This window comes from Coenobita brevimanus, chromosome 61 (assembly GCF_032717465.1).
Source record: "Coenobita brevimanus isolate Jiangsu-jjx chromosome 61, ASM3271746v2, whole genome shotgun sequence".
Lineage (NCBI taxonomy): Eukaryota > Metazoa > Arthropoda > Malacostraca > Decapoda > Coenobitidae > Coenobita > Coenobita brevimanus.
The window spans coordinates 520,659-592,747 of NC_137014.1; the positions used below are offsets into that span (position 1 = coordinate 520,659).

The 72,089-nt window shown below is 41.7% G+C and overlaps 2 protein-coding genes across 2 annotated transcripts; both read right to left on the reverse strand.

Annotated features, from left to right (window-relative positions):
* Positions 1 to 6,061: 6,061 nt before the first annotated feature.
* On the reverse strand, positions 6,062 to 39,261 carry LOC145403563 (uncharacterized). The gene is made up of 7 exons (XM_080275241.1): positions 39,108 to 39,261; positions 20,583 to 20,791; positions 19,829 to 19,964; positions 17,025 to 17,158; positions 15,338 to 15,575; positions 12,014 to 12,228; positions 6,062 to 6,205 (listed from the first exon to the last, which is right to left on the reverse strand). The coding sequence occupies exons 1-7, from the start codon at positions 39,259 to 39,261 to the stop codon at positions 6,062 to 6,064; spliced, it is 1,230 nt and encodes a 409-aa protein (XP_080131367.1).
* A 14,140-nt stretch (positions 39,262 to 53,401) lies between these two features.
* Positions 53,402 to 67,785, reverse strand: LOC145403564 (uncharacterized). The gene is made up of 7 exons (XM_080275242.1): positions 67,710 to 67,785; positions 59,663 to 59,871; positions 59,150 to 59,285; positions 57,533 to 57,666; positions 56,743 to 56,974; positions 55,754 to 55,818; positions 53,402 to 53,443 (listed from the first exon to the last, which is right to left on the reverse strand). The coding sequence occupies exons 1-7, from the start codon at positions 67,783 to 67,785 to the stop codon at positions 53,402 to 53,404; spliced, it is 894 nt and encodes a 297-aa protein (XP_080131368.1).
* Between the last annotated feature and the right edge of the window lie 4,304 nt (positions 67,786 to 72,089).

Genomic DNA, 72,089 nt, shown 5'->3' on the forward strand with positions numbered 1-72,089 from the left:
TTTGACATGCTATATACAACTGTAAACATGAATACCAATCAGCCATGAGAGAGTGAACAAAGATTTTCGAAATCTCATGATGTGGTCTTTGGGGATATTGCGCATGCGTTTCTAAATTCATCGTGGGGAAAAAATGGAGGGATTGTACTCATGCATATAGGCTTCAGCTCTGACATTTGTTCCTTCTCCTATTTCTTCATACCCTAATTCTTGTGTGCACCTCCTTCAGCTTTATTTGTCAACAACCCTCACAACGTTCTAAGCGTTTTCTTGTCTGGCACATGTCCTTAGTGTACAATTGCCATCAAAAGTCCTGTCGCCTCTCCTGCTTTTCACTTTTTGACCTTTGAAAATCAGTGGTGAATCCGCAGCAGCCGACACCGATGACACTGATATATGGCTAAATAGAATCATCAGCTTTATTTGCTGCGGACTCAACAGGCAAGAAGTCCGTGGAGAGAAAAGCAGGAAAGAAGGAGGGAAAAAATAGGAAAGGTGGAGAGAAAAACAGGAAAGGTGGAGAGGAAAAATTACAGGAGAGGTGGCGAGGAAAAATTACAGGAGAGATGGAGAGGAAATACTGGAAAGGTGGAGAGAAAAATAGGAAAGGTGAAGAGATAACAACTGGAAAGGTGGAGAGAAAAAAAAAAAACAGGAAAGCTGGAGAGAAAGAAGCAGGAAAGAGAGAGAGAACAAAACAGGGAAGGTGGAGAGAAAAACAGGAAAGGTGGAGAGAAAAACAGGAAAGGCGGAGAGAAAAACAGGAAAGGTGATAGCACTTTTGATGCAAACTCCTTCATTGCTCTTTTACTCTAGCTGTGTCAGTAAATTTCGGTGAACTAACATATTTCAGTGTGTTAATACAGGATTCTTTCATCAATAAATTTAGATGCTTGTAATGTTGTTTCTTATATGTTATTCTGATATCACTTTTCTTTTATAATATTATTGTTGATTATTTATTATTTCCGATTGAGATTTAGAACAACTGCTTTTTCCCTGTATGTCCGCCATCACACCACCACCATCACCACACCACCACCACACTATCACTACCACATCACACCATCATCTGTCACCATCACAACATTCACTACACCATAACCATCGACTTCTATCCCCCATCCACCCACCACCCCATTACAACAATCACCCCAACCCCTCACATCACCAATATCGTCACCCATCGTCCTCCTCATTCACCACCATCCCACCATCATCTTCACCCCGCCACCGTCACCACTACCATCACCACCACCACTATTACATCATTGCCCCCTCCTCACCACTGCCAAAATACCTTCATCCTCCCCAACCCTGCTTCATCACTTCCAGAACCTCTATCTCCATCACCTCCACAAGCCCTTCACCATCACTATATCACCATCACATCACATCACATCACTACTTCAATCACCACTACCACCCACCACCGCCACTCCTTCACCACCATCACCTATACCCTCCCCTCCTTGCCACCGTAACTTCCCACACTTCCACAGCCTCCCCCGCCGCCATCATTCTCACCACCATCACCACCACTAAGAGGACCACCCACCCACCACCACACCACACCTCCCCCACCTACACCCCACGACCACCATCACTGCCTCATCTGAATCACCACCAGCACCACTATCACCATCATCATCACTGTCCCCACCCAACCACCACCACACCTCCCCATCTCCACCTGCATCCCAGCACCACCACCATCACTACCCCAGGTCCCTCCTTCCCCAACCTGTGCGTGAACCTAATTAAAGCCGTAACCTGAGCACTAATCATACAGCCAAAGAATCCCGCTAAAAAATGCATCACGTAGACTGGTGAACCAACAAACCAATTTACCCTTGGCCATTTTTTCATAGATTTTTGCCCTCCTAAAGTGATTTTTAAATTCCGCTACATTATTAGGCAATAGGCTGAATAAAACTGAATATTTTCCGGTTTCGTGATTATTCGGAGGGAGTGGAGTTTCCCAGATAAATTAAAAGCCAGAAATGTGCACACGTGGAGCCGGTGGTGCGGCGGAAACATATCAAACTCGCAACTGGAAAAATTTGAGTGGCTCGGACCGGTCAGTCTGTTGGACAAAGTTTGTTTACTCTTGCCCCTGTCACCCAGCAATACCTCCTTGGTCTTCTTACAGAAACAGAGCGTAGTAATGAAAGGGAATAATACGTCATTTTCTTATACATGAAGGACAAGGAAAGGAAAGTGAGGAAGCTTCTCATGACTGATTTTCCAGCAAAACCGATTCCCAGTTACGACAGAAAAAATACGTTCTTATTTTCTTTTACAGGGACAAAGGGTGCTGGAGAGGGGAGCCGTCATGTGGTGGCCCCGATGTATGAGGACGGTGCAGCTGTCTGGTTATACATACGTTCCTCAGCTCTCTCTTTATCCCCCGGAAAGAGGATGGTGGACTGCAGGATTACTTCAGCCTGCAGTTCACTGGGTTCACATTCAGTTGGGTCTGGGGGTTGCATCTACTACCACTACTACTACCATAGACAATAATCATAAGCCTCCTTCTTCCTTAACGAATGAGGACGTTACCTCAGAGCTGACATACCACCCAGGAGGACAATATCTGTGAACAAGGGCCCATATTAGGCTATCTGAATATCTATAGCCAGACGCCTTAATCCCGTATGAGGTGGCCACAAACAAACCACCTCCATGTCACCCTGTCCCCTGCCATTTCGCTGCCCTCTACCCGACTTACATCTCCTTCTCTCATATACCTCTCTACTCCATCCCTCCATCTCATACCCTGTCTCTCCCTCCAACTCACTCACACTCACCTCGTCAGTCTCTCGCTCTCCATCCTCTCCACATGACCAAACCATCTCAGTGTAATTCTCCAACGCTTTCTATCACATCTACTTCCATGTGTTCTTTCTTAGGCACATAATTAAGATCCGATCTATGAAAGAGACTACAAATATTTCCAGAATGAAGACTTACTTGTACCTCCATCAAATATCCCTTCCACAGCAGTCTTGAAGTTGCGTCTCCCTGACGTATAAATCACTGATCAGTAGCTGTCTAGACGAAGGGATGATACACACGGCTGCTGTTTACCAGAGCAATGTAAAATTAAAGAAGTAATGTCTACTGGTATATAAAGTCAAGTACATTTTTCTACTTATGCAATTTAAAGATTAGTTTGATTCACAGTTATTTACACTTGATGTTTGATCGCACTGACACCGTGCCGTGATGAATTTTAGAATAGGAGGAGGAGGGTTTGGCATCTTTTCTCACTGTCACATGACACTGCCTCCCACACCTATTCCCCCCAGAGTTCTGCATGACACTGAAGAATGCACTCAGAGTTTGCAAAGGAGTGTTTAGCTTAGTCAGCATGAGAGAATGTTTCCTTTTGTGACTTGTTCTTTCGTTTATATCGTATAGGAGAGGTTAGTGGCTTCGCTTCATCTGGAGAGAGAGAATAGTTTAGAGCAAGGTGTGTTTTCAGTTAGATTTAGTGGGATTATAAGTATGTGCCCAACACAATGATGCCGTAATCTGTCTCTGAGCTTGTTGGTTCTAATGTCCCATCTTCTCTGGATTCGAATCGACGTGCTCAACTCCCATAACCACTTTGCTTCTACTGGGGCACTCGGATAATTTATTCTGACTGGCCCCGGAAGATTTTGCTGAAATAAGAAAAATCCTGGCAGTCAAAGGCGTACAGTCAGGCAAGGTTCCGGTTGGTCTACCTAATAATGGCCTGTGTGTGTGTGTGTGTGTGTGTGTGTGTGTGTGTGTGTGTGTGTGTCCGTTCATCCATACTCAGAAATGTCTCGAGCAACCAATCGTCTCCCTCTGTGAATCAGTAGACCCTCTGAGTTCTCAGTTGTGAAGCAGCGGTAAGTTTGTCCTTGGGTGTTTCAGGGCGTTGCCGAGGGAACGGGAGAATTAGTAAGGTTATGAAAGGATTTGGGAAATTATAGGACGTCGATATCATATTACATTCCTTTTAAGTCCAAACGATTTTACTTAGAAGCTGGAAATTCCTCGTACTGAATGATTAACTCCGGTAGCAAGTATTACTTTTAAAAGTATAGATCATATAGTTCCTTAGTAGTAATAAACTTAAATTATATTTTGTTCTCTGCTTTCCACATACCGCAAAAATAAAAATTTCACCCAGTACTGCATACACCAACATTCTCTCTCTCTCTCTCTCTCTCTCTCTCTCTCTCTCTCTCTCTCTCTCTCTCTCTCTCTCTCTCTCTCTCTCTCTCTCGCTCTCTCTCTCTCTCTCTCTCTCTCTCTCTCCCTGCCTCTTTCCCCTCACTTTCCGTTCTTTCGCCATCACTTTCCACCTCTTAAACCCAGCTCTACTGCTCCCCTCCCTAGCCTCTTCCATTTTCCATTTTCTCCCCTCGCTCTTTCCCTCCACCTCCACCTCCCACCACGTTCAGCTTTCCGCGAGGCGATTTTATATTTTAGGTTTCATGAGAGAGAGAGAGAGAGAGAGAGAGAGAGAGAGAGAGAGAGAGAGAGAGACAGACAGACAGACAGAGACAGAGAGAGAGAGAGATATTAAGTGTTTCATGTGTAATTCTGTCACCATGAACAATAATTACATGATATGGAGATTATGGAATGCCACGCTGATGAAGTAGGTCTGGGCTATATCACTCCAATCGTTTCCTTCCATCTTTCCACTTGGCTGCGGAACCATTTTAGTGGATTCTGAGGAACGGCATGACTTGTGGTGTCCAAATTGTAAGGCGAGAGAGAGAGAGAGAGTACCCACGCGACACACAATGAGCCCTCGTTACCAGAAGTTACCTTAGAATTACCGAGATGGTTCAGTGTAATCAGCTATTGTCGCCACTCACTGATATTACCATTAACGAAGGCAGCTGAGATAGTTAATGAAATCAGATGAGGTTGTAAATGACGTCAGTTGAGGTTGTAGGCTATATGAAGTCAGTTGTATATGAAGTCAGGTGAGGTTGTAAATGAAGTCAGGTGAGGTTGTAAATGACGTCAGATGAGGTTGTAAATTAAGTCAGGTGAGGTTGTAAATGAAGTCAGATGAGGCTGTAAATGAAGTCAGATGAGGTTGTAAATGAAGTGAGATGAGGCTGTAAATGAAGTCAGATGAGGCTGTAAATGAAGTCAGATGAGGCTGTAAATGAAGTCAGATGAGGCTGTAAATGAAGTCAGGTGAGGTTGTAAATGAAGTCAGACGAGGACGTAAATGAAGTCAGATGAAGATGTAAATGAAGTCAGACAAGGCTGTAAATGAAGTCAGGTGAGGTTGTAAATGAAGTCAGACGAGGACGTAAATGAAGTCAGATGAGGATGTAAATGAAGTCAGACGAGGCTGTAAATGAAGTCAGACTGGATTGTAAGTGAAGTCAGATGAGGCTGTACAGTAAATGAAGTCAAAGAAGACTGTAAATGAAGTCAGATGAGGTTGTAAATGAAGTAAGACGAAGTTGCAAATGAAGTCAGGTAGTGTCATTTGTACCTTCAGCTCGAGAAAATCATTTATAATCTTCCTATATACAGATGATTTTAGTCATTTAAAAGATACTGCGTGAAACGGAGGGATTAAATTTACAGTCAGTTAACCCCTTCAACATCACACGTCTCCCGTAAGCTGAATGAAAATATCTGAAGTTAGCAAAATGTATTAAAATTCAGCAACATCGTAGTGAAAGGGCTCATTAGATCAAAGATATGGTTAGAAGTGGCAGGTAGAGCTAGGTGAGGTCATACAGTGAGGCAAAAGCTGACAGGTGAAGTGAGAGATGACAGATGAGGTGACAAATGAAGTGGCAGGTGACAGGTGAGGTGGCTGGCGAAGTGACATGTGAGGAGGTGGGATGAAGTGGGGTTAGATAAGAGGTGACAAGTGAAATATGGTGAAAGGCAATAAGGTGAGATGAGAGGTTAGATAAGACGTGACAGGTGAGAGATGACAAACTACGTGAGCTGTGAGGTGAGAGATAATACGTGAGGCGACAGATGAGATGATAGATGAGGTGACAGGTGAGGTGAGGTGTGAGCCGTAATGACAGGTGTGGTATCAGGTGATGGGGAAGACCTGTGGTAGGAGCGCTCCAGTATCCATGGCAACGGGAGAAGATGAGGGAATCTTGAATCTCACAGAGTCGTGTTTTCGTTGGCGGGAGTAGGTGGTGTACAGAACAAGACATCCGCCTCGCATCGACTATTCAGAAGAGATAATATGATATAAAGGCACACATACAAAAGATAAACCAGATGAAGGAGAGTAATAATCTGTACCAGTCTCGTCCAAAGACCATATATGCTTTGCCTCAAAAAATAAATTCACTCGTCACAAAAGCAGGATGACCAGGATTTAAAATTAAGATAATTACTAAACAACGCTTGAAAAAACTCAGTAGATTATCAGAGGCATTATGAAATTAAAGACTGTCTACAGGCTTCACGTTTGCGGTTGATTCTGGAAAACCATTAGATCTAAGTTATTGAAAGATAGTTGATAGTTTGAAAGGAGTGACGATTCATAAGACTAGACTAAGGGAAAGAGGTCTATTAAAAGAGTAAAAGCGAATATTTAAAATCATACGAAAACTTTTGGCCAGGCAGTGTGTTACGACAGATGCACACTGGTAACAGATACTTATCAAGACTATGCAAATTGGAATTAAGTCCAAAGAGGTCAAAACCAGTTCTTTACTATTTTTTTAATAACATGGATGAACACGTTAGATGGAGAGAAAATGTAGGATGTGCACTGAAGGCCTCCAAACCTTACAGAGAGGATGAAGCGAAGGAGGAGCCTCTAACTTCACTCTGCTTAAAAGACATGAAGATATTGTGGAAAAGGTCCCCTCCTCAGCACACACACACACACACACACACACACACACACACACACACACACACACACACACACACACACACACACACACACACGAGAACTTTCTTCCATTCAGGAGCAGATGAGGCTCCTCCTCCTCAAAGTTAGAGACTAATGTATGCATCTGTCTTTAATCTTCCCATTTTTATTATCTTCCTCATATATTTCTAAATTAACCCCTTCAGCAAAAACACCCATATATATTTTCATCCACGAAGTTGTACATCTGTACTTCAACAACCCTATCCTTCTGTAATCATCTTATGTCCCAGTTCATTTCAAATTTCTGCCATTGCTTCCTCTTGTTCTATTGTTTTCACATTCTTCTCTTTCTATCATTAGTCCTTTCACGGTCGGAACAGCTCTAGCATTCTTATCAAAATTATTTCAAACTATACTCTTTAGCTGAGAGTAAGCTCGGGAGCCGGAGAGTTTTTATATTGGTACCATTACCCCTTTATGATCGAGACAGCTCTGGTTATATTCCAGCTAACGCCCGACTATTTTACTCAGCTGAAAGTGAGCATAGGAATCTGAGAGTAATATTTCACACTGCAATCTTATCCAGTGACGCCATTCCTTATCTTTTTATATTCATCCTCTTCCTCTCCTTCGCGAGACTCCACACTTCCTCTCTCTCTCCCTAACTCTTCTTTTTTTTATTATTCTTTTCTTTTTTCTCTCTCCAGTCCCCACACCCCTCTAACTCCTATTCAGCTCAAGTTCACGGCTGTAAATGCACTTGCCAAAATTTTATTCATATATATATTCGACGCCAATTCCGGCTTTTGCTACCACTTGAGTCGGGGTAATTGGACGTGAAGACCTTAAATGGAGGTGGCGGTCCGGTCTTACCACCACGATATTCACTTTCACTCACCATGCTTGCTCCATTCACTGACTTTTCTCCTAATACTTTCTAAACCAATTCGCACGTAGGCAGGTTATGTGGGCTCAGATCGGGGGATTACATGTTTGAGAGGCCATGGATAAAATAACCAAACTACATGTATATATAATCATGTATATATGTATGTATTGCAAGCCAAATGATTTCTTGTAGACCAGGAAACCATGTACTACGATGTGAGGTAACTCGATAGCCAAATGGATGCCTGGTGCTCTAGTGGGTTAAGGCGTTTCACCCCGATGTAAACAAAAGGAGTTTACATAAATCCGAGGGCTGGCTGGGGTTTAATTCTCACATTATGCTATTCACGCCTTGTAAATGGTTATTCTCTCCTTAAATATCTATAAGCAGTTGCCTAGCGGAGCCCCTTGTCCTGGTGATATGTAAAAAAAAATTTATCTGTATGTCTATCTATCTAGCTATATATATATATATATATATATATATATATATATATATATATATATATATATATATATATATATATATATATATATGGTGGGGGGGTGCGTGTGCGTTTGAAGTAGGTAGGTGAATCAGGAAGTAATTCACTTTCAGTCTCTGTAAAACCAAGCATAATTAGCAAATTATCTCATTAACTCAACAAGAATCCAGCATCCAACAGTTCTGTCCAGGGAAATATCAATACAACATTCATCATCATCATCATCATCATCATCAACAACAACAACAACTTTATTTTCATTATCATCATTGTCATCATCACCACTGTGAATACCACCACCACTGCTATCATCATCATCGTCGTCCCCTATATCTCCATATTCATGTCCATCATTATCATCATCATCATCATCATCTTCGTATTATTTTCCAAGCAGTATAAATTACCTAGATACATAACATACCATAATCCTCTCGCTTCAATGGACGCTTTCAAGTGTTTAATTTAGGCTAATGGTGGACGAATTGACAGCCCAGAAAAAAAAACTAAATCCAGAAATCAGAGGGTTAATTTCTTCATATTTTCTGCTTGTATGATATCCACAAACACTGAATCAATAAGACACGAAATTATTTCTACGCGACATGTAAAAATATACCGGTGGGAACGAGAGAGCCTCCAACGTCTCTCTCTCTCTCTCTCTCTCTCTCTCTCTCTCTCTCTCTCTCTCTCTCAAATACACACAGTTTCCCCCTTCCTCCCCTAACCTTGTCCTGCTCCTGGTGACGTGTGACTTTCATTAAGCCTCCGGATACGATAAACTAATTTGCATAAGCCAGCCCCCCAACTCCCGCGTGACGAGAGGAGGCGGGCAAACAGTCACTCGCATTGGGTACAGCTCCACTTCATGACACACACACACGCCACAATTACCACAAGCAATATTATACAACACGCAATATTAAACTCTGCCCTCCTAATACACGGGTGGATCCGGGAATACTTCTGAGGTGTTGCCCTACAAATGAACGAAAATCTAGGCCAAGTTAGTGCACAAAGGGTATAGGTTTTGGGATGGAAGGGATTGCAGTGCATGGGAGGGAGTCAAAATCCTGGTCGTCCCTTGGCAGAGATTCGTTTTGTGGCTGGGTGCATGACACGACATTTGACGGCCATAGTACGGTACAACACAATATTGACATGCTGTTAATATTTTCCTTATTTTGTATAGTCAAAGAAACATCTACTTTCCTAGTTCCACCTTTAAAAAATATACAACTGGTGAAATACAGTGAGAAGCCCTATCTCTTCTAGTATGTGCTTCAGATGGTTCGATATTTCCTCTATGTAATCGTCAACTTTGGGCAAATACTTGTGTCTATGTCTGTACCTTTTCATATATCCTTGTTTCTGGATTCTATCTCACCCCATCTTTAGGAGGAAAAGAGGGTGATTTAATTATGGTTTTTCCTGCATCCTCCAGACGATCTTCCTCATCTTCCTTACAAGGGGACTCCTCTATAGGAAAATACACTCCTCTGACACTAGAAGAAAAAAAAAAAAGGGAGTCATCTCAGTGAAGAGTTTAAGATGAAAGATGATATGGATAAAATGAAGCGTCTGGTGCTGGGAATGAGAGGGACTAAAATGAGCATAAATAAAACCATTAGCAACAGTCAAAATAGTTTATTAAGCTTTACTTTGGATATCTCGTCACAGTGGCATCCAGTATAGTTACAATGATGTAAAGAAGCATGTAAGAATCAATTATATCTACTGAAATAAAGACAAGACAGTGAAATGAACAGTAATTTTATCGGTGAGTAAATAATATGTAAATGGAATGGATCTGGCGAAATACTCGATAAGAAAAAAAAAAAAATAAAGAACCCATATCTAGACTCTCGATTTCATATAATGGATGCATGAGAAACGATCAACAAAATATACATAGCCTAACAGTCCTACAAATATTTCATGCACTCCAAGATTTGTTTTACAGCAGCTGCTATAACTAGGCTGTGAAAAAAAAAAAATAACCAGCTGCGTAACATCCCTACAAAATAATATAAAATTTGATCAAAATACCCCGGCTTACAGCTTTACACACCATACATTACTTCTGACATAAATCTGAGAAAAACGAAAGCATAACATCGGCAAAGCAACCTTGGAAAGATAAGTGCCCACATTCTCGTCGGCTTTTAAGGCTTGCTAGCACCTCCTTCTTTGCGATGTATTTGACATATTACAGGAAAGCCTCTTATGCTGTTTATCTATTTTTATTACTGCCTGTATGAATGGTGCAGATACTCACTTCCTTAACCCCCTTCAGTCCTATGGCGTATTTTGTATTTTGTTTTTTGGTAAGTAATGGCGATTCTTTTTTTTTTTTTTTTTTTTGGGGGGGATAAGTTTAAAGGAGTTAAGGAGTTGCAGAGGCCTATAGGTAACTCCTCCAATTCAGATATATCTTAAGATCATTCATATCTGTTGATAGCCAAAAATATAATGATAAGTACAATATTACACTGAGAGGGCTAACCGACGATTGCACAGGCACTGATGTAACTCTTATGGGCATTTGAGTGAGCATGAGTGTACACAAGAATCAGTGCAAGACACGTACTGTACATCACTGTGCAGAAACACGGACACGACGAGAAGATTTGTGCTAATAGAAATTAATAACTGTTTGTGGTACTTTGTATAGGCTTGTCCTAATACAAGGTGGTCTGAATATTGTGCCCTCTCACCTGACATGTTTTGAAAGAATAGACCAAAGCCTGGTACTCCACTTTTCATTTTCTTTGTGAGATATACGTCATATATATTAGTATATATACATACATACACGTACGTACTTGTAAATACATACATATAATATAACCTTCCACATCATAGCAACCAAGGTTTCCAATAAATCAACACGGAATATAACAAGTCATGCACTGGATGTCTCAATACAGCATTTATATTTTAGTTCAGTTTATTATCGCTCGCCTTTAGCAAGGCGAGGCGATAGTTTTATCGATGCATGTCTGCATGTTTGTATGTATATGTTGCCATAATATCTCGAAAAGTTGAGGACGAATTTTCACCAAGCTCTCAGGAAATAGCTACCGTGTGGATGTGCAGAAGTTTATTACTTTTGGTAAGGATTTGATCAAAGACGTCCAAATGCCAGCCGCCATATATTTTTGGTATGGATTGGCTTTGTGAAACGCACTGACTGAATAAAGTTTTGTGAATGTTTTAATACCATACGCGGTACGGTGTGGAATGGCTTTTAGTGAAACGCGGTGATTGAATTCCGTAGAGTTTTGTGAATATTTTAATACGGTACCGGTACTCTATGGCAGAGGTTCCCAAATGTTATCATACCAAGGACCCCAGACACGTTGAGCCCCAGCCGAGGACCCTCAACCAAACAAAAGTTATGATTACCGTACCCTACAGTGTACATGTAATATTTACTTATTCTTACATGAAGTAAGTATTAATAAATAAACCAATTTTTCACATCAATATTATTTCATTGTTTTAAATTCAAACCAATATAAATTTTGTACGAACACTACCACAGTAGACGTACAATATTGTGTCACCGCCAGAAACCAAATAAACATATTTACCTTCATATAAAAAAGTGCCTAACTAAACATAAATCAGCCTATCGGACATATCCTGTCTAGTGGGATGGATGGGTTTGGTGGCTCTTGCACAATTTATCATTACGGGTTTTTATATTAGTGAGTGCCAGACGCATGTCGTTGTCTACTTGCACGCGTGCTCTGTGCTTAATTTTCAGTACTTTGAGTGTAGAAAATCCTGTCTCACGCAAGTAGTTTGTGGCAAACGGCATAAGGCATTTCTGAGCCTTCTCAGCCAGGGCAGGATATTCAGTTCTTGAGTAGATCCAGAACTCTGACAATGGAAGGGCAGAGGACTTTATTTTCATACTCCCATCATTTGACATTTCAATGAGTTCCTCTTGCAACTTCAGATCAAGATGTACACCTACCCCGGCTGCAAAAGTCTCTAATCCAAATCAAGTGGGAATTTTCAAGCTCAGGGAAATAGTCCCTGAAGTAGCCTCGCAGATGCGCTAGCGGGAAATAATAAGGGGCGTGATGATGTCTGCACTGGACGTCATACATTCATGGTGATAAAGTGGGAACATTTCAGTGACTCCTTCCTGGCATTTGCTTTCCCACAAGGAAACCTTTTGCGTGAATGCAAATACTTTGTCCTGCACATTCAAAATCCAGAATTCAAGGCCTTGCATGCTCTTGTTTGGTACATTTAGATGTTGGAATAAATCTGGAATATTTGCTTTTTTTTTTCTTTTTTTCTTTTAGGAGCTAAAAAAAATATTTTCTTTCATCGTGTCACGGACCCCCTAGGGTCCTCAAAAGAACCCCCAGGGGTCCGCTGACTCCGGTTAGGGAACCTCTGCCGTATGGAATGGCTGTTAGTGAAACGCGGTGACTGAATTCCGTAGAGTTTTGTGTCTGTTTTAATATGGAATGCTGCTTTTTTTTTTTTTTTTTTTTTTTTTTTTTAACGCGGTGTCTGAATTCTGTAGAGTTTTGTTGTCTTCAAAATTGGTTTGTGGATAGCCTGTACCTTAGCCAACAACATATTTTGGTGGGAGATAAGCATTCTGCCCCCGAATCCTGTTCTTTCATTAACTTCGATGTTTTTTCCTCATTTTGTCTCTGTAACATACGGTGATTACGAAGATCAACTTCGAGTCGAAAAATGATTTTATGTCAATCACCAATCAACAGTTTCATGCAGTTGAGCAAAGATTTAATGTATTCAAGCAGATGAGCAAAGATTTAATGTGGATTACCATTATTGTTATCATCACCCCAGTCATGTTTTCCAGGCGCACATGTAACGTTGAAATAATTATGCAGCTTGAGAGTGGTGTGAGTTGGGTGACTGTCTCGTGTTCATACTCTTGGGATTAAAATATCTGGCGAAGGAGAAAGAGATAGATTCTTCATATCCGTTCATATATGAACTAAATGATAAAGTTATAGGTATAATCTGTTTCCTTTTCTTGTGAGGGTGCTTACAAACTAGGTGCTGGGCAGGAGGACACGCCACATACTTGTGCCAGTACAAGGAGGATGAGGGTAAGAGTTTCCAGTCTTCGTTCCCTTCCATTTTACTCACACTCCCTGGTAGTAAGTAAAACACAGCTATGTTTAGGCCAGCGGTACGTTCCGATAACTCCTGAGATAGAGATATTACTGAAAAATGGAAATACGAGAACAATACAGTCTGCAAGGAATGTCCACCTTCTGAGGTCTGACCTTGTAGGAGGCTCAGGTCGGCATATTCTTCACAGCATCTCCCCTCGCTAGTGGCAGTGTGGCGGAGTGAGGTAAGGTGGGGGAGTGAGGGAGAGGGGAAGGCTACCTGAGGAGGGCCAACACCACCCCAACAACCAAACCAAAAACCCAGCCCGCCAGTCCCGCTTCACCTGCACCAAAGAGGAAATATCACGTTAATTACAATGTGAGAGGTACACTTGCCTCACAGTACGTAGTTTAAAAGAAGATATAGATTCTGTTATTTGGTGAAAACTGTCCATTATTGTATTTCACTAAAGAAGGCATTACCTCGTCATAAACATAGAAAAGCTTTAATTGCCCACTTAAATGACGAGGTTAAGGTATGCTCAGGAAAAAAAAGAGAACACAGAACTCTTAGAAAGTGCTAAGTGAAATGGGTCACACAGATTTTTTACCTATCATTCAAACATTCGCAATCCTCCGTCAGCCTCATAGGCAGTAAGTAGTATTCTACTGTAAGTGTACTAAACATCTGCATACAATCAGTTTCGTAGAAGTAATCTAGGATGATTATACCAAGAGTATTTCTGGTGTAAGTGTGGCACTTCATTATTGTCCATACCCGTTTTTTCATATATGTTATGCTTCGCTCATTATTCCAAAATATAAATCACCAGTACCATAAAAACCCAGTACATCATTTGTTCCTCAGTTAAGGTATCCATTTCCGCAGACTCCCATCTTCAACAATCGTACAACTCCACACATACGGCTGACTGAATATTGTCACCACATTTTTTTTCTGCATACACTCCGTCAGTACATGCTACCCACTCAATCCTCATCCATGTCACAGTTCTGACAGAAAGGGAGATGTTCAATAGAGAAATTCCTTAGCTGCTCTTCAGCCTTGCCACCAAATTTAAATCGAGTCAAAACTCTTTTATTTAGTCTATCTACATACTAATAGGCAAGCAGACACAAACGCACCCCGAGCGACACAATACACTCCGTGTATTGCCACACATGCGGGCATAATTTATTATCTGTTTAATAATGAATGTATTTACTTGCACTACATTTCAACCTGTCGACTGAACAAGAGTAATTATTTCAGATAACAAATATAGCTTTAAGATATGTGGATTGGTGGTTTGTTACTCTCTCCTTTCCTTCTTATGAGTCAGGTTTTCGTTTCTGACATGTTTTAGGTTCACTATTGCAGGACAACAAACGTAATGGTAGAGTTCAAATCGAGCACTGGTGGTTAAAAAAATGTTAGAAGTTTCAGCTTTAAATTTTGCTCCAAAACGCCATTATCAGCAATACTATATGCCACAAAACCTGCACGTTCATTGCCAACACATCAGTGGATGCCAACACACTCTGGCGCAGAGCTGAGTCTATGTACGCCCATCAACTTGCACAACATCTGACATGCTACAGTGTAGATAATGGTTAGCTGAAAATCGACTCCTGCATTTGACATTCGTTGCTACATAGAACATTTGGAGTTAAAACGCTAAAACTGTTAACCTCTGTCCTGTTTGATGTAATTCTTTCTAGTAATTACTTCTTTGAAGTCTCACATATCCAACAACTCTACTCTCTTCAGTTCTAAGGCCCTTCTTCACTCTGGGGCATTTAATCCCCCCAAACATACGATTCGCATACATCCATGTACTGAAAGCGTGATGCCATGTTAGGTTTCCCCATATAAATTGTTTTTGTTACCTGCTACTTACCAAGATTCCTTACACCGACGTAAATCCCTCAAGTCTACTCTCAGTGTCTGCTTTTCAAACCCATCTATCGCACGTCAGACTCACCTGCAACGATGCTGTGACTCTCTGGCCTCTGGCTGTGTAGCGGTCCTGTGAGTCTTGCCTGAGTAAAAATGGTTTTCTCGCGGTAGTAAACGGAGGCGATGGTGGCGGTGCATCGCAGTTTGAGGTGGCCGCTCTGCAGGTGAGTCATGTCGGCGCGGAAGTGGAGACCCAAGATAGAAGTCTCGAGCCCGTCAGGTGTGGGCACGGGGGCGTAGTCGATCAGAGAGGTGCTGTCCGCCTGAGGGTGGAAGGGTGGAACAAGGTAACAGCGCGTACGCACGCACGCACACACACACACACACACACACACACACACACACACACACACACACACACACACACACACACACGCACGCGCACGCACGCACGCACACACGCACGCACGCTGGCACGCACGCACGCACGCACGCTGGCACGCACGCACACACATACACACAAACACACACACACACACACACACACACACACACACACACACACACACACACACACACACACAGGGAAACACGCACGAACGCGCTCGCACACGGAAAAAGTTACTGGTAAACAAATGACAAAACTTTGGTAGATTTAGCTGTTTATTCTGCTTAAGCCTCTTGATTTATGTGTGTGTGTGTGTGTGTGTGTGTGTGTGTGTGTGTGTGTGTGTTTTATAGCTAACTGAATAGGAATATGCCGTGAAAATATTAACAGCTTATAGATGTCCTGAACATATGTTACTAGAAATTCCCTGAATTTTCCTCTGTCACCAAGTTATAATGCTCATAAAAGCTGCTGTAGTCAACAATTTAGTGGTCTTAACCTAATCTCGGCTAGTGACATATGTACACCATCAGATAACCTACCACTGCACCACACCGTCATACATCGTGCCACAGCACTGCACCATCATGTACTCTACCACAGTACATGTACCACACCCTTATATAACCTACCACAACACCATATCACATAACCTACCAAAGCACCACCACAATACCACACCATCATACACCGTACTACAGCACTGTATCATCATGTACCCTACCACAGTGCCTCACCATCATATAACCTACCACAGCACCGCACCATTAAAATATACCTACCACTGCTCCACACCGTCATACACCGTACCACAGCACTACACCATCATGTACCCTACCACAGTACCACACCATCATATAACCTCCACAGCAGCATTTCATCATTATATATCCTGCCACTACACCACACCATCACACAACCATTCTCTGCATCATATTAATTTAGCTCGGAACCTAACATGTATTACATCTTCCCAATGTATCAAACCATCCCTTAACTTTCCACTAAGCATCACCACCTCACCACTTCATCATGCACCCCACCGCAAAAGAGTGTTTTGCATAACCTGACGAGCTCCAACCCCGTTCGTTTCAGTTGATGATCAGTTGTGGTCAGATTGGAGGGCCGATTTGACTAGTAACCAAGGAGACACTTTCGTATCTCATAATTATGGTTCACTGAAAATCACGCAACTACAACTTAATATTTAAGTTGTGGGTGTGATCTATTTCCATCAGATTAAAACAAACAGACTATTCCAAAAGAGACTCATCCCTACCTCGCAGCAAAGGAGCATCGAATTTCCTGCATTTAAGACTTAATGAGAATAGTGACTCAGTTCCGTCAGGTAAACACAAGCCGACTTCACCCGAGCACAGCGTACCTGGTTGTTGTTGACGTACCACATGAGGGCGGCTGCGGGCTTGGAGGGGGACGAGGTACAGTTGACTTGCACCGGGTCACCTACGTGGTACCTGGGCCTGGCACCGCTGATGTGGGGGTCACTCTCAGGGGTGTCTGGGGAGAGAATTTTAGATATGTAGCAGTTGCAGCATTTTTTCTTTTTCCGGGAATTAGTTGGTTAGGTTAGGTTAGCTTACTCTGCTATGGTTGTGCTAATTTACCAACTGATACAAATAAGTGCAGATACATATATAACTCACAAAGCAGTAAACACACACACACACACACACACACACACACACACACACACACACACACACACACACACACACAAATATTGCCCAAAATATGAATTCACAGCTCCAAAACAGTGCCGCTAGAATTCTGGACATAGTGGCATCTGGTATATTGCATTTTTTTGAGAGATTCTTGGTGTAGTTTGGTATAATATTCGAAAGAAGTATTTTGATTAATTTGTAGTGTATACCTTTTACCTAGAAAACTTATGTGAATATTTAAAGTTAATTATTACCTCTCTGAATATAATCTTCGGCATTATAACAATTTTTAGTCAGACATGACAGTGATGCAGTCTTATAGCACAAATATTAGAGAACTAATTTATTATCAGACACGTGAGTCTGCTTGTGTAAGAAGCTCAGACATTTTAATTGCTTTATGAAATTACTAATCACATAAGCAATTAATGGACACACACACAAAAAAAATGCCGTAAAGTATGAAAGGCTTATGAGAAGTTGAAAATGAAACCCGGCAAATACTGAATGCCGTAAGTGATTCGTCCCCAAAACACATGAGGAGTGGGATGAGAAAAGAATGGACAACTCTGGATTTGAAAGAACATCTCCGTCCCCTCTCGCTGTACCTTATATAATGTGAGAAAATATATGGCACGGTCATAAATATTAGTCTCACTGGGGTTATAGGACTGTTATATCACTTCGCGGCTGAGATCAGGTCGCATAGGTTCAATGTGCATGACTATTCTCTATGGGTGTTGGTGATCCACGGAGTCAATGCCCTAGGTAGGTATCTCCAGAACAAAACTGTATATGCTACTCACTCCTGACCTAACTGACTTAACTTGAAATAATGCAACTCACCTCAATCTCCTAAAACCCATACTTAGCAAGATGTCGTCTATTTCTTCACGATATTAAACATCCTTGGATCACCGTATAATCTCCCGAAAGGTTGCCGAGTTATGTCTCCACTGATGCATCCCATTGTGATATTAGGATAACAGTTTATAGCGTAATGTTCAATAGATAATTACCAGTTTTTTTTATTGTATTAACAAGGATGTGATATTAAAAGAGACAAATTTTACTGAGAAACATTATACTTAATGAAGTCCAAGAATTTTAATGTATTGTTAGGCTCAATATGGCAGAAAATATACAGGCTGAATTAGATGATTTGGAGTATTGTTGGATATATAGATTAAAAGAAATGGTGTTTTAATACTTGATATAAGGCTTAATTAACCAGCTGGCTGTGGTTTAGTCTATGATACTGTACTGTATAATGAAAGAAACTGAAATGAATGCTGCCACAACAACTAGGTCATATAGAGCCAAAAAAATAAAAATAAATAAAACCTTCATATGAGAACAAAATCAATACCGTTTTCAAAAATAACTGGCATACATTATACAGAGAGACATTATAGTTAAGGAGCAATTGACAGCGTTGCTTTTTTAAATACTAGTATGGAAGTGGTTGCAATCTCTCTCTCTCTCTCTCTCTCTCTCTCTCTCTCTCTCTCTCTCTCTCTCTCTCTCTCTCTCTCTCTCTCTCTCTCATCTTTACACCCACTTGCATTCATCTCGATACCAACTATGTGAAAACAAGACGAAAGAAAAAAAAACTATATGTACAAGAGACAAGTGTACCTGAAGTTTGGAAGCCGAAATACAGAGTGGAACAAGAGTAAGAATAGTGATGTTTAGGTGCGGTATCAAGAGGTGGTTTGTCTTTGTGGAAATTGTGGTCTGTATCCATAAACATTATTACACACACACACACACACACACACACACACACACACACACACTTATCTATGTCAAATCCACCTACCTATATCTATCTACCTTTCTCTATCTATCTTTCTATCTATTAATCTGAGAATATTTGAAAACAGCATAATACCACAGCACTATTAATCATTGTAATAAAAAAAAAAAAACGGGAGGGGGAAGGGGTATAACTAGTTCAGGGGAAAATTAATGGGGCGGAGCAGAGTATTTCAACTTGTATACGACTTACAATGGAACCCAATACAAAAGAGAGATAGAAGAGGAACAGACCTATTAACCCTGGCGAGATTGTCGTAAAAAATACTACCGGTAGTTCACCCAGCCGACATCGACATGAAAAGCAACAGGACTGCCTTGAAGCGCAGAAAAACTGGCAGATGCGGACGTATCAAGTCACTGAACAAGATGTGGATAATATATTTTTTTATTTGAAGTCAAATCTTTTTACACGAGACTCCATGTAAGCTGTGGATTTTTTTGGCTGCCTGGCAGTCAAAAGTTTTTTTCATTACTACTCATTGTTGCTCTTTGTGGGATTTTAATGGAACTGTATTTAACATACCGCCGTCTGTTTACCAGCTCATAGTAACGAAGTTCAAATATCCAAACTACGGGGTCTGCCACTTCATTGATTACTTTTGAAGATTCTCACATCCATGATTTTTGTAAAATAATAGGTTCTAATAGGTTAAGGATCACAGACGCTTGTGCTGCATTGACTCACGGACGACAAGGAGCTGTCCTGTGCCGGAGTCGGTGTGGAAGGACGGGGCCTCAGCGGACACCTCACATTTGTACTTCCCGGACGTCCGCAGACTCGCCCCTCTCAGCAGCACACGACGACTGTTGCTCTTGTCCACCTGCGCCACCACCCACACCACCACACCATCGCAAACCATCATGGCGGCAGGCACAGGGGAGCAGGGGTCAAGAGAATGGAAGACAGTGTTAACAGGTCTGGAGAATGAGTTCATGGGAAAATGACAGAACATACTTCTTGTCCACCTGCGCCATCACTCACACCCACACTACCACACGCACCATATCCCTAACTGCTGGCCAGTTGTAAAAATCATATTTTTTAAAATTCATTTCCATCAGTTTTGGGGTATTTGAGGCCGACCGAGGGAAGAAAACAAATTTTGATTTAGCGCTCCAGTGGAGTGGCCCCCTACCAATGGCAGGTTAAATCGAGCACCATTCATTAATTTTAACCCCCACTGAATCCAGGTATCTGACACATGTGCCCGCTACCTCTCTGGTCACGTTAAGGTTTTCAAAAGGTTTCCTCTGTTTCACTGATACGCAAAAACATTACATTAGCAGAAGCAATAAAAATTTGTAACTTTTCCAGGGACAGTATGTGCTTCTGACAAAAAACAAGTTATTTACATTACAAGAATCTCTAAACCACAAACGCCTACTGCCATGAATTAAATCCTCATGTAAATACAGCATACAGCGGCACTGTTACTCACATCGACGTTGACGCCGGACACGTTGAAGACCTGGATGGGCGGCGTGTCAGCGGGGACGTATCTGAAGAACTCCCTGATGCCTTTGTACCACTTGACAGAATACAGCTGTTCCGTCTGATCCAGCTCGTACAGGCACTGCAGCTCCACACCCGAACCCTTGATCTTGTGAGGGGGCACCACCACCTCCTTCACCCGTAGGCCATCACTGCCTGTCCAACACACGGAGGAGTAAGGGTTAGATTATATAGGGAACATCGAGAAACTAAGCTGAGAGAACCCCTTGATCCTTTGAGGGAGCACCACCACCTCCTTCACCCGTCGGCCGTCACTGCCTGCCCAACACACGGAGGAGTAAGGGTTAGATTATATAGAGGACATCGAGGAACTAAGCTGAGAGAACCCCTTGATCTTGTGAGGGTGCACCACCACCTTCCTCACCTGCAGACCACCACTGCCTTTGATGGGGAGCACGAGTTAATATCTTGTGAAAGAGCACACCAGCTCTCTCACCGTTGACATCACATCATATGATGGAGGAATAGCCTACGGGTTAGGTATAACAGCTGTGATTCCAACCCGCAGAGCATTCAAGGGTGCCGGTAACGGACGCCAAGAGAGGCAGGATATAAATAACAGCCTGTGAAGGGAACACCATCATTTTCCAACCCCCAGACCATCGGTGCTGTGACATAAGTGAGGCAACACAGGATAGGAATACAGTAAACCCTTTTCCCAACAGAGTGGGGGGAAATGGTATTCGGAAAGAACAGACAGTCCGTTAGTTCCGAGAGTAGCTGAAATAGCCTGAATATTAATGAATGAACACTATTATGCACATTGCGTCCACAATGTTTGTTATGGAATCATTTTATAAATCATCAGAAAACATTATAGTATGGTTTATATAACACATAGCACAGTCCTGACCCCTCCCTCCCTCCGTGTTTAGCAGTTGTTTGTTACAGGTATAAATAAGAAGGATAAATAACACTTTAACAGATCGTCATTTAACTGTCTTTCTTCTCTTCCTCTCTATCTACCTCACAATCTTCCTGCTCCTGTACCTTTCTCTTCCTCTCTGTTCTTTCCTCTTTAGCTGATAAACCATTCATAAACAAACTCATCTCCTTAGCTTGTGCCAAATTAGCTTTGTTCATTTAATACATGAGACAGGCGATCTTACAACAAAGTCATGAGGACATTTTTGCAGACACTTCTTCATTAACATCCATCCTCTTCTCAGTTTGATTTCCGCCTAAAGAGAAACTCGGTGTTCCTTTACTTTCCCCCTTCACTGCCTCTTGATCTAGTCGTTAGGTATGTGATTTACTTAACTGCAAGGATACTGACTTCTCTTGCTAATTCCACCTTAAATTGATTCAGTTAGAGCGACCTAAGACCTCTTTTGCCATTTTTTCCCCTCAAATAATAATGATCACCATCTACAATAAATTAAAGCAGCTACACACTGCAGGGTGAAACCTACTGAGATCGTCTACATCAGTTTCATCTGCGTGCAACTGTAATAAAGCAGTGACATACGTATACTATTATTAACTTCATTGCCCCAAGAGGTATTTAATGTTATTACCTCCTGACTGGAAACTTTTAGTTAATTGTAGTGCCTCCACTTCCAACTGTTCCTTTAGATAATGAAAACTTTTATTATTATCTATCTTGCACTGCGGATGGTAGAGCAACGTACAGTCCACAGTGACAACCTTTCAGTTCTTTTCTTTCACCACTAAAGGTGGGAAGTGTTAATTTTAGATAACCACGATTGACGGCATCGTACCTCTGAAAGTTTCTTCCCTTTTCGGTCACCATTTTCGGTACCTTTTACTCTGTGCAATAGGCGTAAACATCCCTTTCATAAGAGATGTCCCACAATTCTTTGTCCAAATTCCTCCCTGTCAAAAACTACCAATAATAATAACAAGTGGTTTTCAGGAACTTGTGAAAGTCTTGTATCTTTGGTATAGTTGTCATTGCTAGGAAATTATCCAAATCACCGGTTAGCTTTGTTATAGCGCTCTTATATACCCTCTGACTATTCGTAGATCTTCTCTCTTGTCAGTCAGTTGAGGAGACGGCAATATCTGAGAAATCCTCTAAAAAGACAAATGACCATGAGGTGCCGATATAGCAAGAAAGTAAGAATGACTTAGTCAGTAATAATACCAGTTTAAGTAATGCAACCAGAAGGGATATAATTAGGGAGAGAATTGCTTCCTAAAGACAGCTCAGAGCACTATTAAGATCTCTGTCTATTTGAACCTGGGATAGCACTAGTACATTCAATAGCTCAGGCACTGTTAGTTCAGCCACTGATCTGTGATGTTCGTAAAACGAAGCATCCCGAGGTCTGGGCACCATTCTGTAATTTTGACCATGTAGTTCAGATCTTAGTGAAAATAGGTCACAAAAATTAAGATATGGGAAAAGAACAAATCATCAAAATTATCACAAAATAAATTACGACAGTACATTATATCGTGAATATAAAGCTTCAGTTTGTTTAGCCACTTGCCCTTAATAATATTACTAAGACAAACATTGTGGTTATAATATATGTCTATCTAGCTGCCTATAACCAGACTCCTTCATCCCGTAAAGGGTGGCCAAAACCAATCCGCCTCCATATCGCCTTGGCCTCTACCGTTTGGCTGCCGTCCCTCCAATTCACACACACACCCTCAAATAGATCTCCACACCATCCCTTTATCTCAGTCTCGGTCTCCTCTCCCTCTCCCCCACCTCACATACGTTTTTCTAGTCAGTCTCTTACCCTCCATCCTTTCACATGGCCAAATGATCTCAGTTTCTCTTAATGCTTTCATTCACATGTACATCAACACCACCGCGCTCCTTTACTTCCTCATCTGTCACTCCATGTAATGATATAATTATGAAGGAATAAATATGTATGACAGGAGGGAAATTACGAAACATATGGTATCTTTTATGGTACTGAAAAAAAAAGAGTATGGCGTTTATTAATTACTGTTACTTTAGGGAGCAGCATTTTTATTCACGTATAATAATATATGGATAATGCAATAAAGTAATGTGGAATTATAAAACGAATTGAAACGCGAGTCAGCTAGTGATGATAGCTGGAAAGAGAGGGAGATGCTGATCGTGTGGCAGGTGGCTAGTGTCTGCCCTTCTCATCTCGTGTTTAGTTCATATCTCGGCTCTGGCTGCGAGAAACCAGTTCATTTCGCCGTACAGGGCTTCGAGAAACCAGTGAGCAGCTTACTGTTCATTTCCGAAACCACACATACTGCCTTCATTAATTTATTAGCATGTAGTACGGTAATTATTATGTACCTAAGATCTATGTACAAAATGAAGTCAGGAAATAGAACTAACTAACCTGCAAACCAGCTCTGTCCGCCCAAAGCCCAATGGTGAACCCCACCCACAAGGCCCATCCACCTGACCCGCCCACCCCACCCATCCATCCCACCCTGACCACCTACCCACCCACCTTGTACATTCACCTCACCCACTACCTCTCTCCACCACCCACCCTGTCCATCTTACCCACTCTCTCTCTCTCCACCCACTCACCAACCTACCCACTCACCCACTAGGCTTGAAGTACCACAGAATGACTTGCAACATTACACACACACACACACACACACACACACACACACAAGAGCCAGGCAAGAATCCCCCTTCTCCCCCTCCTCACACGCAACATGTCTAGGGCGCCAGCAATCAAGGCAAAACATTTTTGCGCAGGGCAATCTCTGGAAAGGGAAAATCCTTTTGCCTCTTTCGTCTGCATTGCTGATGTTTTGTTGTCAGAATTCTTGACGAGACAAGGCGGAGGGAACTATTGGTAAACGTGTTTGTGTTTTTCAGGGACTTGGGTTGCTTTGTTGTGTTTTACGTCTAGTTTCCCGTGTTTCCAGCCCCATCAGTACGATGTCACATTTTTGGCGAGTATTCTTGTCATTTCCAGACAATAATATTCAGCTTAGTAAAGATCTCTCGTATTAAGGGGAATAATTTGGTAATGCAGTTTATACTTGTTATTTCCAGATGATAGGCTAATATTTAACTTAAAGATTTCTTTTATTAAAGGGAGCAGTTTGGTATTGTAATAAATTATGCCTCCGCCACCCTATGGTGGAGGAGACATTAACTGGTTGGTCTGTCCTTGCGTGCGTGCGTGGGAGCGTGAGTGCTTGGGTTCATGCGTCCGTAACACTGTTGTGGCCGCTATATCTCCTGAACCCCTTGGCGGATTTCGGCCAAACCTGTGTCAGTGATACAATATGAAGGGACGATGAACTGTTTAGGTCAGCAAGGTCAAGGGATCAAAGCTCAAGGTCATATGGGGTAGACTTAGTTTATCCTTGTGGGCGCGATATGTCCTGAACCCCTTGACGGATTTCGATCAAATTTTTGTCAATGATACAGTATGGAGAGACGATGAACTGATTAGGTCAGCAAGGTCATAGAGTTTATATGGCAAGTCTGTGTGCAAGACTTGGCGGAGGCACAACGAGCGACGCTTTGCATCGACAGCTTGCGGCCCAAGTTCTTGACGTTTCATTCTTGATATTTCTAGATATAACATTCAACTTGGTAAAGATCTCTCGTATTAAAGGAAGTAATATGGTATTGTAATTTATTCTTGATTTGTTACGATAATATTGAACTTAGTAAAGATTTCTTGTATCAATGGGAATAATTTAGTACTGTATTTTATTCTTGATACTTTGAGAAGACTGCATTTAACTTAGTGAAGATCTCTCGTGTCAAGGGGGTAAATGAAGAGTATAGCTAATCATTACACATCTAAGACTCTTAAGAATCTCTCAAATATTGAAGAACCTGTTTGGAGATGACAAAAATATAAAACAGAGTAGGTTCTCTGGATGAAGAAACTAAGAGTACTTTTGGAGGATTTGTTGGGTGAGCAGTTTAATGAGTTTTCCTCCTGCGTGTCTGTGAAAAATTGGAGGGAGATGAAGAAGTTACCTGATGGGAAGTTGCTTATGGAAAAGTTAAATATGACAAAAGTATGTCTTGTATTGGCGGCTGATACACTATTTTTTTTTTTTAATAAACTTACTTCATTCCCCGAAGACTAACAGACCTGCTTGCCACACACCTCCATATACCAACAGAGGATGGGAATAGCATGCTAGGACGACAAGCTTACCTATGTAATGCAGGTGTATACAATGAATGTTTAGAAGGCTTCGCTCACTGTCATACTGTATCGAGAAGGAAAGGGCCGATAATTTTAGGGGGAGACGGTATAATTATCCCATGTTATCCTCCACTCCACAACACAACAGGAGTCGATAAAGGAGTTAATAAAGAATATTAACCAGTTTGTGTCATAAACTAATCTTCATAACAGTTAATTACGCCATTCTCATATCTTGAATACTAAGTCGTGGTTCTGGGAAATTCAGTGGATTTTAGCAATGAGGTAGTAATGAGTCTCCTTGATTGCCAGTAAAATTTATCCTGCAGTCTGACCACATCTAGCTATCACTTGAGCAGAGGAGAGTTAAGGATTTTCGTCATGTTTCTTTTTTTGGGGGGGTGGGTGAGGGGGGGTTGCTATATGATTTCAAGTGTTTTTTGGCTTCATGAATGGAGGCAAGCTTACATACAACCGATATTATGCACAGCTTAAAGTTAGTAAAAAAATACGGCCCTTGAACTTAAACGTCAAATCCCACCACTTTCCCGGTACACTCTTGCAACACACACTTCGCACAACGATAAGGAGAAACCGCAAGAATATTTGCTCGTAAGATTCAGATTTGTCCCGCCTCGTCCAGCCACTTAGGACAATTGTGAGGCGATGCAAGTGCTGAGAGAAAGAAGTTAGGGCAGGAATTTTGAGCAGTTTAGGTAAGACAAGGAGGCGGCCAGAGCAGCTGTATAAGGCGCAAGAATGCTGAGTGTTTTGTTTTGCTCCAGGACTCGGATGCGTAACACATTTGTGATCATTTTCCTCTCTTAATCTCTTCTGATCTAGGACGTTACCTCTTTCTACTCTCTCTCCAGACGGCTTCACACAGCTCAAGATATGCTTTTGAAACTGAAGGAACACTGATTTTAGTCTTGCCATCTCTAGATTTTATGAAGTTTACGATAGACTTGCGAACATGAGTTATATAAATGCCTTCACCAATCTCTTCAATACGCGAGGCTTACTTAAGCAGAATTAAATTGTTCAGAGGTAGAGGAAATATAGCTTCCTCGACCTGAAGTGTTATTATTAATTTATTCAGTTACTTATTTACTTAATAACTTATCTGCAGGAAGAAAAAGAGACACGGGAAGAATCTACGCTTTTCGTTCCTTGTCCTTCCAACAAAAACAACTTAGCTACGGCAGGTATTGTATTTTGTTACGTAAACCTTAAATTAGACGTTGCGAACTACCATTCCTGGACTGACTGGATTAAGTAACTCATAATAAATGACTCGACACTCCTTCAGAAGCTACTGGTGTATTAGGGAGGCTAGAGAGATACACTTTTACTTCACTTTCGACTACAGTAATTGTTTTGTTGCCATTACCGGATATTTACTCTTTGTGCTGTGCTGAAGGGCGGACCTGAGAAGTCTGACGCCTTGAATGATAAGTGACTGGAGGTATACCCATTGTTGCCGGGCACTCTGATGATTTTCTGTCTTTCATTTTCTATTTTCCCTTTCTTGTTACTCTAATTTCTGTTCATACTCGTTCCCTGTATGAAAGTGGGAAACAGGGTTATGATGATGGTGATAATCGTTATGCTTGTCTTTCCCCCAAGCAGCTGTGTTCCTTGCCAGCTTGCCAAATCTACCCCCACTATTTACTATACCTATTTCGTATTTCGTTCTGTTGATATTCCCTATGAAGAGTTCATATATAGCCTTTTTCATGCACTTATATTTCGTGCCTCCTTTGTAGCAGTATTTCTCAATGCATCTGCCACTAGTTCTTCATGATCTCGTTTATTTTTCTTTTTTTTTAGTTTTTCTTGATTTCCCCTACACTTCCACTGTCAGACCACACATCCTCTCTATCTTTGTATTATTTTCCTAGGTGCCTTTTAGGAATCATCCCACTATTTTCAGCTTATCACAACCCTCTTTCACCTCATTTGTTTAATCTAATTCTCTTCCTTTTCCCTTCTCTCCTTCTGTATTTCCTTATTTCAGCTAGTTCTCTTCCTTTTCCCATCTGTTCATCTGTAATTCCTTTGTTTAATCTAGTTCTCTTCCTTTTCCCATCTGTTCCTCCGTATTTCCTTTGTTTCATCTAGTTCTGTTCCTTTTCCCATCTGTTCCTCTGTATTTCCTTTGTTTAATCAAGTTCTCTTACTTTTCCCTTCCGTCTTTCTGTGGCTTAGGTCTGTGGCAACCCCATCACCCACCACCCGTGTTACAAATCGCCTCTTATTTCTTACATTAAGGGATGCGAGAAGTTCGACCGGAAATCTTGCCTCCCTCCAACTTCCGCTCAATGTAAGAGGCTGGAATATCTCAGAAGTGGATACCTCGCCTCTCTGATCCAGTAAGAACAGCGAGGAGTGTGTGGTTGATGAGAATTTTAAGAGAATTACAAGACCGATGAAAAAATATATGGAATGACGTTGAAGAATGAAAGGTATGATACTGTAAAAGTGTGTAAGAGATATCAGAGTTAACTAGATGATTGGGGGTCACGTAAAGTATATTTGTTTGAACTGCCAGAGGTTTCGGGCTGAGGAGGTTGAGTTTAAGATGGTGAATAATCTTACAGGACACTTTGGTTCATCCACCCTGACTTAGGTGAGTTTCGTTCTCTTACAACGTATTTCCTGTAGCTCAGTGGTAGAATAAGATAGTGCAGGAATTATGACTGAATGATCTTAACGCCTCGTCATGGCTAGCACCATATTATTATTATTATATTATTATTATTATTATTATTATTATCATCATCATCATTATTATTATTATTATTATTATTATTATTGTTATTATTATTATTATTATTATTATTATTATTATTATTGTTGTTGTTGTTGTTGTTTTTTACGGATAAGCATCATTAATCTATCCTTTAAATGGACAATAGGGTCAAGTTGGCACTGTTTATGTTCCGATCATAACAAATCCCAATGATATTTGTAATAAGCATTTACAGTTCTTCCACAGTTCATGTCACTCTTCGTTAAGAATTTTATTGAAGAGAACGCATTGCCTCTCTTGTAAAACTGGCTTCTCTTGAATTAATTGTACTGAATCTACTTCACCCTTCATTTGACTCTACTTAACGCCTCATTCAGTACGGGGGCCCTTAACTAGAAGTACACCTCTTGAGTGTGCAGAGGTTTGCTATATCATACTCATCTACGTGGAATTGGTCTTTTAACCTCATCGGCTCTCCATTCATCATTGATTTTCTTTTAGCGTCTACTCTGCCCCCCTTCTCTCTCTCTTTCTCTCTCTCTCTCTCTCTCTCTCTCTCTCTCCACAATATTGCATTTTTCACCATCGACATAACACCGTGAGCTGTTCTAAACACACTGCTTGCATGTCCTCTCTGCGACACACACTCTGCCCCCTCCTGTACACACACACACACACACACACACACACACACTTTCCCTGTGCATGTTTCTCATACCAGGGTTTAGCTACAAACTGGGCAAGGCTGGCTTAGTCTTCCTCAGTACAGTGTATTCTAGTTTGTTTGCTTTGTTCGATATTCTTTTGCAAACGAACAACTTCTGTAGGCTTTTCGCCCTGTGTTCGTTACACACACACACACACACACACACACACACACACACACACACACACACACACACACACACACACACATACACACACACACACACACACAAGCACAGAGAGAGAGAAAGAGAGAGAGAGGTCATAGAGATAGATAGATAGATAGATAAATAGACAGATAGATACTATACACTCCCACATTTTAAGCACAAAATTTAAATACAGAATAACAGCGGTTGGTATTTAGTATAATATATACTGTATTGAGATATACAACAACACACAACGCCATATTACGGTGTAGTGCTGCCCACAGCTGAATAAACTGATACATGTAAGTCAAATGGTATGAAACGTTGTCAAAACCTTCACCAGCAGTAACAGCACATTTCACTTTCACCATAACACGCTAAAACACCTGAGATGTAAATTATCGTCTTCAATCATGTAAGATTCTGTAACATCACTCCAAATTCATATTAAACCTCTTCAAGGTTACATTTTAACTGCACTTTTGTAACTTACAGACGATTCTATTCAGCTTAGTGAAAGATATCAGGTTTTGGAGGGGTTATAGGAACCTGTTTTAAACCTCGTCACCACACAAGGTTTCTGAAAATATAAGAAAATAATCTAAGAAGAGTTAAAATGAACAAAAAAATACGTAGCCAGATTTAGGAGATTAACTTTCCACGTCCTCAAAATAAAGTAGTGAAAGGAAACCATTGCCAGGGATTCGCAGGAACCATTTCGAACTCACACAAACCCACAGGCCTTCTACTTCCATCTTACCGACGCACACTTCTGAGACAACACTTCAAAGAGCATTCCCACACTGTTTAGCTCATCTTAATGCTCAGTGGCAGAAAATAAGACAACACAACTGCTGTATGTTACTTCCTTAGTACTTCTTCATGACTAGCATCATCTCTTAGTGCCTTCTACTTGGGGCCTCTTTCTAAGCACAATAAAATCACCTAGTGACATCAGGAATGAAATATATATATAACATCCTTTTGCTGAAGCGTTAACCATTTTCCTGCGATTATATATTTCCTATTCCCTTCCTCCTATCGCCTTGGGATTAGGAAGATCTCTAAAATCTATCCATAAACGATAGTTGTTTTCATAATTACAACAATATTGTTTTGTATGTTGTTTGCCTTGTGAATATCGACGTAGTATGGATAAACATATACAGGAAAAGGTAAGTATGCCATGTGTCGAAATATACAATAATGAAAATGGTGTTGGAAGCCTGCTTTGTCGACGAAAATATGAGTCTTTACCGCTAACACAGTCCGCTCATTCAACAAAGAAGGCATCAGAAAGCTCTTCCTACAACAACTCATTTACTCGATGGGAGCAGAACACCAATTACCGGCAGCCTCTCTCGCACAAGAACCCTTTTTATCATTCAGCACTCCGCTCGACTCAAAAAATTCCCGGCAGGAGAAGATTACCTGGAGCCGCCTGTGTTGTGCTCACTCTCTGCCAACACCACACCAAAGAAGCACTTCCTGCGGGGGAATAACGATTTTGATTTCTAGCCGTGTTCTCGTTGGCACAGGAGCCTACGTAGCACCTCTTCCTTAGCGATTTGTTTTGCGTATTAGGCTACATCTCATTCTCATTTATCTTATTGGTAACTTTCAAGAGCAATCTGGTTTGTTTCAGTAACTTATAAAACGATGTTATTTCCTTTAACCAGATGATGTATTTTTAATCTTCATTGTTACTACTGGTAGATAATAAATCCGCCTGCGACATCCTTTAATAGTGGAGGGATCACTGACAACTTTATTTCATCCTTCCATGAGAAAGCAAATATAAAAAGGGAAAAGGCGCTTCATTAGTTTGAACAGGTTAAGGTGTATCAAGTAATGTAAGTTGATTGTTGAAGAAGTGTTACGAAACCGCAGAGATACCGTCATATTAGCATGCCTCTCAAACAAGAAGCACGCAAGGAGTGCAACATCCGCGCTATATATAATCGCCAATTATATATAGCGCGGATGTTGCACATACCCAGTGAGTCAACATTTCTGAAAAGCTATGTGGACACCAACTTTAACAGTGTTATAGAGTCTATTAGAGACAATGTTGCAAACAACAAAGTGTGGATTTCAGTTGACGAGACAACCGATGCTGTTGGTCGATATATTGGTAATGTGATCATAGGTACACTGGAACCAGGTGAACATTCGAAGGAGTATAAGTATCAGAAGTACTGGAGAAGACAAATGGATCTACCATCGCTCAATTGTTTACCAATTCCCTTGGTATACTTTGGCCCGAAGGTGTTAAGCACGAAAATGTTCTTTTGTTTGTTACCGATGCAGCTCCGTACATGAAAAAAGCTGGTCGTGCTCTGAAAGTTATATTTCCGAATATGTTGCATGTGACCTGCCTAGCTCATGGCCTCCATAGAGTGGCCGAACACATACGTAGCCTGTACCCCACTGTTGATCGCTTAGTTTCTAATGTAAAGAAAATATTTCTCAAAGCTCCTTCACGTGTGCAGTTGTTCAAGGAAATGGCATCCGAGATTCCTTTACCTCCTCAGCCTGTTTTGACTAGGTGGGGTACATGGCTTTCTGCTGTTCTCTACTATGCAGAACATTAAGAAAAGATACAAGAAATTGTCGAGTCATTACAAGATGAAGACTCAGCAGCAGTGAGGATTGTGAGCGAAATCATGAGGAAAAGCTCACTCCCGCGCAGTCTTGTGTATATTGCTTCCAATTTCGCAAACTTGCCACAGGCCATCACGCCTCTTGAGAAACGTGTCGAATCATTAGTGAATAACCTGCATGTCTTCAAGAAAGTAACTGACTGTATTAGTAAAGCTCCAGGCGACATAGGAAAAGACGTAAAAGCTAAATGTGATTCAGTGCTATTGGGGAACAAAGATTTGGAGCACCTGAAAAACATAGCTAAGGTTCTGGAAGGTACTAGCGAAACACACGGTATCACGATGAAATTAGAGGATATTATGTGTTTCAGGTATGCACCAGTAACTTCAGTTGAGGTAGAAAGAACATTTTCACAACTGAAGTATGTACTCTCTGATAGACGGCATAATTTAGCTCCTGCTAATTTGAAGAAAATGCTTGTAATTATGTGCAACCAAGGAAGGGTGTAGAAAGTGTTACTTTGGTAATTTTAATCCTTTATTGATTGATTTTTAGATGTTTAACCGCTGTTTCATACAGAAAATAAATGCCTATTTTCAGTGCCTTTTTTGCCATTTTATTTTTCCTTTTTGCCTGCCTATATCAGTGTTTTTTAGTGCCTAAACTTCCGGTCTCTAATAATCGGTCTAAAGGTCCATCCACACGATCAGTGGTCACCTGTGCTTTTGGAGTATGGCAAGGAAAAATTACTGGAAAATAATCGTGTGGGCGTGATGAATATAAGCACCTTTTCTGATTCTAATCGTCTGTTTGTAGCGGAATTCGTCTCTATATTTATAAACTGAGCAGAGTGCACGGATGAGACAAGTACCAACTGACCAAGTGGAAAGGCGTTAAGGTTAAAATTCTGAAGCTGCCCTGTGCCCTTGGAGAGGTTACACTGTCAGCATAAAACTTTTCAGTATTTGAGTCCTTTTAAATCTTATTAAAATGAGATGTAAACGAAAAATTTGGTGGAAGATGTACCGCTTCAGTCATAGGACATAATATTTATTTCCTTTCCACTAACTGTGAATATATTAATTTTTGGAAAGCTCCCATTAGTGAAAGACTAACGGAGGACAATATGTAATCCTTCTTGTTTGAACAGTATCTCCCTTAGATGAATAAAATCGTCTGGAGGGACCAAGACATAAAGATACGTACTCTGACTAACGAGATTAAAATGGGTATAGGTGGGACAGAATGGGTGCAAAAACTGAAATTTGTTTTTGTTTATGCTGACTTTGATGATGATGTTGATGCTGATGTTGTTGTTGTTGTTGTTGTAGATGATGATGATGATGATGATGATGATGATGATGATGTTGCTGTTGTTGCCCCAGGATTATCTGAAACGTGAACCCGGTGGAGTGCAGGTTCAAGTTGCCATTCTCCTGGAGTCCACCTTTTGGGAGGAGTTCAGAGTAGCTTGTGTAATCAGGCAGTGGAGCCGCCTGGATATAACAATGCCACCACATGAAGGCGTCCTTATCCAACACCGACGAAGACTGTAAATGCATTAATTACAATAACACGGGTGTAATAAATCCCTTTACTACGCGCATGATTCATCCCGGTGTGACTAATTAGGCAGTATCGTTTACCCATCAGATGCCTCGCTCTTGATTAATGGTCGCTCTCGGGTGTCGCGTATTCTGATTCCACCTCCATCAGCAGAATTATACTCGCGTCCTCATCAACTATCGCCCTAATAACTGGAAAATAGCCTTTTGTGTATGATGATGCCGTTAAGTCCTTACTACCACTTACGGGTTGATTTGTCGTAGGAGATATTATGTAAACTGCTGTAAGACGCGGCTTTCATTACACTTTTCAGTACAAAAAAGTTCTTTCATAAACATTAGCAAACCGTCTGTCTGGTGCCCATAATAATAATAGTAACCACAGTAGTAGTAGTGTCAAGAGTAGTAGTAGTAGCAGTAGCAGTAGTAGTAGTAGTAGAAGTAGTAGTAGTAGTAGCAGTAGCAGTAGTAGTAGTAGTAGAAGTAGTAGTAGTAGTAGTAGTAGCAGCAGTAGTAGTATATCAGCTTTTTATTTTTAAATCGAGTAGCGTAAGAAAATTCATCTATGCATAAATGAAAAATAGAGCACTAAAATTTTTATAAAGTATTAAGATGAATGCTTTGGCTAAAGAAGTTCGTATTTTATTCCAGCTTAAGGCAAATTTATTATTATTATTATTATTATTATTTTTCATCTAGCAGAAATTCACCGCAGCCAAAGGGTTAGTAACTGTTTTGCACTTTAAGCGGCGTCTTGGTTAAGGAAGTTCCCTAACACCTCTTCCTTACCGATTAATTTATGCATATAGATCATTAATAATCATCATTGTGATATGTATGTAATCTGTCTTGGAAATGAAAAGATATAAATAGTATTCAGGGGAAGAGCGAGGTGTTGTAAGCAAAATAAATCGCTTAGGAAACGGTGCTAGGGAGCCTCCTAACCTGACGAGAAAGGCCTCAGTGATTTACCCTCCTTACTTGATATGTTTTGCATCCGGCTTCATTCTTTTCTTTCATCGGCTATTTCTGATTGCTTCTTTCACTACACGTATAACTAAGACTCTCTCTCTCTCTCTCTCTTTCTCTTGTCTACACTTTCATCCCGCGCTCTGGAGACAGCAAGAATTATTTTCAAAAAGTTATCGGATATAATGCGGTAGAAAATAATAGATGAAGCAGAGTTAAATAATAAACATAGTACACTGTTCCTAGTACTCACCTCCCACACACGCTAAGATAGTCAGGCAGCAGTGGATTTGGCGAAAGTAATCCCCGCTTCCCTCGCCTATCCTCATCTTGATCACACTTCATTACAGGTCGTCCATCTTAACTATGCTCTTTTCACCTTAACTTGGCCCAGAGAGTCTTCCTTTTGCGGCTTATTTTCCCCTAGGTCTGGTAAATTTAAAACTGTTCTACGATTTTACATCTTCGTCGCACTTCTTCGTGACTGGCATCGGTACTAAGGCTTTCATCGATTGCCACAGCTTAGTTTTTCAAGATGGATGAAATTGAAGTCAACTCTCACGGTCGCCACAACTCTAGCATTCTATTCCAGCTAACGGCAGGCCATTTTATCCAGCGCAAAATAAGTCATAGGAGACTCTGTTAATCCTGCCTCTGTTAACCCTCCATGGTCAGGAAAATTCTAGTACCGTATTGCGAACGTCGGACGATTTTACTCAGCTGGTAGTGAGTCATAGGAGCCTGAGGGGGTAAAGCAGAAAAATATTAACCTGAGTTTCCGTTCCTACACTAATAGGGTAGCGGGGAGACGAGGCGATAACAGAAGGGAGAGTTAGACAAATTTTTTCTGAAGCTATTCTCACTCTTAACTGCTCAAATAAACAGGCAGTCACATGGGTCAGTATACTGTAGGCGAAATTTAATGTCTGACTGGCATTTTAACAGTTCGAGGCATAACGTAGATTAAACAGTGAAAAGGGTTTCTCCGAGTCTCTTTATTACAATTTCTCGTTGGCATGACTGGGCAGGCTCGTTGGAATTTGTCGGTATCAATGTTAGTTCAGTGATTAGAACGCCCCAGTCGGAGTGTCGCCCTTTATAAGCGCGTAACTTCGATTCCCAAGAGGTTACTGGAGGATTTTCTATCATGTCATTACACCATGGGATGAAGGCTGGCTATCTACCCTAAAATGTCTTGGACCACGGTAGCCTAGCCTCGGGCCCCTACACTTCTAAGGAGGTAACATGGGATTAGCATACCCTAAACTGATCAAACCCCTCGAAATCTGACAACATTACTAAGAACTAAAGAACGTGTGATGAGAACGAGGCATCACGGCAGATACGACAGGAATTAGTGGTGGCAGTGGCACCAGTGAGAGGAAGAGCGTCTGACACTGCCCCTGCCTCGGTCACAGCTCATCGCTGACTGAACCTGGCGGCAGCACGTGGCCACCCTCGCTGCGACCTGAATTCTCGTTGACTTACTTTTCCTAATAGCTATTTCTTGGCGATCTATTTCACGAGGGACACCGGATTATCCTCTTGTGTTACCTGATGCAGATCATGTCGGTATAAAAGAAAGACATCCACAACCTACAAGGGAACACTAAAGAAGAATATGCCAAAAAGAAATAAATAAACAACTACGGAAGAAGGTTAACGAAGCTTCCCATACTAAACGAAAATACGGATATTCAGCCACCATGGAGAACAGCAATCCTGGGGACTCAATCAGTCGTTGCCAAATATTTCCCAAAATTTAGCCGCTGACGTGGTGAACACAGTGTTGTGAGAGTGAGGAGTAAGGGACAGCATTTCAGTAGAGGGATAGAGATTTTCATTTGTGTGTGTGAGCTATATTTTGTGTTCCTACTGAAGACGAGAAGGGTGGTGGCCGCATCGCAATCTGGACGGGCGCACTCATGACTGTACGGGAAGGGCACCCACTGTGGAATGAATGTCTGGACTCCACCACGTACAACCCTGAACAATATTTACCAGACAGTCTCTTACCATCACTGTGTCCTCCCACATTTCTCATTCCTCTATCAACGTTAAACAACATCCTTCCTTCTCATAGGCTTTTGTTGTGTATTTCATGTTGCTTTCACATAAAAAAAATATTTCACATGAGACTTTCCATCGCCACAACCAGCAGGAAAACGTCGAAGAACTTTTGATCCTGGGTGTACAACTCTAATGCACAGCGCACCAGGAGTCATTAGCCCCTTACTCTGCCTTACTTATTAAATCACCTGTAGCGACCCAATCACACAGAGGCAAGGGACAGCCAGGTCAGACAAGAAAAAAGCTGAAGTGGTGAGAGGTCAAAAAGTGAGGTAGGCTGCAAGAGAAGGAACTGGGGGGGAAACGATAAAAAGAAAGAGAGGGGGAGAAGGAAAGGGGAAGACTGGGAGAGAGGGAGAGACTAAACTGCCCTTGACGGAGGAAAAAGGTAGCTGAGGAAATAGATGGGAAAAAGTAAAGGGGGAGAAACAAGGGGAGAGGGGAAACGGGGAGAAAGGAGGACCGAAACTGCACTAGAGAGAACAGGTTGGAGAGAAATGGGAGAAAGAATGGAGGAAAAGGTGGAGAGAAAGCGATACCAGGAGAGAGTTAGACCAGAATCGAATTTGACAGGGAGAGACGAAGGCGAGGGAAAGGACAGAAAATAACAGACGAGGAAGGGACAGGGAGAAACAGGGAGAGATGGAGGCCGAAACTGCACTAGGCAAGGAGAGAAGAAACCGAGGAAGAAATAAGAAGAAAAAAAGTCGAGAACAAATAGCTAACGGTGAAAGAGAGAGAGAGAGAGAGAGAGAGAGGAGGGGGGGGTGGAGACAGGAACAGAGGGGTTGGGGAAAAACAGAGACAGCGTGATAGGATTATAGTCAGAAATAGAATCACAAGTGCGAGGGAAGCGACAGAGACAGGGAGGGAGACAAGAGCAAAGGAACAGAGGTAGAGGTTGGGACAATTGTTAGCCAAACATTTCATCCCCTCTGATCGTTAATATCCCCTGCTGAGAGAGGATTAGTATGTTTTTCTGTCCTTGGATGATTCTCTTTGATATGGTGCCTCCTGGAGAAAAAACGGGTATACACGTGTAGACTTTATGTGAAATAGACACATTGGATTACTAGGCAATTTCATATCCCCTACTCTACAGTAAAGGTGAGGTTAATGGAATATTAAATTAGCCATAGGTAAAAATGGAGTACAGGGAAGTCGGGTAAACTCCCTGGATCCAGTGACTTATCTTTTATTTTATTTATTTATTTATTTATTTTTTTTGCCATCTTATTCTTGCTACGTCCAGTGCATTGTTTGGTCTAGAAGAAACTATTAGACTTTGTGGGGTTGCTGTAGACTCGTTAGCACCATTACCACAGTGGAACTCTTTCTCAGCTGAACACAGATCTATACTGAGTGCAAAAACAAAATATATATACAGAATGATATGGTTTATGATTGACTGGTTGGAGCATAGTAAAACTAAGGGATTGATAAATAACGATGGAGTTGAATAAAGCTTAATATTTATGTTTCCTGCATAACCGATCCAATTCTTTTTTCTTCTTTTTTATCCATTTTTCTCACAATGTTGCATTTGGGTTTTAAAGCACAGACTGCAAAGCACTTTCTTGGTTTCCTTGACTGGACAATTCATCCTTTCCTTATCTTGGTCATTTCATAAGTTAGTTTATTGCCTGTTGTTCAGTCAAGTGGCGTAGGATATTCTGTTCATTGATTTCCTAGGTACTTCACTTATATAAATGGTAGTATGGTGATAACAAAATATTGATAAGAGACAGAGTATTGAAAAGTAGCCACGAAAGTACTAAAAAAAAGTCACGAAGGAAAACTAAGACTCAGTAGGGTACGAGGCAGTGCTTATCTTTTTTTTTTTTTTTTTTTTTTTTTTTTATGTGTCCGACTCTGGGCATAGGCTTCACAGCCTGCTATCAAGGCCCAGCAGTCCTCCTACATACCATACACCTCTACATGTCACCACTTCGGCGCTAACACCCACCGTCCATATTGAATACATGCTAGGGCTGTCTCATACAGGACTGGTGTATTGGTATTAGCGGGGGTATTTTTACGACATGTCGGCGGGTCTTCTGGTAGATCAGTAAAGCCTGATTTAATGAAATTCAAATCCTTAAACTGTTTCCTGCCCCAGCCGGGATTTGAACCTGGGTCCGTTAGGACCGCACGCCACCTCTCTACCGGTTGAGCCATCGCCTCCCCCTACCTCGTGCATACTAGAAGAACTGCGACAGACCAAGTACAGCCTTAAATGTGGGGATTGGCAAGCTTAGCTGCGGATTCCTACGTTCCTGATGCGGAAAAAAAAACAAAAAAAACTAGACGCTAAAAAGTTAAACAGATAAATCGTTAGGGAGGAAGTGTTACGGAGTCTACTAAACTGACAAGAATGCGAACCTTGGCGTGACATTGGTGCAGGAGCAAAGCAGCAAGAAACAACACAGATAAATCGCTAGGGAGGCAGTGTTACGGAGTCTCCTAAACTGACAAAAATGCGAACTTTGGCGTGGCATTGGTGCAGGAGCAAAGCAGCAAGAAACAACACACAGCCATCGCCAGTCGAAAGTTTGACAATCAAGCGCCGGTTTTGCTGAGGCTGGCGGCAGGTGCGAGTGGGCTTTACAACACCTGTCTCTGGAGCTGCATTGGGTGTTGCTGTAGGGACCTTTAGCTGAAGGTCGATGTTGGTACCTGCCTCCATTTGTATGATAATCAGAAGCTTGTATGAAAATCATAAGCTTGCATAAAATCATAAGCTTGTATCATAATCAGAATCTTGTATCAGTACCAAAAGCTCGTATCATAATCAAAAGTTTATATCAAAAAGAAGAAATTTGTAGTATAATAAAACCCCTTTGAAGTGAACAAGCTTATCCTTTCAGACTGATGACGCCTTTTCATTTTACTGTGGCTATCACTTACATTACTATTATTTTAACTCACGATTGATCGATTAATTACAATACAAAGACTATGGCAGCGTAGTAACAGAGGTCATTGCCGCCTTACAGCAAGAATTTAACTTAGGAAGAGTTTTTAGGAGCAAAGAGATTATTTAAAACTGTTAGCAAACCCCTCCAGTTACAAAAATATCCTTAACTGAATAAAACTCCCCGACGTAAGCAAGAATATAATGTAAAATGTGTCATTGGAGTGAAGTGGTAAAAGTTCCTGAACTTGGGTAGCCGTGATTAACCCCTTCACTTCGAGGAGGTCAGATTACAGTGCAGCCTCTCACAGCACAACACACACACCATATGCATCACTCCATCAAAACACAGACAATCCTTCGATGTAACCTCAACAAAAGGACTGCGGCAGCGACCAGTCGAAGTTGCGGATTTCTTGCATTTCACTTGGTTCACAACAATAACAGTAACAATAACAAAAACAGCAATAACAACAACAACAAGTCCGTAGGCGTTAGTTTTTTTTTTTTCTTTTCTTTTTTTTTTTTTTTGCTCCCACCCGCTGTTATTCAGGTCAGGAGAGCACTAGAGTATAATATGAGATTAATGAAGGTTAAATCTGTTCCATCCTTCTCGAAAACTCTCTCCTAAACTCAATTAAATACCTCCCCAGATAGTAATAATAAAATAGAAGAGAAAGTGGGATACAGGGATTAAGTGCTTGTTAATCACGTTTGTGTAAAGGAAATAGGCTTTGTGTGTGTGTGTGTGTGTGTGTGTGTGTGTGTGTGTGTGTGTGTGTGTGTGTGTGTGTGTGTGTGTGTGTGTGTGTGTGTTGGGATGGGTAAACAAAGCCATTACTTACGCCCTTATTGACTAGCAAGCAGGAGAGAGAGAGAGAGAGACAGAGACAGAGACAGAGACAGAGAGACAGAGAGAGAGAGAGAGAGACAGACAGACAGAGACAGAGACAGAGAGACAGAGAGAGAGAGACAGACAGAGAGAGAGACAGAGACAGAGAGAGAGAGAGAGAGAGTGTGTGGAGGAGTGGAGAAACAAGAGTGAAAACGAAGAAGAGAGAAAACTTAATTATTGGCAAAGAGAAGCAATAAGGAATAAAAAGAATAACGAGGAACAAGCACCAGAATCCCTCCACATTCACGAGACAGAAGTGAAAGATGATCAAAGAGAAGCATCATACGTGGAAGAGAACAGAAGAAAAATGTCAAGGCACAGACAGGGTGAACACTGAAAAAAAAAAAATTGAAGGCGAGAGTTGGGAAATGTTTAAAAAATAGATATTGACTGATAACAAGATACCCAGCGACCTGTACAGTGGAAGACGCGTGAAGGTAAACAGCAGTAGATCAATCAGGCCTTTCTTGTCTGCTTGATCTTTTTCCTACGGCGTCTGAAAAGTAGACAGATAGATAAGGCTCTGTTAAAAGTATTTCACCTTAGAATGCATCCATGATTTTTTAATGAATTTTATCGTCCTCAACAAAATATGAACCTTTCAGTACCAAAGGTTTGTTTTTTCCTTGTATGTGTTGATGTGATGCACTAAAGATCATCATCCACTGGATCTTTATGGTTCAGTCCATCTTGATACGATTGGGGTGTGCTTTGGTAGTGGTTTGACTCTCTCCTAACTTCATCAGACCAAGGATGTCTCTAGGGATGCTTGTGTGGCGTTAGCTCCCTCCACTCCCAGGAAAAAGAAATATATATCCTTTTGCTGAAGGTAATCAAGGAGACTGCCTCTAAACCACGCAGCCCAAGAAAACTTCTCATGAAACGGAATAAAGCCGTTTAGCCTTAACCAGAATAAACAAAAAAAAATCTCTATCAGAAGGGGTTAACAGGGTCTGATGTCGGAAACACAATGTGCATTCTAATCGTCGCCGCACAGGATACGGAGCACGGTCATGGAAAAATTACACCACCCTTTTCCGTAAGTCTGCATTTTTGTCTATAGGAGAAGAAACACTGAGGCGAAATTTGTAGGGAAAAAGAGTTAGTTTTAGAGTTTTTGAACAGATTAATGTGAACTCTTTTGGGTCACTAGTCGTCTTCTCTCGCACTGAAAATAAATAAATAAATAAATAATATACTGAAAGGGTTTATCTCCTAACTGCCTCTGCCTCTACTTGCAGGTTTTCAGGTGTACGATGCACCTATCAAAATTCTCTCTTTCGCCGCCTCTTTTTCAGCTAAGACACTCTTTCCTCACTGTACTTAACTTTGTTTTCACATACTTTCATTCTTCTCCCCCCCCTCTCTCTCTCTCTCTCTCTCTCTCTCTCTCTCTCTCTCTCTCACACACACACACAGACACACACACACACATCCATACTCCCCATCTCGTTACCTAAAAGTTACAGTGTCATTTGCGGGAAACAGCACCAGCAAAGTTATTATGATCTGGTTCAAGTGAGAATGGGAGTGTATGTATGGAACGAGAGAGGAGGGAGGAATGGTGTACTTAGGGCGGAGAGAGAGAGAGAGAGAGAGAGAGAAACATTCGTTCTGTGGTACCCTCACATTCCTGTAACATGCACTTAACACAGTAACATTCACACAGACTGCAATATACACAACACTAACATCCTCTCAGTACAGTAACATTCACACAACACTGCAACACATTCCAGCTGTAACATCCTCACAGCACTGTAACATCCATGCAACAGAGTAATTACTGAATCCAAGGAGTAAGTAAACATGACTCTTTGGCACACAGTTGAAAATTCCTCTCTAGTGACAGCAGTAATGGGCGGATTGATGTTGACCCCATCCAAGCTTAGGAACTCAGTGCCTGACTATCTTATCCAGGGCACTTAGATACGGACACCAATCTACACCTCTGATAGCATGTCATTATCTATAAACCTGTAGTTACCTGATGGAGTTTCAATCTCTTACGCAAGGCAATTTACTTGATCACCAGGAGCATTGCATTGTCTCTGGAATATTATTTGTAGGTTGGGTAATAATGGAAGTCAAACACATATGCATTATTTGAAGTATGTAGATAGTTGTTGATTACATTTTAACCAATTCATCACTACTGTGTTTTTTGTATCTAGTTCTTGTTACCATCAGATGATATTATTCAGATGAGAAAGAAATCTACTCAGAATGTTTAAGAAGGCTCCTAGTAACCATCTTCATATGAGGTATCTTTTATGAAGTAAATGAGTCATATGATGGCAGCAAGATTAATTTATAAAAAGACATGAGTATATAAATCAGTTTGAATATCCAGCTGTCACACAAAGGATAAGGAGGGTTTCATATTTCTGGTGATTAATTTTGCACTTAATATCCATGAACATTTTTTTTTTCAAGCCCTGGAAAGCACTCTCCAAATCTAATACTGTAACTATTAATTCACCAAAATTTTTGAACTCAACTTTTGCCAGACGCATGTTAATTAACTGTCCGGATTTGGATGGAGGCTCGGACGCTCAGTCCCGAGTTCCACCAGTCCAGCTATGACACAGTTACAAATGGCTGATCCCTGGAAGCCCTTATACTTTACCCTGATACCTTATACACTATCATTCATCATCTCCATTGTGATATACCTGGGATATATCACATGGTATACGGTGTTATGGTCAAAGGGGACGTACGAGCATTTTTGTGACGTGTTGGTGAAGCCATATCGAAAAGAACTAAATAGGACTTAAGTGGGTCTTCTGGGATTTCTTTCTGGATACTTTCACTTTGAGGACGAACTATTACACTGAACGTGACAGTTGTGTGTTTTTGTTCAAAAAAGAGAGAACGGCCGAAAACTTGCAAAAATATCTGTTCATTTCAAGATGCCTGGACACACTGCATTTAGAAGACTGAAAATCATTGACAGTGGGAAAAACATATACAGGACGATACTTCAGAGATGACCAGTTGCATACTTGAAGGACTAAGAGTATCTGCTAAATCTTGCATTAGATTTTGGCAGGAAATGGGTTGAAGTACGCCCTCCGTATGTGGAAGGGAAGAAGGGAGACAGTTTAAAGAGAAGTGACCTATGAAACAGCGGTAGAAGAGGGAGAGAGATACAACACCGTGACAAAAAGTGAGGTTGCAGGGAGCCAGTGAGAGGAGGGGGTTGGTGAAAAGATAAGACTTTGACTCCAACCTCCTATAAAGAACTGTATGTGGTGAGTTTCCTACACATAAGAACTGTACTCCACACAGGGGCAAACAAGATTCCTTTTCATATTCAGCAACCACGCGGCTATTTAGAAATTAAAAATATCTTTCAGAAGCGGGAAAAAACCACTATGCTCCTTTTACTTTTACGTGATCTATATTTTTGTCCTTTCGTAACCTATTTCATGCAAGTCAGAGGGAAAAGAAGACAATGTTACGTCTCTATATCCATTTCATAGCACTCCTTCCTGACTAGTATCATATTTAAGGATTGATCTATTGCAACAACTCAGCTTTCAAGATGGAGATATGGCAATTTTAGAGCAGGGTGGAGTAAAAAGAGTATAATATTCTCTCTCTCTCTCTCTCTCTCTCTCTCTCTCTCTCTCTCTCTCTCACTCTCACTTTTTTTTCACAGCACGAACTTTTGCAGGGAATAAAGTTAATGCAAACACCCAGTTCATTTAATTCATTAGCGCCATGAAAGGAGTTTGTTCCGGGTCACTGGCATTATATTTCCCTTATCTGCGTTGTGTCAAGCTTAATAACACAGCTTAATCCCTCTGCATGCCTAAATATTTGCCAGACTCACCAAAAAATCGTCTGGTATCAGTCTAAAAAAATCCCTGGTCGACTAGTAGATGGGAAGTTAATAATCCACCTTGCAGGTTAACCCTCACATGATCAGGAAGACTTTAGTATTTTATTCCAGGTAAGAACAGACGATTTTCTTCAGCTGAGGGTGAATTTTAAGAGCCTGAAATTGTTGAGATTTGCACTTCACTCACTGTTAGTCTCTCTCCCCCTCGCATGGTCTCTCTCCCTCTCACGGTCTCTTGTCCCCTGTCATGGTCTCTCTTCCCCTCTAATGGTCTGAACAACCCTCCCCCTCTCATGGTCTAATATATTCTGGCTGTGTGGGTTCAAAGATGAAGTCTGATACGCTCCTTGACAGTTTCGTCCTCGGCGTCTCACCTGTCACCTGGAGAATGGAGCAATTAAGAACCACTACAGAACCAGCCACAACGCCTCACTCACTTGGCAACACCACCATGAAGGTACCAAAATTATCGACCGTGAAAAAGACTCTCGCCTTTTGATGTCCTTAAAAGCTTTATCTATCTATCTATCTATCTATTGCCAGACGCCTCAATCCAGTTTGGGTGGCCACAAACAAATCGCCTCCAAGTCGCCCTGTCCCCCGCCATTTCACTGCCCTGCTCCCAACTCACACACCCCTCTCTCATATACCTCTCCACCCCATCCCTCCATCTCATCCTCGGCCTCCCCCTCCCTCTTCCCCCCTCCACCTCACTCACATACACTCTCTTCGTCAGTCTTTCACCCTCCATCCTCTCCACATGGCCAAACCACCTCAGTGTGTTCCTCATAACGCTTCCTATCACATCCACATCCACACCACAACGCTCCTTTATACATGGCATAATTGATATCTTATAATCAACTCACAAATCAACGACCTACAGATCCTTCCCACACCCACGTGTAAACGCCATGTATAAACTAGATCACAGTAATCAGTGGGCTTACTAACTGCACCACGAGAAGCCCGCTCAACTCACGTCATGCATACATGGGTGAATAATAACGTGTCGCCACTCAGTATGAAAGAGACCCGACACCCACCTGCCGTCAGATGGTCAGATATTCCCTGGAAGGAAGGAAGCGTTGCCAGCCACACCAACATCCGGACAGCTTCTCATAAACCTACACGAGAATTAGTCCGACGCATTGAAAGCATCGAACAGAAACTCAACAGTGCAGAAACAATTGTTGCATTTAACCTCCTCTGCCTACAACAAAATAACTTACCCAGCTATACAAATATATATATATATATATATATATATATATATATGCAGATAGATAGATAGGTAGACGAACTTATGTGCATTGATCTCATAAAACTTTAACTCAAACCAACACTGTATGTCTTATGAAACCGAAATTTCTTTACATGAATATTAACCGTGAAGCAATCACATCAATTAGTCGACAATTGTCCTTTCTATTAACTAGATATCTACATGTCCTACTTCACCAATTTAGCCGTCTACAATCCTTGCCATCCATCTGCCAAGACACATACGACCACCGCCCTGTGTACGCAGCACCTGTGAGAGAGAGTTCATGTTCCCTCAGGTGCTCTGGTTGCCATGGATACTGACCGTGTCCCCTCCTCCCTCCATAATCCCCCACACCCTAGCCTGCGGCAAGGGGAGTCTCCTGCAGCTAACACCCCGCTTGACCTTACATGTCACCTCTCATCTCTCACTTGACTTGGCCTCACCTGGCACCTCACTTGGCCTCATATGTCACCTCACTTGGGCTCACCTGGCACCTCACTCGGTCTCACCTGGCACCTCACTCGGTCTCACCTGTCACCTCAGTTGGCATCACTTGTCACAGGAGAAGGTCAAATGTCATGATCACCGTGCAAAATAAACCCAGTTTTGATATAATGTAATCTAAAGTTGGTGGAAGGATTAAGAGCTAAGCAGGAATGCAATAATTGGATTGTGGGAGTACTCTGTCGAAGAAGAAGGTCACACTGCAATGTCAAAAATATTCGGCCCGTAGACCAGCTGGTGGTTACGAATGATGCACTATGTAAGCGCTCCTTCTTGTTTGTTGAGCAATAAGGCTTTGTCTTCCGTCATTTGTTCTTTATCTCACCTTCTTCCATAACAAATCTTAAGTACGTTTAACCTCTGTATTTTCATATTTTCGCAAACTCTAATGTACTTCCTGCTCCCTATGCTTAAACATTATTTGACTGAGCATGCCATCCCAATTTCTCTATTTTCCCACTCTACACTGTTTCCAGACACCTCGCTTCAGTACTTCCTCCTGCGCCTCCCATCACTTCCTCCCTCGCTGGACCCACTCTAAAGTCCACCTCCCCCCCGGCCGTAACTTTGCCTGTGTAGTCATTAAGTCTGGTTGTCTCCCACGCCTCACCCCAAATACACTCCCACCACAAACAATACCACCAGTGTATATATAGTGTGTACACAGATTCTTGCTATATTTACAAAAGTTTATTGTTTGTAAAAGGTTTAACATACTGGAATTTTTTCCCATATGAAAGAGCAGCTCTTAAAATAACAAGCATTACTCTTCTACATGAAAAAAAATAGTTGCACCTCACTATGCTAAACCATTTACAACTATTGTTTAATTATCTATTTTTGTTTGTAAATCTTGCAGGATTCTGTGGACACACTATGTTGCAGTTTAACCCAATTTGCTAGAGAAAGAGAGAGAGAGAGAGAGAGAGAGAGAGAAACTAAAAGTACATCTTCGAAAAGCCTTAAAGTGTATTTGCACAGATCTTATGTACTTAGCCCCTGATCGTAACGAGGTCGGGGGTACACATGTTAACGTCACCTGCAGTGGCCGTATCGAGAGTCCAGTATCGATAATGCCGCCTTTCACCACCAGATTTTCTTCCCTCCATTTTATGCGTGGATGGTGGGGGTTCCTCTCACTCTCAGCTGCTGGGTGGACGGCAGTATTTCGCTGGAACTCTACTCCTTTTATTCTAACTTGGCCTAAAGTTGCCATCCCTTCCTCATGAATGCTGAGTTGGAATATTTACGCTAGAATACAGTGCCAGTCACGAAGAAGTGCAGTGTAAAGGATGTAGGGCCGTATTGCTGCCTCTCCCAGCCACTAGTTACGTGAAATAGGATGCATAAGGATGAAAATTTGGACCAGGTTAGAATAAAAGAGTATATTCAGGATCTGGATTTTAAGCCGATTGTTGATGGTCGTGTTCAGAATTGAGAGGGAGATTGTGACTAAAAATGATCCTCTGCCTAAATACCCCTCCCGTAGTTCATAGATGATCATCCTAATCCTTCTTCTGTTTCCTGTTCAATCGTAAACAGGATATGAACAAAACTCAGGTTCATCATCCATCAGTCGTACTACCGACCCACATCATATCCTCATTTCTTACTGAGCCTCTTTCTTTCTTGCCTACTTCCTTCCTTCCTTCCCTTCTTCTCTTTTTCTTTCTTCCTTCCTGTCTTAGCTTCTTTCTTTCTTACTTTCTTTCGTCGACTCAGCCATTATAAAAAAAACTTCTACACTTCCTTGTCTATTGCCACTTTCATGTCAGTGGAATAGGCCAAGATAGAGACCCTGTGTTATGTACAAGTGGAGCCTGTTACGCCTTCAAAACAATTACCTTTAATATTTCACCTGCTTTATTTCTGATTTTCCTCTGCAAGGTAATATTTATGAGGTGTTTCTCTGTCCAAATTATACGACGTCAAAAAAGTGACACATATGCCCTCTGTGTTAAATATGCGCATGGAAATAGTGAGCGAACTTGTATCTGTGTGTGTGTGTGTGTGTGTGTGTGTGTGTGTGTGTGTGTGTGTGTGTGTGTGTGTGTGTGTGTGTGTGTGTGTGTGTGTGTGTGTGTGTGTGTGTGTGTGTGTGTGTGTGTGTGTGTGTGTGTGTGTGTGTGTGTGTGTGTCTGTTCAGTTCACAGCATCTCATACACATATCTACACAAGTCCAAAGTAACTCGAAACAATACCCATTCATTAACAATGCCTCCCTTCACCTTCCCTCGCCACTCTTACCTTCCACTCACTTGTCCATCCGTCACTCATTCTCTCGTGTGTCTTCTTCCCAGCTCCCTGCCTCCATTTGCTCGGCACCATTGCTTTTATTGATACTCCTCTGATGGCCACACTTCTGGGACTTTCACGATTTCGTCCAAGGAAGTAGGTAGTAAAGAAGTCGAGAAGGAAGGCGGTGTGAGGAAAGGAAGAAGAAGAGAGGAAAGCAGCAGTCAGAAGGGAAGGAGGATGTGTACGGAAAGGAAGAAAAATATGGTGAAAACATATTATACAAGACTAGAGTGAAAACGAATTAGCAATTAGAAAGGATAGAAGTGTGTGTAGAATAAAGGTGAATGAAGTTCGAAAGGAAAGACTGATAATAAGAGGACCTGTCTAGAAAGATGGGCCAAAACCCTCCTTTGTTCCCTCCTGAATTTTTAGTGAGGGGCAATCGTTTTTTTTTGCTTTCTTTCTTTCGCTCCCTCCCAGTATCTCGTTGCGATCTCATTACAAATATGCTATGCAGTACCAACAAGAAATATGAGTACATATGCTATGGTATGTTATTCAAAGCGAGATCATATCGCAATCTGTCCAGCTGAGATAAGTAAGGACTCGTTATTTTTTAGGATGGCCTTCATTTATATGGTTTCAAGCACTCCTTCCATGGGATGGTCACATGATAGAAGGAACTCCAGTTGTCTTTGTTCAAATACGCTGCGTTCCTCCCACCATAATCTGTGCATTACCCTTTCCCAGTTCCATCTCTATGTATTTTCCTAGTCGGTCTTATCAGTATTCTAGGGGTATCCCTCTTACACCTGCACCTAGAGTTTTTCTCCCATATACTGCATTCGCAATGTCATTTCCATTTATATACATATAACATAAACTTTGTACTTTAACCCACACCACCTATATTTTTGTTCCCCCCCCCCCCAGTCTTCGAATGCTTCTGGAGTTACATGTGGGGATAAAGATTCCATGGTATAGGGTGGGGGGGTGAACGAGCGCGGCAGGGGGTAGAGAAGAAGGGATGGGACGGAGGGGAGAGTTGTGGGAGAGGTTATAGTGTCGTTTCGTCTCTGTTAAGAGTGGCTATTGTTTGGCTAACCGACTTAGGAGCGTGGAATGTAGATAAGTTAGCATTTTACGTGATTGAATCAACATGTTGCATTAATAAGGTTATAACTGAATAGTTTTCACACTGTGTCTCGTGACCGAATCATCTATTACGACTTTAAAACGCAAACAAACTACGTCAGTTACTCTTCTATGAAATCTAAGACCCTTTAATATGAGATACTATACTTAATTTTACCCAATTTAAGGAAAACGATATCATGATAATAGTAAAGTAACGAGTTTGATCTAACAATCCCTTCATGCATTCGAACACTTGACTGGAAATACTTACGGACGGAAGTATGACACATATGAAGCTGTTTATGAACCTCCTTATAATAGGCACTTTCAAAGCAAAACGAAGGTAGGCTAGCAGGAGACGGGTGTGTAGACGAAGGAGGGATCACGTAAAGCTTTCGCCTGGGTGTAACTGAGACGGAGAGAACTGAGGAGAAGCTGAGGTGTTTCGCGAACCTTAGCTCCTCTTAGTGTGAGCTCCCAGAATAAAATGAAGGGAGGAAAGTGAACCGGGAAAACGAGTCCTGTCAAGCTCAGAGTGGAGACTTAAACGTTACTATTTTTAATATGAAAGGGGAGATGTATGGGAAAAATTAGTTATTTTATGAACCTCCATTCCTCGCAGAATATTGATAGGAGAGTCGACCAGATGAAAAATGTTATAAAGATCAGAGTGAGATGCTTGGATATACGTGAATGGAACGATGAAGGGTGCAATGTGAGACAGAGGGGATGATTTATGAAAGAAAATAGATATAACGGCTTTACGTGAAATTAAGATGACATGAAGACAGACAATGAATAGCGATGTAAGGGGAAATAAAGTCAGAGGGAAAAGAAAGAATAACTAATGAGCTTTTGACACAGTTTTCATAGCATAAAAAAAGTACTAACGGTAGGAGCAAATTAATATATACATCCCTCTAAGGAAGATAAATGTAATAGGGATGATAATCACTTGGTGCAAACCGGCCGCTACAGCACATACATAATAAATAGAGCTTCACCCACATATGGAAATTATTATGTATTGGGAGGATTAACAGTTTCGCCCCGACTTGGATCCTCTTTCGGTATAAACAGAGACGGAATATATATGCCCACAAATACCCCATCTTTGTTCATACCGAAAGTGGGCAGAAAGCTTTATATCACATCAATAAATACTGATCCCATATGCAAGCACTGGAATTAGCACTAACGTAGTTTTATGCCCTAAATCTCGAAACTAAATTTGAGCTCAGCATCACGAATGAAGGGAAGATAATGCAGTGGTGTTACTACGAAGACCTCGCCAGTTAAGTGTGTGTCACCGCCATTTCACGCTGAGGGCCTGAGCTATCAAGAAATTTCACGGCAGATCACCTTGGCGTCGACCTTCACCATATCGTTGTGAGTGAGGCAGCATCAAGACGCCTGATCTAGTGTGGTTCCTCCATCCATCTTAACTTTGTGATTTTCTTCCTTATCTCGTAGTTCTGTGGCAGGTGAGACAATACCCAGACCCTACATCCTTCCCTTAGCACTTCCTCGTGACTAGCGCCTTGTTCGAGTGTTAATCTCATGTTGCCAGATGAAGAAGTGGCGGATTTATACCAGGACAAAGTGGACAGCGCCGACCATGTGCCACCTCTAAATTGCTGTACCAAGTATGTTTAATGGCCGAATGTCCTTATTTCCTAATGTCCTTATTTCCACCAGCGCTGACTTCGAGTTTTGCTTCTAGTTCAGTTGTTATCCAGGGCTAGTGAGTCATCTAATTAATTGGATTAACGTTTTGGATAATAATAATAAACTTTAACATCAATATCCGAGAAACATCAAGTGATTTAATTCAGCGGACATAATCCACTGGGGAGACAGGTGGCCGAGTGGTAAGAGGGGTAATCTGTTGTTTGAAGCGACGTGAGTTTAGTCCTTGGCTGGGGAGGGGCTCAGTTTAAATATTTGAATTTTGTTTAAGCACACCTTACTTCTTTCCCATATGACTCACAGACATATCATAAAAATACCCCTGCTGATACCAGTGCATCATCCTCATTGAGACAACCCTTGAATGTATTAGTACGGACGGTGAATGTTAGCGCCGAAAAGCTGACATGTAGACGTGTATGAGCGTAGGAGGACTGGTGGAACTAAGAGAGAGAGAGAGAGAGAGAGAGAGAGAGAGAGAGAAGTGTAGTAAGAGGGAGAGTGGCAGTCATTGTGGAGCAACCCTTCAGCAAGATGGACTCTAATGGCGCAGTGGGTGAGGAGGTGGAGAGGAAGAAGAAGAGGGAGAGGAAGGGAGGGAGAGGAAGGGAGGGGAGAGGGTGGGGGAGGAAGGAGAGGGAGAGTTACAGGAAAAAGAACGGGAGAGTGAGAGGCGATGGAGAGACGGAGGGTAATGGGAGAAGATGAAGAAGGGGAGTGAGAGAGAAAGAGGGAGGGAAGAGAATGAGAGAAGGGGAGGGGGGTGAAAAAGAGAAAGAAGAGGGGACGGGGAGGTAGAGAGGTGAAAAGGGGTGATGGCGTTTCTGCAAATCTCCCCCCTCTTCACAAAGAATGGGTCAGAATGGGTGCCTGACTTTTTTTTTACTTCTCTTAAATTGCCCACATAATAATATTATTATTATTATCTTTATTATTGTTAATATTATTATTATTATTATTATTATTATTAATGTCACTAAATGAGCAACACAAATTTTCTTTAAAAAAAAAACTTTTTTTCTGATAATGTACAGTATTTAAGTTTTATTCTTGCTTCATTACAGAACTTCTCTTTTCATTCGTTCACGATTTTTTTTTTTCAGCAATGCAGATCATTATTACTTTTTTCTATTTTATATTCCTCTATTCTCCTTCGTGTATCCACTCCACACGCATATCATTATTGTTTTATATATTTACATGCAGTCCTCTCACGCGTTGATGTATATACTGTACTGTTAAGTATTTGGTTCGAATGCTCGTATGTGAAGGTCACTTATTTGCATAATCTTAAATTTTCTGTCTCTCTTCACGTCTTCCCTTCATTATGAACACATTACTCTTTTCCTCCTAAAGTATGGAGAATTAGACTAAGTGATCACATAGCACTAACAACAGCCTACGTTACAGTTAAAACCTGCAGTAAGTTAAAAACCAAGTATATCTATTACAAACAAAAAGTTGTAAAGGCTTTTAAGTTACAGTTTGTATTCCCTAGGTAAGCTTAGATGAACATTAGGGACATTGGGAAAACCTGAAATATTGATCCAGAATTTTATTAATCCATGTTCCAACAAGAGATCTTTTGAGGAAACCAGGTCATAATAGATAATAGCAAGTGATCTCAATGAAAAATAGGTGCAATGATGATCAATGCGTGAGCCACTAAATGGAGATCTAGGATGTAAGTACTCGATGATCGACTAGGGTAGTAAAAGACTGCAGCAGTGGAATGTTGGCGGGAAGAGATGATATCAAACAGAGCAAACTTGGCGGAAGAAAACTAGTAAAGGTTGGGTGAATACGAGAGGAAAGAAGAGAAAGAAAGTATATGAAGAAAAATTAAAACAACGGGATAAATACACTACACGAAATAAAGCCTATACGCATGGGCAAGGTTGTTTGACATGAAGGTGAGATGTGCAGTACTCGCTGATGATGCAGTGCAGCCTTAACAGATAAAGTTATAAAGTGCGACTATACAGGAGTGAAGTGACTGGTATGGCGTGAAGTGAGTGTGGCGTGGTGAGTGAGTGTGGTGTGGTGAGTGTGTGTGGTATGGTGAGTAAGGGTTGTGTGGTGAGTGAGTGTGGCGGTGAGTAAGTGTGGCGTGGAGAGTGAGTGTGGAGTGGTGAGTGAGTGTGGCGTGGAGTGAATGTGGCGTGGTGAGTGAGTGTGGTGTGGTGAGTGAGTGTTGTGTGGTGAGTGAGAGTGGCGTGGTGAGCGAGTGTGGTGTGGTGAGCGAGTGTGGTGTGGTGAGTGAATGCTGTGTGGTGAGAGTGTAGCGTGGAGTGCGGCACAGGATATGACACACAAAAGGTCGTCCACACAATTAGGCAGGTGGGGGAGGCTGGGCTGGAGTCACGATGCTCACCTGAAACACGGAATGGAAATGGGATGTTAAACACGATAAAGGGCATTTGTCAAAGGCAGACTTAATAGTTTTTAGAATATATCGTTTGCATGTGAAGTGACCCTGAGGCATAATATCTAGGGACAGAAAGAAGTGGATCTCTTATTGATCTAATAAATCCCACTTCCTGACTGTCTGCCTTTGATTATTATCTGATAGTAAGACTGATCCAGCATACAATTAAACCCTTCAGTCAGGAGGTAAATACAAATAGCAGTGCACGCAGCTGTTCCACCTGCATTCAAATACTTCCTTACTCAGAGATTTGCGCTTTCATCTCTGCTAACACTCTATTCACATACACAGTGAAAAGAATGAGTAACATAAACACAGCTCTGTTCCCAACCAACACAGTCGCCAAACCTCTCTCTCAGTATACCAAACTTTTCACCGTTCCTTTGATCCTAAATCATGCTACAAGGGACGCTGCATCAACTCCCTAAAAATTCATCGCCAGACACTTCACAGCATTTACCTACGTAACATTTTACCTGCTTACCCTGGAATCACTTGGTTCATCACACAGCAGTTACCCTCAGTTAGTACTGATAATCACCACTCTTAAATGGTAGTCCTTTTTATGACAATTTCCTCGTTCAAAATTACATTGTTCCATGTATCAGACACTTTCACCAGTGTCTACGCCAGTTCACATTGCTTCCCTTTAAAAATTCATACGCGCACACACACACACACACACACACACACACACACACACACACACACACACACACACACACGCACGCACGCACGCACGTTGTTGTTATTGCTATTGCCCATGTCCTGAGCTGTTTTTTACTATCGAATAGGGGAGACAAAAACAAATAAAAATAATGTCAGTTTGCTGGAGAGTCATGTATTATGACTGTCCACACTGAAATATGAGACTGAATTCGATCTGCAGGAACAGATTTTTGAAAAGTAAACATTTATATTAAAAACTGCCATCACAAGATGAATCTTTCTGTAATGATGTACTTCAGAAAGAGCAATGAAGTCCTCGCCAGACCTGCAAACAGAAAGAACTTTACACTTACGGAATACACCTGCTGCTGCTTCAGGTCCTTCACAATCGCTGTCCCTCGCTGTTAAGAGTGGCGGGGCCAAATGGGATGAATGGTGATGGAGGGATGAGGTGAGGAAGACATGGCGCTGCTACCTGAGAAGGGCCACCATCACCCCTACAGCCAAAACACATCGCCAAGTCTCAAACCTCGCCTCACCTGTACAACAAGAGCAAATACAAGCTTTAATAATTCCATTACTCCAATGACTATTTGTCATCCCTGATGTACGTCGGAATACTACTGTATGGTTTTGTTCTCATGCTGCATCTGTCAGTTCTCTCACCGCACATCACACTGTGGACGTAAGACCTGTCACTGAACCACCATTGCTTGGGAAATTTTGCATACACAGGAGGTCCAAGAAAAAAGACAAACATATTAATTCTGAAGGTTCCACATACCCCTCTTCCGATCACCCATTCCACTTAACACATAAGAACTTGTATACAAAGTAGCTCAGTAATTAGTCAAGCTTTAGATCTGTTGTTTTGCACACCCATTAGGCCGATGGTAAAGACGAAGCCTGATAATATCAAAGGTTCCAGATCCCCCTCTCTTCTCCCTCCAGTAACTCCCTCCCAGGATGCATCATAATTTGTGGATGTTCTGTAACAGTATTGCAAGTAATCTTCATACAGCCTTCAGTGTACAACAGTTCTGTAGTAAACGAGAAGTCTGTCAATCACATACAGATGTTGTATTTTAGTAACCAAGGTACTTTATGTTGTGCACTTTTAGGTATAAATTAGACCTATGGTAAAGGTCAAGCCTATCGATATTCAAGGTCTGGGCTCTCCACTTTCCCACCCCTCTCTTTGTTCACCCACATCACTGTCACATATCAGTGTGTGGTCCTGTGACACAAGTCGAACCTATTGATTTCCAGGGCTTTACCTCCCCTCTCCCCTAGAATATATGAGTTTGTTGATGATATACCTTAGATTAACACGTTGCCTTTCCATGTGTAACCTCACACACAATATATCTAAAGGAATAACAGACAAACATTTGATAAAACTGTCTAATGCCAGTACTCATGAGTTTGTACAACCCTCTCCACTCCCTCCTGTACTACAGTTTATAGACGTTGTATATAAGTAACTGGGCTATCTCTGGTTCTGCTACTCTGTACACGTAAAAGGCCTATGGTGGAGAGCCTACGTATTAATTTTTAAGGTTCTCAGTCTCCCCCCCTTTAACCTACCACCCCCAGCACATCACCCTCTATGAACGCTATATCCAGTAACTGAGTCGCCTTTGGTTCTCCTCCTGTTCACATTTAGGGAGGTTAATGGTAAATGAGAACTCTACAGATTTTGAAAGATTAAGATCCCACCCACCCCCAGTCCATCACACAATTACAGCTAGTGGATTTTTAATCTTAGTAACTATGGTATGCCGTATTTGTTTGTTCTATGGTATACACACACAAGACGCACATTACCAATACCCTGGAAAAGCTCAAGCTAAGTAATTTTCAAGGCTGCAGATCCCCTTCAGCCCCTCCCCCCCACGCTACACAACCTTGGGTCAACGAGGTTTACTCACAAAGCAGACTAATGGTAAACAGTTTCTTTCCGAATCCTCTCTTAAACTGAAATATATCTCATTGTGTTAAAAAGAAACTAAAACAAATTCCTACTTTTACTCAGCAGTTTCTGTATCCTTTTGTCTGGAGCGGCAGTGAATCGGTGGTTACTGTACTGTCCTGTGTTGTGTATGTTGCGATTCTAAGTTTTGAGCCCACCCTTTGTCGGACATTTATTGTGGGTGTTGGTAGCATGTCTTTTCGTATGTTTGTATGTGTTTGCACCTGGCTGTGACATTTACAACTCAGACTTACACATACATAGCCAATACAACACTTCCGCTCTCACATGCATCAAACTTCCTCCATACACCTCTTTCTCACTCCTGTTTTGCTAGCATGGTGAAGGGTTAATTTTAGCTGTCACTCATCCTCCGAGGAGAAATTTCGGTCCTGCATTACATCTAATGTGGACTGAGAGCTGTTTTTGCCTCAGAGGTCCCTCACATCGAGTCTTATCGCTGTGGCACTGAAATGGTCATAGGTTTGGCTTAGGTGTAAATGGGAAAGGAAAACCATATAGTTCAGCTTTACCATTTATTGATATCTATGTTTACCCAAACTACCTCACTATGCAAATTATCAGTGTACAGTTCGTGACTCACCTGCGACAATGCTATGACTCTCTGGCCTGTGGAGTGAGTCAGTAAGTGCGGCTTGAATGATGATAGTTTTCTCGCGGTAGTACACAGCGGCGATGGTGGCGGTGCATCGCAGTTTGAGATGGCCGCTCTGCAGGTGAGTCTCGTCGGTGCGGAAGTGCAGACCCAAGATAGAAGTCTCGAGTCCGTCAGGTGTGGGCACGGGGGCGTAGTCGATCAGGGAGGTGCTGTCCGCCTGAGAGTGGAAGGGAAGGTGGAACAGGGTAACAACACACCATCTCCAGTTAACCAGGTTCAAGACCAGATGGCTTTGAGACATGGACAACAACAACAACAAAGACAACACATCATCACAAATCACGCCACTCCACATCTCCAACACACAAGCATACTACCACCGTACCAGCAACACCACTACCACATCACCACAATACCAGCCACACCACTACAACACTACTGCAATACCAATCACACCACCACACCATCAAAACACACCACACTACGTACCACACTATCACAATTCCTATCACACCACCACACTACCAACACACACAACACTACCTACCGTACCACCACACTACCTACCACCAACACACTCCCCAATACCTTCCACACCACCACACCACCCCCACACACCACACTACCTACCACACCACCTCATTGCCAACACACACCACACTACCAACCACTCCACCACATTATCAACACACACCATCTCACTACCAACACACTCCACACTGCCTATCACACCACCACACCACCTACACACACCACACTACCAACCACAACGTACCTGGTTGTTGTTGACGTACCACATGAGGGCGGCTGCGGGCTTGGAGGGGGACGAGGTACAGTTGACTTGCACCGGGTCACCTACGTGGTACCTGGACCTGGCACCGCTGATGTGGGGGTCACTCTCAGGGGTGTCTGGGGGCAGGCAGGCGAAGGGGAAGGAGGGTCACGGGGCATGTCTGCATACTATAGGCTGCCGTGTACAGTACATGCTTTCATTGGTGGGCAAACAGCTCTTTTATATACATCAGAGTCTAAAACGACCACTGATCACTATGGCAGAGGGACACCATTTCTCTGCACGAGTACAGAGGGATATTATTTTCTGTTAGAGTCACACGAGTATGGCTAAGGGAGAGTATAACATTGTAAGTGAGAGTGCACTTATGTTCGGAGTTAGTCGCAGAGAGAGTCTTGCAAACCGGGAGTGAATATGTGAAAACGCACTCAAAGACATTAAACTGCACCCAACCAGAAATCAGTGTCGTAATTTCCTTATTTCATCGTATTTTTGGATACCAGTAACAAATTTCAGACTCAAGTTATTCATATTAGGGCCAATGAGCACTCGAACAGCTAAATTCATAATAATTTCTGGCCACTGCTGGTGCAGTGGTAACGTTCTCGCTTGCCAACTGGTGGACGGGAGTTCGCGCCTCGCTCAGGTTGCGAAAAGTTTCACTGACGAAGTGGGTGGTTACTGTCCCCCTTGAGCAAGGGGACGGGTGTGTGTGTGTGTGTGTGTGTGTGTGTGTGAAGGTCACAGCCTTGCCCTTAGATCGGACTATATGAGCTCTCAGCTCCCTTCCGGGAGGGTAAAAGCTGACGATCACGACCATCATGTGATCCTGACCGACCCGGTGAATTACACACACACACACACACACACACACACACACACGCATGCACGGTGTCAGTAAGGTGTCAGCATGCATACAATTTGGAAGACTTGTGCAGCTACCAGGTAGGATTCCTTGGCTAGAGAATTTCCATAAGGCTTCCAGAACCACCCTCTTTATGCAGTTCCTATGCTCATTTCTGGCAGCTGTCTCTTTCTCTCTCTCTCTCTCTTTCTCTCTCTCTCTCTCTCTCTCTCTCTCTCTCTCTCTCTCTCTCTCTCTCTCTCTCTCTCTCTTTTATGCTATCGTGAGATAATTTTACTTAACCCAGATCACGTCATGAATGAAACAAAAACTCATTATCCTGGTCTTCTTAAAACAATGACAACTGTATATATTACTCTGGTCTTTTCAAAACAATGATGACTATTTTTACTTCATTGCTAACATTGCCAGATAATTCGATTTAACGACCTCATATCTTATTCAACTTACGACACACGAACAGAAGATACACTGGAGGGCAAGCCACCTAAATGAAAAATATAATAGCTCTTTCCTTCTAACTTGGCCTAAATTTTCGTCCTTTTTTAGTTTATTTCACGAAGCTCAATGACAGAAATAGTGCTATGGCTCCACATTCCATGGCACCTCTTCGTGACCAGCATCATTTTTACTGGTTCAACTCGGCTCTGAAGATTGAGGGTTTGAAATTTTAGGCCAAGTTAGAGTAAAAAGGGTATAGCAGAGTCATATCGACGTGTTGTGCATTGACTCACGGACTACGAGGAGCTGTCCGGTACCGGAGTCGGTGTGAAAGGAAGGGGCCTCAGCGGACACCTCACACTTGTATTTCCCGGACGTTCGCAGACTCGCCCCTCTCAGCAGCACACGCCGACTGTTGCTCTTGTCCACCTGCGCCATCACCCACACCATTACACCCACACCATCACACCCACACCATCACACACGATGGCGGTAGGCACAGGAGAGCAGGGAACAAGGAAGTGGAATAATGTTAATAAGGTTTGGAAAATGAGATGATGAGAAAATGATAGAACGGACTGTAATTCTTGCTCACCTACGCCATCACCCACACCACACCACCAGATGGGGTTGGGACATATCCTTGGACAACCTTAGCAGAGATGTGTCGTCCCGTTTGTTTTTAAGCTCTGGCATGGACCGTGATGGCAAACTACATGCACCTGTCTTTGTATAACTAATCTTTAACAACCAGCCCATCTCCATAATCAACCTAGTCTGATCTACGAAGCCACACAGTTACTTACATCGACATTGACGCCGGACACGTTGAAGACCTGGATGGGCGGCGTGTCAGCGGGGACGTATCTGAAGAACTCCCTGATGCCCTTGTACCACTTGACAGAATACAGCTGTTCTGTCTGATCCAGCTCGTACAGGCACTGCAGCTCCACCCCCGAACCCTTGATCTTGTGAGGGGGCACCACCACCTCCTTCACCCGTAGGCCATCACTGCCTGTCCAGCACACGGAGGAGTGAAAGTTAGGTTATGTACAGACCTGGAGGAACTAAGCAGAGTTAAACCTTTGATCCTGTGAGAGGGCACCACCACCTCCCTTACCCGCAGACCATCACTGTCAGTCCAGTTCACGGAGGAATAAGAGTTAGGTTATGTACGTGGCATGGAGGAAGCAAGCAGAGTTAACCCCTTGATCTTGTGTGGAGAAATCATCACCTCCCTCACCTGCAAACCACCACTGTTTGTCCGACACACAGTGGAACTGAGCAGATTTAACTCCTTGACATGTGAGAGGTCACCACCACCACCTCCCACAACAAAAGAGAATCGCTGCCTGCACAACACAGGAACAGATGTAGGGAATGAAATCTTGTGAGGTGTGCCTGGACAGTACAAGGAGGAAAATGAGTTCCGTTATTTTCCACCAGTTCACTAGTGCAGACAACTTTCACTTCACTCCATCCTGCACTAAATCATCTACCCAGGGCATTCATCAAAACCACCCTAAGGCATATATCTCTACACGAATATAATTCAGGGCGATAAACAACCAAACCCGATTCCCACTCTTCCAACAAAATAATCGTTTGCTTCAACCTTCAAGAAGCTGTCATAAACTATTAATCTAGCTCTGTCCAACAATACACGAATGCCAGTTGTCCGCCATACTGTCTGTATGTTCAGCGTATGCATCACGTGTACAGCATCTATAAAGTTGCATATATTCTCGTTATCGTTTTCCGAATAATCATTAACTATTCTTCGTCAAGCAAGGCCAGGAGCAAACTATTACTTTTACCATTATAAACCCGCCTTCATTTCTCCCAGACATCTTTGGCATTTCTTTAAACATTTATCTTAGCTCTCAACATGAACAAACACATCTATTCTCTTGTCAAGCAATTCCTTTCCTGTTCCTGTGCCAACCTCCAGCGTCCATTACTGTACTTAAGCTGTTTTATTCTTCCTTACAGTTTAGCATTCTCATATTTACACTCTATAATTCCACAATTGCTGCGTTTTCACCACCTCTCGCTGACACAGTGAAAACGATTTTCTCATAACTGGAATCATGTTATAAAAGTAGATGAAACACACACACACACACACACACATTCTCTCTCTCTCTCTCTCTCTCTCTCTCTCTCTCTCTCTCTCTCTCTCTCTCTCTCTCTCTCTCTCTCTCTCTCTCTCTCTCTCTCTCTCTCTCTCTCTCTCTCTCTCTCTCTCTCTCTCTCTCTCTCTCTCTCTCTCTCTCTTTTCCATCATCACCGAGGCGCTATGCTCAAGAGATAAGTCACACTGGGTCTGGAACACTCCCTCATGACCCACAGTCGACGTAAAGTAGAGTGCGCCTAAGTGTGATCGTCCATCAGACCTAAATTTGCCAGAGTTTTCTCCTTCACTCAAGACGATTCGAAAAAGCACGAGCCAGGACTGTGAGAAGCTAGGGAGGAATTGGACGAGCCCTGGGAAGCAGCTAGGCAGACAGAGGAGCGGTGTAATTCTGTGGGACGGTAAGTGTTATGTTTTGTCTCGGTTGTGGTGCTCCTTTGATGGATTTAAGATTTACGTCCATCCTCTGGGAAGTGTAACACTGATATAGCCTGCATTAAACTGGTCTGTCATACTTTGTTGCCTATTTCTTAGAGTTATCTTCAGGGTGCTCTACGCTTTTAAGCCAAATATTTTTCTTTCTTTTTTTTTTAAACTCAGGAACAACGCCTGGTGATCCATGGGACAAGGCTCTCAAGCCAGATGTGGCTCATAAAGGTTTATATCCATGGATGGTTGGAGTTTCTTTCTCACATAATGCTAATCAAGGGCCAGCGTTTGGTCACTCTTACCATAAATGTCTTGACTAGACAGCCTACTGCTTGGCTCATATGCTCCTAGTGCAGCGGTTCTCAAACTTTTTAGTGTGTAACCCTAATTGGAATGTTTCTAGACTTCGCGACCCACAGGGCAGAGAGAGAGAGAGAAAGAATAACCGGTATATAGCCTCTGGTAGTTATTATGAATATGCTAATAGTGTGAAAAGGATACAATTTCAATTAAGTAAATAATATACACTGAAAGCATTAGGCGTATTCTATGTCCCTACGACCCATCAAAATTCCTCTCGCGACCCATAGTTTGAGAATCACTGTCCTGGTGGATCAGTAAAAAGATTAAATGAAAAAGGATGAGATGGAGGGATGGAGTGAAGAGATATATGAGAGGGAGGGGGGTGAGTTGGAAACAAGCCAGTGAAATGGCGGGGGACAGGGCGACGTGGAGGCGATTTGTTTGTGGCCACCTTGTATGAGATTAAGGCTTCTGGCAATAGATAGATAGATAGGATATAGATACTTAGTTTCTCACCTCTTCCTTTGATTCTACAGTCTCATCATCATGTAAAGGCTTAAATTTCTTCCATTTCTAACTGTCTGTTTTTGCATCTTTTGATGAGATGATGAAAAGCAGTTACGAGTCTACAAAAACTGAATCATACTTTCACTATCCTGCTGTTCTTCTAAAATACTAAGGGCCATTTGAGAGTCTTAATTTACTTTTTTTTTTTTCCTTGATGGGTCTGCGGACAAACCCAGTCAAGATACTAGATCGTGCCATGATTTGTGTCATTATTATATCTTTTATCAGTCATAGATACATAGCTGTAGTGCAGTGTATTATGCCACTGTGAGTCGTAGTGCTTCAAAGTTGTGTTGTATCCTATGACTTTTGCCCTATTAACAACAGCAGTAACTTTGGCCGAAGGGTAAGGATGAAGAAGGAAGCAACTTTTTTAAATACCTTTACATATGTCACGATGAAACTACTAATATTCCATAACTACATATACAACTATTCTGCCAATCAGTATCTAACGAAATGAAATTCATTAATAACTTTAATGAATCCAGGTTTACTCTCAGACTTCACCCAACCTTCCCTGACTACATATAAACTCATCTCCTGGTCTTCTGATCCCGCAAGATGTGCAATAACCTGGTTCATAACTTTAAGAAGAACTGCCATCATTGCTTCACAGGCCTTAATATACACACAGTTACCGGGTTCATATTCACAAGGCGGTGGACAGTACCCAAAGGCGTCATAATCAGCCCAGGCACTCTCTTATCCAGTTATTTCATCGCTGTGGGGAATTAAGAGTGACGGGACTTGCGATTTTGAAGTTTAAATGAGAGATATTTCAGTTCCTCACACATACTGGCTCTTAGCAAAATGGTAAGAGGGTATTTTGAATGGTTAGACGCATCAGAATATTGCTTCGCCAACCATTATTAGTCAAAGGTTACTTAGCCTTGTGGAGGTAGTGTTCCGTAAAAGAGATCCTTTGCTAACAGGTCATAAATAGATTAATATTGTTGTATCAGGAAATCGTATGCTTCTTTTTATATAAACGGGCAAAATATTCCCACATACCCCTTTCCAAGTATGACTGACGGCTATGACGGTACACCAAATAAAGAGAGAGAGAGAGAGAGAGAGAGAGAATGTGCATCATCAGGTACATCTTCTGTTGACTTTTTTCTTTCACAAAATTCATTGGAACTGACATGAATCCCCTGAATATTTCACACTAAGAAGAGGAGTAATTGCTAACTGGTGTCCATTTCTGCTGTTTACTAATTTCCTCTCCTCATATTAAAAGTCATGCATAATTTCCCTTTATAAATATTTACGTTTCAATGGTTTCAGTCCTATGACGTAATTATGATTCTATTCGACGTAGTTATGATGTTATTCTATTTTACTGCAAACGATTTTATTCAGTTTAGATAACACGTTCAGAAAATGGGGATTTAGATGTGGTATTTATTAACTTCTCTTCTTAGATGCTTTCCTACGCTACATATCAGCATTCGATAACAGCGCAATCTTCAACAAAAAGACGTCCTGTTAACTGGTATATAAAGAATATCAACAGTGAAAATAAATATCAGAGCATTACGAAAAAGAAAGTCATTGCAATCAGGAAATTATTTAACGCAACGCGTTTGGTAATTGGTTGGATGATTAAAAAAAAAACTCGCTGTTGCCAAAGAGCACGAGAAAATAAGCATACACTTTCACAATACGTTATTATATTCTACCTTACTGAGCCTCTCTAAAACACTTACTTTTTTCCCCTTTTTGAGTATAAGAATATATCTTTAGATGAGGGAGTACGTTTTTTATGGCGGCTCAGTTCGTCTCTGCCACAGTCACGATATTACGAAAAAAGGTGCTTCACTCCCGTAGATTTAAGCGTCTATCCCAGATACGATATTCCGAAACAAGGTGCTTCACTCCCGTAGATTTTAGCGACGTTAGCGAATTCACACCTCACCACACCACACCACACAACACCACACACCATACCACCCTCTCACAGCACACCGCATAGTCACCCCACACTACACCAAGGGCAGTAACCAAAGGACCCTAAAGTTCCCGCATCTAGTACATTTGTCACTGTTATTCGATTCTAGGCATGATCACAAAATATTATTCAAATTAGGAGAGACCTCACCGGGATAAACCAGCTACATTTTCGTAATATAAGCATGTTCAAGGTAATGGCGGCTTAGATATACACTTCAGGTCTGTCTGGGTTCAATTCTATCCTCAGGTAGGCATTTAAGAGATTGAAATATTAGTGTAATATATACAATAATGTAAACTAACCAAATATCTGAATTTTCCTGCATCCATTAAAAAAAATCCAGCTGAACAGAAATAATAACAGAAAATATTATCTCTCAGACTTCACAAAGACACTACAGCCTTACCACATCATTCATTCTTCAGGTGCAATTTAACATGCGGATATCTGTTACCCTTCTCATGACCGATACAACTTAAGTATTATATTCCAGCTACCAATAGGTGAGAGAGAGAGAGAGAGAGAGAGAGAGAGAGAGAGAGAGAGAGAGAGAGAGAGAGAGAGAGATCAGGAATTTGACAGCCTTTCAGGTCCTCACAGTAAACCGTTTTAAGTGATACAATTCTCTTCACGCGTTTGGTAATGTAACAAGAAAAAAATTACACGATATTTCTCACTTTATGAAAATATAATAATAAAATTTTCATTCTACATATTCAACATGTAACAGTAGTATTAAAGCAACTGTTTTTTTTTTTTTTTTTGGGGGGGGTATGTAACTGACCAAAACCAAAATTTCCCATCCGACATGTGTAACTGAAGGAGTGTTTGGGTCTAAGAATTCGCCCATTAGCTCTTTATTACTGCACACACACACACACACACACACACACACACACACACACACACACACACACACACACACACACACACACACACACGAGTTTGAGCTTCTTCGGTGCAAATTAGCTCTATGCTTCCCTACCTCTCTAGAATCACATTAACCTCGACAATCAAAATTAATAGTTGTTAATTTTTACCATACAGAATTACTAACAAAAATTCCTTACTAAAAAATTCTTCACCTTTTCAAGCCTTTACACATAAGCTAATATATTCGATCACAATCCAACATTTTTCTTTTTACCATAGGAGAGATTTTCCAAAATGTAGTGGGTACAAATTGATTAACTTTAAAAATCTGGATAAAATCTTGTCCTAACATCTAGAATAAAATAAAAATTATGTCCTAGAGAACTGGATGATAAATTAGGCTGAATATAATTACCAAAAGTCAGCGCACTAAAAAAAAAAAAAAAAAAAAAAAAATATATATATATATATATATATTGTCAAAGATTTCTGTGTGTTCGCTGCGGTAATAAAATTTTTCACGTAATTGACGGGGCTTCCCAAGGCGTGTGGGATGCTGATAAATCCCTGGCCGTGAGTTCAAGGCGGTGTAGAAATTTGAGAGAAAAATGGTTAGTGGAAGGAAAAGAAAAAAGTGTGGGCTGAAGCAAACGAGAGGATGAGGGTGAATATTACTACTACTACTAATGCGCTGCTACTACCACTACTGCTGCTGCTGCTGCTGCTACTACTACTACTGCTACTACTACTACTACTACTACTACTACTACTGATAATAATAATAATAATAGTAATAATAATGATGACAATAATAATAATTAGAAAAAGATGGAATGATGGATGCAAAAGCACATATTGTTAGATCTAACAAAACACCTTCATGGCACAAAAAACCTAAACACACACACACACACACACACACACACACACACACACACACACACACACACACACACACACACGTCGCATTCGATATTCTTGTTATATACAGATGCTGTTTTCTCCGCTTAGGCTAGACACTTCACACGCGGGAGTTGATAAAGTCCCCGGGACGCCCTTGAGTAGATGGCCTTTGCTGCATTTAACTAAGTCCACGGAAAGCAACACGATTAAAATAGAAAGGAAAAAGGAAAATGTTAAAAAAAAATGAAGAATAATTACAACGTCAAGGGAAAGGAAGTTACCTTGAGACGATGGGAAAAAAATAGTAAGCATCATAACACCTTGCTTCCACGTAATCTTGATCGTATTCGTGTACGGTACGGACGAATTTACTCAGCTTGGAGAGACAAACACGAGGAGTTAGGTGTAATCGTACCTTCAATTAACTACTTCACTGCGAGACGTTATTCCATACTACATTAAATCTGAAGGTAGCAATGATCGACCAAATACAAGATAATCGAGTGGAAGTGGTTAAGGCCTGGGGAAATGAGAATCTCCGGCTGAATAAAATCGTCTGACATCAAATACCATAAAGTTCTGAGGTGAGGAAGCAATATTTGAGAAAGGTAAGTGAAGCAACAGGAAATATGGAGGACGAGAAGAAGTATATGAAAGTTCTTCGTCTTTTGAAAGCGAGGACGGTATTCTTCTTATAGTGGTGGGTGGGTGGGTGGACGAGTGTGTATGTGTGTGGGGTGTGCAGGTGTGAGCGAGGGTGGTGTGTGTGTGTGTGTGTGTGTGTGTGTGTGTGTGTGTGTGTGTGTGTGTGTGTGTGTGTTGTTACCACTTATATTCAATCGTCGTAGTGAAGGGATTTAACCCGTCTGTATCTAATCTCACCTGAACATAATCATCTGGAAATACCATATAAAAGAGACGTGCTCGGTCTGAAGGAGTAAATCCCTTCCATAGGCTGACGTTTCCATATCCTTACTATTTCCATGTATATTATTAAGCTAAAGAGAATATCGTAGCAGTGAAAAGTCTTAAAGAAGGCTCCTGAGATTAATAAAGAAAAGAAAGCCTAAGCCAGAGGTGGTTAATCCTTATAAACATTCATTTTCGCATAGTTCATTTTTGCATCCCACGACTGAAGGACTTAGTATGGATGGTATCTAGACCTGCTAATTAAGCTCTCCCCTAAGCTCAATAAAATCGTCTGGAGGCAGCAAAAATAAGTATGAAAAAAAAAAACACGTCCTCATATTGAAAAAGTGGTATCTAAGAGCACAATCAAGGACAAATGTTCGGAGGGAACGATCTTGCTGGATGCTGGCCTTTGATTCCTTCTTTCTTACATAAAAAAAATAACAGGGTGGAAGAGGAACTTTTTATATGGGCCACCCTATATATATGACGTCCTCGGGCTGAAGAGATGGCCCGTTCTCTAGTCGGTTAAGGAAACTCCCTAACACCTTTTCTTAAGTGATCTTTTGTGCTAATTACACATTATTGTCCTATCCTGTCAGGTAAATCCTTCAAACATCGCCATAGTCCGTATAAATAACGCACAAAACGATATTACCCAGTCGCATCCAAAAATAAACCGCTATAGAAAAGGTGCTAGAGAGCCTCCATACCTAACGAGAGTACAGGACAAAAAGTATCTAAGTATCTAAGAAGTATCTAAGAAGTACTTGCTTACCTGTCACGTGGATCAAGATGGTTAGGCAGCAGTGGGCCAGACTCAGGTATATCCCACCAGCCCGTCTTGTCCTCATGTTGTCACTCGAGTCTAGTTTGTTTTCTCTACAATTACTCTGCAATTGGGGTGATGAGGACCCAGGAGGAGCTAAAGGCCTTAAACTTTACTAGTCACATCGCCAAAAGGGAGACAAGTTTAATTTTCTACTGGTATGAGACGACTATGATGATTAGAGATGATCAGCCAACAACTCACAGCAAAGAACGCACTTATAAATAATATGGAGAGGACAGGCACGTTGTAGTCATCGCGTGGTTCAGAATATCAGCAAGAGTTACCCTGAGGGCTTGCTTTCCACTTCGCGACTTGGGTTTTATGCATACATTCAGTCAGACTAGTTCACCGTTCAGCAGTTATCAGCCCGACAGTCCCAACAGCGAGTTTCATAAATCAACAGACTTTTTACTCGCAAAAAGTCGACATTCAGTTCGCACATCACTCCTGCCCGCCAAGAGAGCTACATTGTTTTTTAGATCATGTTTTTAATGTAACTTAAATTACACCTACATTATACACTAGCTTTTAGCAACAATTATAGCTCATCTCACCCTCTCAAGAAGATAGCAGAACCACAAGAATTCGAGTCGAAAGACAGAGAGAGAGAGGGGGGGGGAAGGATATGTGGGCCGCCTTTAAGTGACTTTAGGGCTTTTGTAACACCCCTTCCTTTGCGATTTTTTCTGTATATTGCACTTCAGTATCCTATATATTTTACTATTAATGCAATCTAGGTCAACATTAAAATGGTACATATATAATCTACAAGAAGTGTGAAGGTGTAATATGTAAAATAAACCACTAAGGGAGAGGTGCTAAAAAGCATCCCATTCCATAGAATACAAGCCTAATCGTGCTATCTCGATCAGACGACAACAGTGCCGGGCAGGATGACGGGATGAGAGGGAGAGCGGCTCACACCCCTCCTATCTCAGCCACAGCAGAACGCTGACTGAACAAGGTTAGGTTAGGCAGGTCCGCAGCAGCAGCACGTGGCCATCCTCACTCCTTACACACTGGCGGATCCAAGGGGGAGGGGGTGGAGGGGTGTTTGCGGAGTCCCGACCCCTTCTCTTTTAGTTGAACCAACACATAATTTCGGACCGTTTGAAGAAATCTTGGGTGTTGTTCGTACAGACGTCTGGCACATAACCCACTTCAGTAGGAAGGACTCGTGAAAAAAAAAAAAAAAAAAAAAAAAAAAAAAAACTCATGCCCACCAGTTACTTCTTGTATGAATTTGGTCCTTCTGATAAGGCTTTACACCAGGCAAAAACTCTGTCTCTATTGTTATGGCTCTATCTCACTGTTAACAGGAAGCGCAGTTTGGTGTGGATCCCGTGGGTTGTGAGGTGGAGCCAAGAATTTCGGAGTCTTGGGTGAGTGGATGGATGTCCAAGGAGCTGCATACCAACCTCAGCAGGAAACTGTTGAGCTAATTCGGAGACACATTTTCTACAGACATAATCCGATTCCCAGTGGTTATGACGCGAAAGGTGGAAAAATAAAAGTTGTATTAATAGATAAGAATTACAGGTTTCACCCACTGTATCCAAATTTCAGTGCTGTTTTATTTATTTATTTATTTTTATTTTTTATTTTTTTGTCTGACAGTACATATCGTATTTACTGATTTTTGTATAAGTTAACCTCAGTAAAAATAATGCATTGAGGAGCATACAGCCTAGCAACCCAGGCTGAAAACTGAAAATTTTTTTCCCATTAATTACCATTTGGATTGAAATATCCTTTACTTTTTATCTATTGCCAATCCTACATATGTTCTTATGCCCTCAGTAATTACCTCAACGTTGGTGCGTCAGCTCCTGGGACACCCAGTGTGTGTGTGTGTGTGTGTGTGTGTGTGTGTGTGTGTGTGTGTGTGTGTGTGTGTGTGTGTGTGTGTGTGTGTGTGTGTGTGTGTGTGTGTGTGTGTGTGTGTGTGTGTGTGTGTGTGTGCGTGTGTGTGTGTGTGTGTGTGTGTGTGTGTGTGTGTGTGTGTGTGTGTGTGTGTGTGTGTGTGTGTGTGTGTGTGTGTGTGTGTGTGTGTGTGTGTGTGTGTGTGTGTGTGGGCACATAATGCATCAACACAGTGTATTTGCGTAGCTGAAGAATTAAAGATATAGGGAATTAATATAATTAATCTGCGTCTCTATATATCAACATTATTTCCCGTTTGCATTTTACTCATAATCCTACAGCAGTATTAAGGATAATTAAAAGTAGTAATTCTCTCTGATGGCAACTGAAATTATGAAAAAGCTCTGGTGAAAGTACAGTACGTGTAATCAACGTGGGGATTCAGTGAGTATTAACCAGTGGCAGATGTACGTGAGGCCAGCTTGTAATTACACTCCTTTTTTAGGCCTTTAATTATGAACGAGAATAACAATGGAGATGAAACTATCTTATTAATGTGCGATTTCGTTGGTAGGATGTCAGGAGAGAGATTGGTGGTAGTGGGGAGGGAGGATTAGGAATATATGGGTGAGACGAGATAAGGTTAAGATGGCACTCAATATCGGTATAGAACTACATTCTGGTTCAGAAAAAAATGCTTCTTTAGCTTCTCTCTTCCCCCCAGATTAGCGACTGAGACATATATAACAGTATAATTTCAGGCGTCGTTATGGTATGAGAGGTAATGGATGGAGTGGTAGTTCCTTTAGCCCCAGTGGTTATTCCTGTCTATGTACTTATCATCCAGTTTTTTTTTACTCCATCAGGAGCGCAGTGGCACCGGTCTAAGCAATTCAGTTCCGACATTTAAGGCAAGGGTGACAAGCCTCGTTTGCCTGTGAATGGTACTATGTGAGCAATAAACTCCAACTTTCGCTCTGATTGAACCACCTACGAGCCCCATCCGCCTGGAGCTTCTTATTCCACTACATCACCAGGTATCCACTTCACCACGCCTACAGGATTATTTTTATACGTTTTCACTACCGTACCCCCCAAATCACAGGTGTTTACTGCATGTGTGGACAGGCCTTTGGATCTAATGTACGGAGTTGGACTTGGGCTTTCAGAGTGCTTCATATTTAAAATGGAACTATCACTGTCTCCACCAAAAAGATGTCAGCATAGTGAAAAGGCAAGAGAAGGGGTAGTGAAAATTAAAAATAAAATACTGAAACGTGCATTACTAAGATGTGACGCTTTTTAAGAGGTGAGCGATATTTTGTGATAGATGGTTTACAGTATTCCGATAGTTGCTGATTTTAAGTGAAACAGGTTTTTAGGATTTATGGGGTAAGAATGATAACCTTCGAGAAACGGGCGATACTTTGTGACAAGGGACTGTGGGTGCCATTAGGGATAAAGACATACAAGAAATTCCACTCTCTCATCGGAAGGAAAAGGGGAGAAAAACAAAGGCTAGGAAAGGATGTGTTTGGGAAGGGGAAGGTTAGGATGCGATGGAGAGAGAGAGAGAGAGAGAGAGAGAAACAGACAGACAGACAGACAGACAGACAGTCTTACAGACATACTTTACAGACTTGCAGACAAACAGATAGACAGAGACAGACAGACAGACAAACAGGGAGACAGACAATATATAATTAGTACAAGCTATAAAAAAAAAAGGAATCCCATATAAGAAGAACTCAGATCAAACCGAAAAATTACAATTAAAAAAATCTGTGGGAAACGTGATAGAAAAACGGCCATACATTAAACGCCACGGATGCCCAAATTCATTAAACTAAATTAAATTCCTCAGCGCCGAATTTAATCACTTCAGTGCGCCCAGATACAACAAAATCCCAAATGTTTTTGATGTGGAGAGACCTTTGAGGGTAAGCCTAGCGATCAGAGGGGAGGGGGAAGGGACGAGAGGATGGAGGGAAGGAGGAAATAAGGAACGGGAAGCAGAGGTGAAAGGTAGGATGAAGTACTAAACTGGAGAGGTGAAGTGAAAACAGAGAATGGGAGGGAATAAAGAATAGAATATGAAAAAACGGGAAAAGAATGTATGAGATGAACTTATATGTGAGGAATGGATTTTAAAGGGGAGGAAGGAATTGTAGAAAATAACGTTTACCTGTGTAATGAGACTCAAGGTACATGAGAGCGCTACGTGCTTACCCTCTTCCTGTTTTCTTCGATGCTGTTCTCGTCCACATAACCTGAAGTACGATACCCATCTTCACAGGGTGTATCGGTTCACTCCTGCCCAACCCCTACCACTCTTCCCATCCACGCACCCTGTATTCCATTTCCCATCCCTCAGCCTCACAACCAAATTTTAAAAGAAATTTTTTTTATTAACAACCTTCCGTGCTACCCTCCATTCTTTACAGAGCTTATTTCATCATACCC

Coding starts and splice junctions, on each gene's coding strand:
- LOC145403564 (XM_080275242.1), bottom strand. CDS start 67,785: ATGAGGACAAGACGGGCTGGTGGGATATACCTGAGTCTGGCCCACTGC. Junction 57,667..59,149: donor CGGACAGCTCCTCGTAGTCC/GTGAGTCAATGC, acceptor GCCTGCCCCCAG/ACACCCCTGAGAGTGACCCC. Junction 56,975..57,532: donor GGTACGTCAACAACAACCAG/GTACGTTGTGGT, acceptor TTCCACTCTCAG/GCGGACAGCACCTCCCTGAT.
- LOC145403563 (XM_080275241.1), bottom strand. CDS start 39,261: ATGGAGGCAGGTACCAACATCGACCTTCAGCTAAAGGTCCCTACAGCA. Junction 17,159..19,828: donor AGGACAGCTCCTTGTCGTCC/GTGAGTCAATGC, acceptor TTCTCTCCCCAG/ACACCCCTGAGAGTGACCCC. Junction 15,576..17,024: donor GGTACGTCAACAACAACCAG/GTACGCTGTGCT, acceptor TTCCACCCTCAG/GCGGACAGCACCTCTCTGAT.